Source organism: Ictidomys tridecemlineatus, chromosome 10, assembly GCF_052094955.1.
Source record: "Ictidomys tridecemlineatus isolate mIctTri1 chromosome 10, mIctTri1.hap1, whole genome shotgun sequence".
Taxonomy (NCBI): domain Eukaryota; kingdom Metazoa; phylum Chordata; class Mammalia; order Rodentia; family Sciuridae; genus Ictidomys; species Ictidomys tridecemlineatus.
In genome coordinates this window covers 109,831,893-109,903,412 of record NC_135486.1, presented here as the reverse complement: position 1 = coordinate 109,903,412, position 71,520 = coordinate 109,831,893, and the positions used below count along the sequence as shown (strand labels likewise).

Sequence of the window (71,520 nt, the reverse complement as noted above, 5' to 3'; positions counted from 1 at the left end):
CTTGAGATCCTCCTGCCTCAGCCTCCCGAGCTGCTGGGATTATAGGCGTGCACCACCGTGCCTAGCTCGTCATTTTTTAATTGGATGCCAGACGTTGTGGATTTTACTTTATTGGAGTCCAGATGCTTTTGTATTATTATAAATTGTCTTGTGTTTTATTTTGGGATATAGTTAAGGAACTTAAGAGCATGTGGATACATTGGGGTCTTGTTTGATAAGATTTGTTGGGTAGGACCAGAGAGGTGTTTCATCGAGGGCCAGTTTCCCCTCACTCTGGGGGACAAGATCCGCTGGACACCTAACACGGTGTGAGTCAGGAGGACTTTCACTCCCGGCCGGGTGCGTGCGTGGATTCCTTGCATGGTCCTCTCATCTCCTTTCAGGTGGCTGACTCCTCTGGTCAGGTAAATCCCCTGCTCACACTCGCTGATCCATACCTGCAGACGACTCCCGGGGACATGAAGGTCCTTGAATCGGTCTCTCTCTCCGCTTCCCCACCTCGCTTCCTCCCAGCTGGTGCTCTGCGTCCTCCACGGAAAGACCCACTTGTCCAGGAGACAAAGGATGGCCCTGGGTTGCGTTTGGAACCAAGAAATCGGTTTTTAACTGGAACAAAAAGTGAGACCAGGGCAGACAGAGAACCATCATCCGTCTCAGGGCCCGGAGCTTATTTTAGGGAGAGAAAAGCCAGCTCTGGGGCCTTGGATTTCCTGGCTGCTGGGTCAGGAACTGAGGTAAGTGGATGAGGCTGGGGACACGGATCACACAGTGTTGCTGCCCGGGGAGATGGGGTGCAGAGGACAGAGCTGGGGCCCGAGCCAAGTGGCCATCCCAGAGCACCTGCCCTCAGCTGCATGTCACCCTTCAACCTCAGAGTTCCTCCAAGCAGCATCTGGTGGCTTCAGCATCAGAATCACCTGGGAGTTGGTGAACAAGGCAGAGTCCTGGGCCCCCGCAGGTCCCCTGTGTCACAGAACCTGGGGCCAGGCCTAGGAATCTCCGCGTGGGTCTGTCGTGTGCTGTGTTTTGATAACAGCTGGAGCTTAGCCAGGGCGCTTGGTGCTGTGAGAGAGCTAAGTCCCAGGCCTGAGGTCTCCCAGGGGACTAGCTGTATTCATTTCTCAGGGCCACCAGAGCGAAGAACCGTGGACCCGGCGACTTCAACGACAGAAACTTACAGTCTTACAACTCTGGAGGCCACGAGTCAGAGACCAAGGCCTGGTCAGTCTCTCCCGAGCCTCTGTATCAGTCAGCTTTCCGTCACTGTGACAGATAATCTGAGAAAAACAACTGAAAGGAGGAAAGCGTTGCTGGGGCTCAGGATTTCAGAGGTTTCCATCATTGGTTGGCCTCTCTTTCCCTGGGCCTGAGGGAAGGCAGAGAATCATGGTGTAAGAAGCGGGTGGCCATGAGGCCGCTCAGTTGGTGGCAGCCGAGAAGCAGCGTGTTAAGAAGGGCTGGGGAGAGGACAGACCCCTCCAGGGGGAGGCCCCACTTCCGAACACAGGAGACTTCAAGGAATGTTCTAGATCCACCCCTAGCAGCTTCTCTGCTTGGCTCGGAGACGGCCCTCTTCTCCCTGTGTGTGCGACTGTGACCTCTTCTCTTCCTGTGAGGACACCAGTCTTATTGGCCAGGGCTCCATCTTCATGACCTCACTTAGCTGCGGTCACCTCTGTAAATGGCCCGTCTCCTGACCCAGTTCCACCCTGAGGCCCCCCGAGGTGAGCCCTTCAACATTCGAATTTGGGCATCCGCCAGGGCCGGGGCCTGGACATGAGTGTGTATGTGCCCTGTCCCCCTGTGGAGGAGGGACGGCCAGCCATGGGTGACCACAGCATCCAGCACATACTCTGTGGACCGTTATGCAAAGGCAGGTAGGAACTCAGCTGTGTGGTCAGGGACCCCTCTGGAAGGAGAGAGAGAGAGAGGAGCCGGGGTCCGAGGACAAAGAAGGGCAGACGTTCCCACCTGGCCACAGCCGGAGGAGGGGCCTGACATCTTGACGCACTTCCCGGGACCTCTTCCAGGGCCTCGCAGACAACAGGTGCCTAATAATGGCACAGCTGTCAGTGATGCCCACGTTGGCGGCCTTCCCCCTCCTCGCTGAGTCAAGCTGCTTCCCCACATTTACAATGGATCGCCCACAGCCACCCCACGGAACAGCCTGGAAACTCAACAGAAAAGATGGGAACGTTTCCACGTGAAGGCAGAAGACGTGGTCTGAATCCAGCTGGGCGGCTGGTGGCTCTTTCAGTGTTTCCCTGGGCTTCCCAGCTAATTGGGATTTCACATCTGGTCGCCACCCCCCACTTCCTGTCCCCACCCCGGGAGTGATTCCGCCTCTGGCCTGACCCAGATCATCGGCGGAGATGAAGATTGGGTGTGCTCTCGGGTGATTAGAGGGAATCGCAGTCTGGCTCTGCTCCCTGACCCGAAGGGTCAGCCAGATTGTCCCTGGGGGGGTCACCTTCCCATCTTCACTCACTCGGAACAAAGGGAGGCCACAAAAATGCAAGCTCGTATCCCCTTCCTCGGGGACAGGACGGGCCCAGGGTCCAGTTGGCTTCCTGACCACGGACTGACCCCCGCTTCCCGGGCTCTGACCTGGCACCCGGCTCCTGCTGTCTGGTCCCCTTATGGCAGTGGCCCTTCTGCCCCTGGCTCTGAAGGGCTGGTGGCCAGGTCTCGGCTGGTCCGGGGAATGTGGCTCCACGGACCCTCAAGTGCCCCCGTTCTGGGTCTGGTCTCCTTGATGTGTTCCCTCCTCCAGCCTGAGGCCTTCCTGGCTCTGGGTCTGAGTCTGACATAACGGTGTCACCTCTAAGAATTGGTGGTGGGAGGGGCACCCGAAGGGCCCTTTCATCACCAGGGTGGCCATCCAGTCTCCAAGATGGCCCCACAGTGGTTCCTTCTCCCTGATAGTCTCAGCCATGGGAAGACCCCTCCCACCTGCTGTAACGGGATGGGTCTAGGAACAGGGAAAGATAGAGGACGTGATGGCTTGTCACCTCCAAGGTTAGGTACAGAAGATACCACGAGCCCTCAGGCCACCTGCTCTGGAGACCCAGCTGCCAAGCCATGAGCAGCCTCTGAAGAGCCTCCACAGTGAGGACCTGAGGCCTCCTGCTGACAGCTATTTGGCAAGTGGCTCACTCCGCCCCATCAAGACTTCAGACGCTGCGGGCCTGGTCGACAACTTGACCTCGACTTCACAAAAGATCCCGAACCAGAACTATCTGGATTCCCAACCCACGGAAACAGTGAGGCCGTAAATGGTGGCTGTCTTCCTCTGCTAGGTATTGGGGTGATTTGTTACGCAGCGAGCAATAGCTACTACACTCCTTTTAGTTCTTTTGGTTCTCAGAATGACTCTCTGCTCTACTTGTTTCCCTTGGGCAGGGAGGAAATGCTGGTATAGAGAGACCTGGAATCCCTGACTCCAGATGGCCCAGAAGAGCTCTGCCAAGGAATTCATGCTTGGGCATTTGCATCTGCTTAACCAGGAGCCTCACCAGATCTCTGGGCTTCGTATCCATTTACTACCACTCTGTCTTCAGCATGTTCCTCAGCTGAGGCCTTTGCTCTTCAGAATAAGCCCACCAGACTGGCCGAGGTGGCGCACGCCTATAATCCCAGCAGCTCGGGAGGCTGAGGCAGGAGGATCTCGAGTTCGAGACCAGCCTCAGAAACTTAGGGAGCTAAATTTTTAAAAATTGTAGAAAGGGCCTGGGGACGTGGCTCAGTGGTACAGTGCCCCTGTGTTGGATCCACAGTATGACAAAACAAACAAACAACAACTAAGCAAAATTAGCCAACAAGGGCTCATTCCCCCCATTTTGCAGATGGCCAAACACAGGCTTGGACAACTGTAGCTTGCTCAGGGTCTCACAGCGGCTATGAAGGGACGTCCCCGCCCAACTCAGCTGTATACTGCATAGGGTCATTGGAGGCTGGGACCCCACTGCCCTGGAGAGGTGTCCCTTCTGGGCCGGGGTGAAGGCTGAGGTGTTGCCCAAGGGAGTCCTGGTGGTCTTGGCTCTTCTCCCATCACCTCCAGGGCTGTGGGGTCCAGGGAAACCCTGAAACCTCCACCCCCTTCCCCTTTTCCAACTTCTTGGCCCACAGACGGCTTGCAGCCTAGGCAAGAGGACACTGTCACCTGCAGGACGGGGGTTTGCACAAGCAGCTGTTTACTCTGGTCTTGAATTTTAAATAGGTTTTAAAGTCCAACTTGGACCCTCAGCTCCTGGGATGCTTGTAACCATGGCAGCAGCTCACGGAGCCACAGCAAATATTTGCAGGAGAGAGAGTGAGTGGGGAGGAGAGAGAGAGAACCGGAGCCAGGGACAGAGGAGCGGGACTTTGCCCTGGGCACCTGCAGATTGCCAGGGGCTATCCCTGGGCTCCCAGGGGACACTCAGATGCTTCCAGTAACAATCTCCTCCTCTACTGGCGGCCGGGGCGGGGCAGGCAAGGGTGAGGAACGGGCCCCACTTCAGCCCTGTTCTCCCAGGTCTCTGTGCGAACCGGGCCCTCGGCCCAGCACATCCAGGGCCAGGCCCCAGGGCCGGCCTCCTGTTCCCCCACCGTCCATGCAAACGTAGACAGGCCCCCTCTTCCTCCTTGAAATGAAAAGGACGGTCCAAAGCTGCAGGCCACACTTCCGATGACCGCCCAAGGCCACACCAGGAGCAGGACTGGGCCCAGACCCCCGCTGCCGAGCTCTGCTGTCCTCTTAGGCCATCTGTCGCCAGCTGTGCAGTGGTGAAGATGATCACCAGGCGCTTCCCTGGGGACACGCGGGGGCTTAACTGCAATCTGGGTCAGGGCCCGCGGTGTGCCAGACACAGGCACAGTACTGGCCCAGTCTCCATAGAGAGAGGACGGGGAAGCAGAGCCCTGGGTTCCCAGCTGCTTGGAAGAGGCTCAGAAAGAAGCCCAAGGAAGGACCCTGGCTCTCCAGAGGGGTTAACCGGTCCCTGCACACACCTTGATTTGTAAATAGGCCACATTCTGCATTTATTTTAAAATCCCATCTGGGGGGGGGGGGAGGTGGCATCTTATCAGTAAGAGAATGAGGCGGGCGAAGGAGCGGGCAGAACATTCTGCTTGAGACATGAGTGGAGTCCCTGCTGGGCCAGAAGTCCAGGGCCTCCGTCTCCACCCCGTGAACAGGTGATCTCCAGGCCCGGGCCTGCGCCCAGCTGGGAGTGAGTCAGAAACTCTCCTGGGAGGCATCTCCACCCCGCCTTTGCTCCAGGGGAAGCTCGCCTCGATTGACTTGTTCCACGAGGACAGGTCCCAAGAGATGACCCAAGCCTGGGAGTCGGGAGGCGGCAGAGCACAGGATGATGGCACTTTGGCCTCACCCCTCGGCACCCAGGCCCCATGGAGACCTGATCTCCATCCAGGACCAAGTGACCCAGGAGCTCATGATGAGTGGGATGTCCTGCCGTCCAGTGCCGTGGCTGGATTCCTCAGCTGGCCCCCAACTAGTGATCAGAAGCCACAATGAATGAAAAAAGTCTAGTTCCTCCAAGTTCAAAGCCAGGGTTGTTTTGTATGAGCGCCCTCCAAGGTCCATGATGATTGAAGGCTTGGTCCACTGAACGGTGCTTTGGGGAGGTGCTGTGGACCTTTAAGAGGTGGAGTCTTATGGGAGGTCCTTAGGTCATTGGAGGAGAGTCCTTGAAAGAGACTGTGGGGCCCCACCCATCTTTTATCTCTCTCTTTTCTGTTTTGGTTCAAGATGGTGACCATTTGCTCCTACACAAGCTCCTGCCATGATATGCTGTCCTCACCAGTGGCCAAATGGTGCCACCCAATCTCAAACTTGAACCTTGAACATTGAGCTACCCAAACCTTTTGTCTTCATAAGCTTAGTTGCCTCGGGTTTTTTCCTTGTAGTCATGCATAGCTAACCCATATTCATACCGTCGGGAATAGAAAGATAGCATACCATACTAACCACAATAAAGCTGGAGTGGTTATATTAACATAGAATTCGATTTCAGGGCAAAAAAAATTAGTAGAGATAACGAGGGCATTTCATAATGATAAAAAAAACCCCTATCAGTTCATCAAGGGAATGTAGCAATCCTAATTATTGATGCACCTAGTAAGAGAGCTTCTGAAGCAAACACTGGAGGAGAGAAGCTGTGGACTAGAAAAAAGTGTCAAAAGGCATATAATTACCAAATAATAAGTTTCCAGAGTCCAAAGAACTCCTACTAATCAATAAGAAAAAGATAACCCAAAGGCAAATATAAAGAGTTATTTATAGAAGAGGAAACATGAATGTCCACAAACAGGAAAAGATGCTCAGCAGCATTAGTAAACAGGGAACTGCCAACTAAAATCAAATTAAATGCCATTTTATTCCTACCATGTTGATTAAAAAAATAATTACAAGTTTGCATAGACCCCGAATTGGTGGGGATAAGGGCTTGTAAAAATGAAAACAAGCTACAACCTCTTTGGAACCCTATTTGCTGTGACCTCATGTGTTAAGTTGCTAGGGATACTGTAAAAAACCCCACAGACTAGGTGACTTCAACAAAGAAATTTATTGTCTCACAGTTCCAGAAGCCAGAAGTCCAAAATCAAGGTGTTGGTAGGGGTGTTTCCTTCAGAGGGCTGGGAAAGAGAATCTGTTCCAGGCATCTCTCCTGACTTCTGGTAGCCTCAGGCAAGGGTTTGTAGATGGTGTTTCTCTTTGCATCTTCTATCCTCTTCCCCTCTCTATATGTCTGTCTCTGTGCCCAAATTTCCCTTTTTAATTAGTTCCCAAATCAGATTAGATGGGGGCTCACCCTAATGACCTCATTTTAATTTCACCATCTGCAAAGATCCTGTCTTAGTCTGTTTTCTGTTGCTATAACAGAATACTTGAGACTGGATAATGTATAAAGAAAAAAAAGTTTTTGTCTCACAGTTCTGGAGGCTGAGAAGTCCAAGAACAAGGGGCTTGTATTGCATCATCCCGTGACAGAAAAGCAGAAGCGCAGGCAAGTGTGTACACCAGAGCTCACTTTTATAACAAAGCCACTTTGGAAAAACTATAAAGCACTTCCTGAGAGCATCCTTAATCCCTTCATGAGGCTCCACCTTCATGACCGAAACACCTGATATTAGAGTTCACCTCCCTTCACTATTGTACTTTATTGGATGTTAAAGTTCTAAGGCTGGAATTTTGGAGGACAGATTCCAACCTCTGCAGTGTAGCAGATTCTATTTCCAAATAAGGTCATATTCCCAGGTCCAGAGGTTCAGGGCTTCAAGATTCAACCCAGAACACCTGGTAAATGTGTGTGGATATGCTTATAATTTTCAGTCCAGTTGTTGCATTATTAGGCTCTGGTCCTGGAGAAAACATGGCCCTTATAGATACGTGCTATTCACCATTTCATTAGAACAGATTGACAAATGTGGTAAATGCATCAGCCGAGAGAAATCTCAAAAGACATCATAAGGAGTTTAATAAGGCTAGGGGGCTGGGGATATAGCTCAGTTGGTAGAGCGCTTGCCTCGCATGCACAAGGCCCTGGGTTCAATCCCCAGCACCCCCCCACACACACACACACACAAAGATCTTTGTTCAGATATCACCTTCTGCACAAGAGCTTCTCCCTCTCCCCACCTTAAATTGTGGGAACCCCCCCCCCACAACCAAGTACTTCCAACAGCACAAAGTAGGCACTAAACAAATACTGCTGAAGTGGAGTGGTCGGTAGGCCATTGTCCATTTACGATTATTCTTTCAATGGTGTCTGCGCTTGACACCTGGCCTGTTGTAGGTAGGAGGTCTCTGACAGAATATTCTTGAAAGAAAATAGGTGTGATACTCCCTGCAAGGCCTGGGTCCCCAGCTGAGATGCAGACCCTCACAATCTCTGCAGCCCCCTAAGCATGGAGAGCCAGGGTTTGACTGCCTTGTTCCCCCAGGACGCGGTCACTTGTGTCTGATGCCGGGTGACAAGGAAATGTGGATCTCCCACCCCAAGCTTCAGTCTTGTGAGCTCTATTTCTGCTTGAACAGGGGTTTTAAAGGTGCTTAGGAATATTTGCGCTGACAACGACAGAGAGCCGCACTGCTTTGTAGAGGGAGATAAAACCATCGGGTAAATTTGCCTGGTGCTTCTTTGAGACAACAATGGGAAACCATCAGCCGGTCAAGGCCAAAGCCGCAAAACCGAAGCAACGTAGGAGCCTGCGCAGTCCTGGCTTGGATGTGTGGAGATTTCTGGAACATTCGAATCGCTCAAAGTCCAGGCCTTGCAGGGTCCTCTGGCTCATCTGTGAGCCACCAGGGCTGGGCTCAAAGGCTCACTTTCTCTGGTCTTCGTAGAGCAGGGGGTCATTAGAGAAGTCACTGCCCCAGGACCAGCCAGGTAAAAGCCTTCTGAGGTCACCATGAGCCGGATGGGGGACTTGACCGCCCGGCTCTGGGCCTGGTCTCTGTGAGATGGGGAGAACCTGTCATCCTCGCCAACACGGCACAAGTAGGACCCACAACTGCACACGGAGTTGCGTGGCTGGTGCAGGAGCTGGTTTCCACCAGGAGGAGCATTCACCTGCGTGAGGAGGAGCACAGTGGTTTGCTCTCAAATGGTAGGAGGCTGGGATTGCCTGGGGGGGGCAGGAAGGATCATTGGAACCCCAATTTTTTTCTACTGCCCTGACCTCTCCCTAAATCCAATTGCCTGGTTGATAGATCCACTAAAATGTGTTCTCAAACTTATGTCCAAAGCAGAACCCTCATGTCCCCCACTGCACCCGAAACTCGCCCCTCTGTCTCTATCTATCTGACCACCAGCTTTGAAACCACATTTTTTTCTTTTAAAAATTGATATGATTTGCATGCCATAAAATTCACCCTTAAAGCATATAATTCAGTGTTTTTTTTAGAAGATGCACAATCAATTTGAGAACATTTTTATTACCCCGGAAGGAAACTCCAAACCCATTGGTAGTTCCTCCTCATTTTGCTCTAATACCACACCCATCCTCAGGCCCTGGCAACCACTCATCTATCTCCTGTCTCCATAGATTTGCTACTCAGGAAGTTTTGCATAAGAGTAACCATACTATATGTGGCCCTTTGTGATGGGCTTTTGTCGCCTGGCATAGGGTTTTCATGGTTCATCCATATAGTAGTAGGTCTCTGATTTCATTTTCACTGCAGAATAATATTCCATTGAATGGATATACCACAAAATTTAGTTACTCATTCATCAGTTGATCAACTAGTCTACTTTCTCTGCTCTCTCAAGACATTTTGGGACTAGCAAGAAAGTCACTGATATTGGTTTTACCAACCTAGACCAGAAGTTTAGAGAGTTGGGATGAGACCCCCTTCTTAAAGTAACCCTGGGTCTTCTGTCTCATCCTGGGCCCATCTGTAGCTCTCAGGTCAAGTCCTGTGTCTTGATCACATTTTAGCATAAGCTATGGGTGATGGTAGGTTCAGGGGGTGACTCTTATCCCATGCCCTCTGGTGATGCCCTAGTCAAGGTGGATGCCTTCTCCAGGTTGCTGAGGGGAAAGATCTGGCCCTGTGCAAAGACATGGGCTGACAGGGCGGTCGTCCAGGAAAAAGCAGCTCTGGTGGAGGATATTGAGTTTCGCCCTCCTAAAAGCAGAGCGCTCCCTCCCTCTAATCCCACAACCTGCCTTTATGGCTCCTGCTCCTGAGGCCACCTCTGCCTCTTTCACCAAGAGCAGCAAAAGATCTTGATCCTCAGGGTCATGGGGGAGACATCTGGAGGTGCCTCTGTGGCACTGCCCAGGAGGCCAAATCAACCTCGGAGACGGGGGAGTCCTCTAACTGCAATGGCACTGATTGGAGGTCTCCCTTAGAGCAGCCCCCAAAGAAGAAAAAGAGCCAGCCTGGATACGGGGGAGAAACATTGAACCAGAGGGCGACCAGTGGACCCAATCAGAAATCCAAAATTCACTCAAAGAGTTTATCTGAAGCCAGCCAGGCACAGAGGGGCCCGCCTGTGATCCCAGCGTCTCGGGAGGCTGAGGCAGGAGGATCTCAAGTTCAAAGCCAGCCTCAGCAATGGCAAGGTGCTAAGCCACTCAGTGAGGCCCTGTCTCTAAATAAAATACAAAATAGGGCTGGGGAGGTGGCTCCCTGGTGAAGAGCCCTGGAGTTCAATCCCCAGTACCAAAAATAAAATAAATAAAAAGAGTTTACGCAAAGTCAGATGAAAGAGCTGACGTTTGCACCCATACGGTACACCTGAACTAAATTAAGTATCCGTGGTCATATGTCAATAGGCAAAACCTTACGGCTTTCATTGATACGGAGGCTCAAATCACATTTACAAAGGGGGATCTTGATAAATTTAAGATGCACTCTGTGATCTTAGGGAAGTTATTGAACGTAAGAGAGGAGACACCACGGTCACTCGTGACCTGCCTGGACCCCCTCCTGTCACGGTGCCTGTTGTCCTAAGATGTTCCACAGTGGGCATGGCAGCTCTGACCCCGTGATTAACACATTAACATTAAATTAAATCCTTGGCACTTATAAATTGGCTTGGAAAAAAAAAATAGGACTCCATGGGCCTTCCCCCAGTTCCAATAGTTAATACGGCCCAATCTAAATTAAAGCCGGGACCGTAAGGATGGCCATTCATTATCCAAGACCCCATTTAGTGAAGGGGTGATCATCTCCACTGTTTCTCGATTAACAGTCCAATTGGGTCTGTTCTTAAAAGTTGGAAAGAATGACCGGGCACCTCGCCGTGAGTTACTGCAAGCCTCAAGCCTCCGTTGTCCAGTGTGATTGAAACTTGAAATGACTCCATTCAATCAGCAACTGGCGAAGGTTTTGCCGTTGTAAATCTGACTAAATGTGTTCTGTTTGGTGCATGTTTTGACATCCTGTCATCTGGAGCCTGCCTTTACCTGGATGGGACACAATACACTTTTACCTGGATACCCTCAGGGTACTTGAAGAACTTCGCCATTACATGTCGGTTCCCAGGAGCTTGGGTGTGATGTCACACCAAGGAGATGCATCCAACACTCATGCACAGGGGAGTTTGCAGGAAAGGAATGGAGTGTCACTTTATCACAAGTGTAAGGTCTTGCAGCCTTCACAAGTTCCTAAAAATTATGTGGCCACTCTGTCCCCGACGCGGTCAACAAAGAGCTGCTGTCCTTCTCAGCATCTGCAATGTCAGGATGATTTTTGTCTTCAAGTCCATTTTGCCTGTCATTAGCATAAGTCACTCAGCTCTCTTCCAGTTACAGTTTGAGTGACACGTGGACTCCTTTCCCGGTATGTTCAACCTGTTTGTATCGTTGAAGCTGAATCGTGTCATGTGTGGATGGTATACAGTTGGATCCATTTTTAAGCCTCTTCTTTCCAACTCTGCCTTTTAATTGGAGTGTTTAAGAGACATTTGATTACTGATAATGTAGGTGTCGCGGTTTAGATAAGTGGTGTCGCCCCAAAGCTCGTGTGTGAGACAATGCAAGAAGGTTCCCAGGTGACATGACTAGATCATAAGAATTGGAATCTCATGGGTGGATTAATCCACTGATATGGTTTCACCGGGTGGTAATTGTAGGCAGGTAGGAGGTGGCTAAAGGAAGTAGGTCACTGGGGTGTGCCTTTGGAGTTTACTTGTCCCTGGGGTGTGGGCTTGCTTTCTCATTCCCATGTCCTGAACTGTCCTCCTCTGCCATACCCTTCCGCCATATTGTTCTGCCCCACCTTGGGCCCAGAGCTATGGATTCAGCCATTGATGGACTGAGAACTTTGAAACCATGAGCCAAAATAAAAATTTTCCTCCTCTAGGTTCTTGTGAGGTCTTTTGGTTCCAGCAATGAAAAAAGCTGACTAAAACAGTAGGGATTATGTTGGCCATTTGGTATGTTTATTAATTCCTTTATTCCTCCACTACTACCTCTGTTTATATTTAATGGATATTTGGAGGTGTGGTATTTTAATTTCCCTCTTGCTTCTTCTTACATTCTTTTGAGTTATTTTCCGAGTGGTTGCCTATGCGCTACAATTAGCAACTTAATTTATAACAATGCAGCTCAGATTAATACCAATTTAATAATAATAATTCCAAAAATGTGCTTTTACACAGCTCTGTTCTCTCCCCACTCTCTTGTTCTATTATTACCAAATTATATGTTTATGTGTCGATGTCCATCAGTGCAACTTTACAATTGCCTTACGCAGTTGACTTTGAAATCAGAAAGGAAAAAGAGCTACACACCCAGTTACATTCATGCTGTCTTTTGTAATTCCCTGTCTCGTTACGTTTACCCGGGCTCTTTATTTCTTCATGTAGGATTGAGTTATTGTCTGTGTCCTTTCATCCCCTCCTGAAGGACTGCCCCTAGGATTTCTTGCTGGGCAGGTCTGCTAGTGTTAAATGGTCAGATTTTTAAAAAAAAAATTTTTATTTAGAAATGTCTTAATTTTGCCTTTATTTTTTGAAAGGTAAGTTTTGCTAGATAAAGAATTCTCGGGCAATATTTTTTTTTTTCCTTCAGCACTTTGAATATGTCATTGCTCTGCCTGGTGGTTTGCACAGATGTGGATGGGAGCTCAGCTGTAAATCTTATTAAGGATCTCCTGGACGTGATGAGTCTCCTCTCTCTTGCTGCTTTCAAGATTTCCTGTCTTTGATTTTTGACAGTTTGATTATGATGTTCCTAGGTGTGGATCTCTGAGTTTATCCTACTTGTTAAGCTTTGTAAAATCTCACATTTGATTTCCCTCTTCCAAATCTCAGAAAATCAGCGATTCTTGGCAACTCTACATCCCGAATCCTTTCACTTTTTTCCATCTCCTCGTCCTGCCCTGACCCACACCTTCCTCACCTTCCTCCTGGCCTGGGACAGCAGCCTCCCTACATCATCTCCCTACAACCCTCTCCATTCATTCTCCACCCACCAGGAAAAGAAGTGTTCTGCAAACATTGATCAGATCGCCACGCTCCTCTGCTTACAACCTCAGAGCTCTCCATTTCATTTTGCATTAAGCTCTGAACTCAGTCCCTCACCGTCTGGCCCTGCTGGCTTTCCATCCCCTTCCATCCCTTCTTCCCGGCCAAGCTCAGCCCAATCTAGGGTCTTCACAGTGCTGTTTCCTCCGTCCTGGGGGAAAGGGGGTTCATCCAAGGTTGGCTCCCTCTCTTCAATCAAATTCTAGCCTAAATGTGACCCAGGAAGTAGTTCCCCACTTACTCCGTAACTCATCACCTGCATTTTTCTTATTTATATATTTGCCTCTTATCTACAGATAGATTCCCACTGGAACCGACCTCCATTTAAACTAATTTGATTACTTACTACTAAAAGAGTAGAGGCTAGAAGAGTGGCCAAAGTACACAGTAGCACCTAAAATACTTGTTGAGCCAGGTGTACTAGTGCATGCCTGTAATCCCAGTGACTCGGAAGGCTGGGACAGGAGGATCGAAAGTTTGAGGCCAACCTCAGCAATTTAGCGAGGACCTAAGCAACTTAGTGGGATCCTGTCTCAAAATTTAAAAAAAAAAAAAAAAAATCAAAAGAGCTGGGAGTGTAGCTCAGGGGTAAATTGCCCCTGAGTTAAATCCCCAGTACTCCAAAAATAAAATAGATAAAATAAAATACTTGTTGACAGAATAATGGTAATACCTATGCCCAACAGGGAGATGTCATTTATTTCCAAGGTCTTCCATATAGTGAGAGCTGCACGGAGACCTGGGAGGTAATGAAGGTTCCAAACCTGCCTCCCCCAGCAGCAGAGACCTGGTCCCCGACTGCCTTTGTTTCAGCTGCATTTTTATCACTTTTCAATTCATTAATCATTGATCATTCAGCTACGGTTTCCATGGCAATCCTTACCCAACCAGAATATTCTATCATCCAGGACACTATCTACTCCACCCTTATTGGAGAACCCAGGAAACTAACAAGGTGTTTTCTGGCCTCAAGCTAAGGGTAAGGTCCTCAGTGGGGAAACTAAGGCCAGGGGTGTCCTTCAGATGGGGGGTTCAAGTCATAAGGAGCCCCCTGGTTTGAATGAATGGCTCGTTTTGGTCAGGCAGGTCAACATCGCAGAGGAGCAGTGTGCAGCTGAGCCGTGGCTCCTGTGTCTTCAGATCAGGTTAGCAAGGAGCATTTTGGTCCCATGCTTTGGGCTCGAAGCTCCCCCAGCTGCAGGGAGGAAGTTATCTGAATCACCAGGGGTTCCCAGGGTCTGCTCTAGCAAGAGGCAGTGTCGAGGATGGGGTGGGTCAGCTCCGCACCTGGCATGTGCACAAAATGAGGAAACCCTTCGTCCCCTTCCCAGAGCCACCTGGGATTTTCATCAAGGGAATTTGTAATAAACTGCTCTCCACGTGGCCTCGCGTGGTGGGCTCCAAAGACCCCTGAGCCAAAGGCATGTGTCCTAATTTCACCTTTTCCCAACTCTAAGAGGGTTTAGTTCCTGCGAGAATCTTCACAATGCCGAAGACGGACTCCAGGGACCTTGGTGAACCCCTGGTCTTGGCTTCAGAGGTGACTTTCCTGTTGAGCCTTGGTATCAAGCACATCCTGTCAGGTGGCCCCCAGATTAGACTCTTGGGTAGAGACAAACCAAGATAGATTCTGTAGCTGCTTAATATAAAAATGGAGGGCTGGGGATGTGGCTCAGTGGTACCGCACCTGCCTGGCATGGGAGAGGCACTGGGTTCAATCGCCAGTACTGCCAACAAAAAAGACAGAAGTGGCCAGTGGTGACAGAAATGGGGAAACTATCAAGGCCCCCGATCAGGGCCAGGTGGGAACAGAGGGGGCGAGGGGTGGAAGCAGGGGGGCTGGGTTCCTCAGAACCAAGGAGCAGAAGGCAGAGGTGAGTGGAAGTGGGTGGTGGAAGGAAGGGCCTTCAGAGTCACAGGCCGGCTGTGCCCCTGGGTCTGCCCTTCACTGGCTGCAGACTCCAATTGCAGCTTTAATTGTTCTGTGAGTTCACCTGCAAGGGGTAGCCTTTCAGGGGTTTGTTAAATGAATTCAAGGAGATGCTAAGTGGATTAAATGGGATGCTAAATAGATCTGTGGGGCACCTGCACAGATTAGGCACTGAGCAGAATGTCACCTGGAGGCAACTCAGGGTCTCCTTGCTGAGCTCGATGGTGGATCCTCAGGTTGAGAAGAGAGTGATGGCCTGGGGACACAAAGCCTGCTGGGCATACACAGCCTGGCACTGGGCAAGGAGGGGCAGACCTGGGCTAAACCCTCCCGCAGGCCCACAGTGTGCCCTCAGGGTGCCCCCCTTCCCCCACAAGCCTCAGCAGCTGTGCTCTGCACCCCCCTCCTACCCTTGGCCTGACAGGGAACACAAAGCCCAAAGCGTCTTCCAGTGCATTTTAATCAAAATTCCATCATGAAGAGAGTTCTCGTGGCATACAATGTCAGGATGAGCACGTCAACTTGGTCCTACAAATGGAATTCCACAGATTTGCACTTCAAACAGGTATGAAAAATAAAATATATAATATTTAGCTTTGTAAATTTCCCCACTTAATCACTTTCCCTTTAAAATAAGTTACAATGTGTTAAGCAGCCTGGAGTCACTAGCAGTATCAAATGACACCCATTTCCCTCACAGTTCTGGGGAAACAGTAGATGGGCCCATGAATCGCTCACAGGACCCACGAGGATGAGGACAAGCACGCGCCTCGCAGGGCAGGACACCAGGAGTGGGAGCCTCCTAATGGCTGTTCTCTTCTACTGGGAAAAAATAAATCCCCCAAGCCACAGGGATGGTTGTAAAAGCTGCAGATGAACTTTGGCACCACATGAGAAGAGAGGCCTTTCAAAGCCACTGAGCGATGATTCAGTCAGGGATGATTCAGTCAAAGCGGGGTTTGAGGAAGAGGTGGCAGAGGGGGAGGGGTCAGCTGTCACCACCCTCCTCCATTCTGGAGCCAGGACGCCCCCTCTGCTTGGGAGAAGGCAGGCTTCATGGTGGCAGCTGCCCCTGCAGGCTTGAGACTCCTCAGACAGGGACTCACAATGCTGTCACCAGCAGGGGTGCACTCCACACAAGGGATGGGGGATGGCTGCACAGCTATTAAAGGGGACAGACAACAAGGACACCAGGGACCCAAGGGGCAGGCAAGGCTGGGCAGCGCCAGCACTTACGGGGACTCTGGAGAAGGGCTTGTGGACCTCGCCCCTGGCGGGGAGTCAGCTCTTTGCCCACATGCGGCTCAGGCTTCTTCCCAGGGGACTCCAGTATGACCCCCAAAACAACAAAGTCTTAGGGAGGAACAAACATGCTAGTGACAAATGCTGCCACCCAGCCTCCGTCTCGAAATCCTCCAGGAATGGGCTTTGGGGTCCTGCCCACGAGGGCAGGAGGTTTGACACAGTTTGGCTGGGGAGTAACTGGCCCTGAACTCCCCACAGGGACAGCCTGGTCCCCTCCTGATCGGGGAGAAGGTGGCTACAAGTCCAGGAGGCGTTCCTCACAGGTCTCCACGGGCCACTTGGAAGCTCCTCCAAACACATCGACGTTGTTGTCCACCCAGGGGATGATGTTGCCTGGCATGTTCGTGGAACAGTTGGCGATGTTGACGATTTCTTGTGCGCGAAGGACGCGGTCCCATATGTTGAACTGGCTGAGCTCCCCCACGAACGCCTGTGTGGCATCGAACCTGCCCCCCACAGTGTCCTGGGAAAGGACATCCACATCAGGGGGCGTGCACATGCAAACTCGGCTGCTCACTCTCCAGGGACACTGGTGGGAGGAGCACCCCCACACCCCTCCACCTGCCAATCACACCCAGACCCAGACTGTATGGGTCCTCGGGTTCCAGGGCACATCAGGCCTGGAGACAGATTTCCTCAAAGCACCCATTTTATATGGGGAAAACTGAGGCCAGAAAGGAGACACCTGCCTCAAGCTGGGAGAGTGGCTGGGCCTCCAGACTCCCAGCCCTCAGGGGACAGGCAGTGGAGGAACTGAGGGGGGAAGGGGGCCAAGGAGGGCCCAGCCTCCAAGCCCCACCCAGCGCCTTCCACTGTCCTCACACCTTAACACAGGCTGGCAGGGTGAGTCTCCTCTGCCCCCAGCCAGCCACTGCTCCCCTCACCTGGATGGCAAGTTCCTCGGAGACTCGAGGTCTCCCTGTCCCCTCCCCATCCCCCTGCAGGCTGCAATCCCCCAGCATTTCCCAAGTGCCCCTGCTGGGGCCAGGGCCAGACCCTGGGCAAGTTGCTCCTGGATTCCAGCTGCAGCATCCTGTGCCAGCCAAGGCCAAGTGCTCACGGAATGCCTCTCCGCCCCAGAAGGAAGCTGGACCCGAATCCCAAGATGCACTGTGACCACAGGGACACTCCTGCCCCTGGGTCAGAACCCACCACACCAACCTGGTCCCTGCCAGTGCTGGCTATGTCCCCATGCCTGCCCTGAGACAGCATGAGCCAGCCTGTCAGGGACCTCACTGTCCTTCAGGCCACAGTGGCCAGGTCTGTGGGGCAGACAGCTCGGGTGGGCAGCTTGCGGGAAGCCTGTGCTGCTGGCCTGGCATCCCCACCTTGCAGCATCCAGGGAAGGCACCCACCTGCTCCTGCCCAAGGATCAGCACACCCCCTGGCTTGATGGGGTGCCAGGGGGCCAGGTTCTCCCCAGTGCCAAGCTTCTCTCCATCCTGGAAAGCTTCCCACATGCCATCCCGTGTCGTCCAGGTGATACATATGTGGTGCCACTTGCCGTCGCTGACAAATAAGGGCAGCTGTGCAACCTGTGGGTGGCAACGCACAGTGAGGACTGCTGGGCTCTGATCTGCAGGGACACCCCCGGGCAGGTAAGGCAGGTACCTGGGTGTCCCAGGGCCATCGCTTCTCCCTTTCCCCTGGTCCTGCTGGACTTCCCAACAGGTGGTGACACTCCTGACACTCACACACAGATGGAGGCAGAGGGCAGCCTGGGCACAAGCCCCTGCTGTGACAAGGACACTCTTGGCTTGACTGAGGGCCCACCGTCCCATGCAAGCTCTGAGCTCTAGGTGCAGAGCCCAAGGGAGTCAGCCCCTCCCCCTCCCCCCATCCCCCAGCCAACTTGGGAAAATAGTCAGAACTGGGATCTTCTCTCAGGCAGAGTCCCGGACCCCCCAGGTGGCACTCAGGGATCTGAGCGTGCTAGGGGGAGCGGTGTGGGTGCCACGTCCTGGGTCCTGCCTGTGCAGAGGGCTAGAAGCCTCTGAGTGTGTGCAGGGAGGGGCGGGAGCACGTGTGGGGGCGTGAACAGGCTCCAGCCACCTGTGAAAGCCACCCAAGGCAGGCTGTGCACCGCCCTGTTGTTACTGCTGGTCTCCTAGCAACCTCAAGCCTCCCTCCCGGAATTAGATGTTTATAAGAGGTCTAAATACAGAGGAAAACAAGGCCCTCAGGCCTGCAGTGTCCTGGGGTGTTATTTAGAGCAATTAATCCTTGGCTCAGGGAAGAGTACTACCAACTTAAACAAAGTCTACCTGGGGCACTTCAGGGAAGACCACAAAGCCAGGGGTTTGGCTCCCTCCCCCTCCAGTTCTGGAGTGGCTTTAGCAGCCAGGGAGTGAATACAGCCATCAAATGCTCAGATGCACCCAGGAGGAGGAGGAGGAGGCGCATTTGTTGAGTATGACCTTAGAAGGAAAGTTTGGCATTGGGGCTGCAGGCAGGTCCCAGTGGGCCCCACCCCTCTTTCAAGGAAACCTCATTTCTAAATGCCTATTAAAGAGGAGCAATTGCTTTGAAAGAAGAAAGACTATGGGTCCAGAGAACAGATGGGCAGTTGGCATGGGCTGGGGCAAGAGCTGACTATGAAGGAAATGAGGAAATCGGGGTGATGATGCGTTACATTAAACATACTTGCTGTTTTATATGTGTACAAACATGAACTGCTCATGTGTTTATATCAGATGTATATTATTTTTGTGGTTGTGGTTACACAACTGAATGCATTTATCAAAACTGGCCAAAACATACATTAAAAAGTGTAAATTTCATCATATGCAAATTATTTCAATAAGCCTGATCTCTCAAAAAGGCATGCCCAGAGCAGCCATCACCCTCAGACGCGCACACGTGCCCTCTGCCAGAACACTGGTGCGAGTCGGCCAGGCTGTCCCTGCATGCAGATCTGCTCTCTGCTCCTCCCACTCCCTTGGTGACTGGACTCTCTGCTGCCTCTTGGCCAGACTCACAGCTTGGATCACCACCAGCAGCAGCTGCCCCAAGGCTTGCCTGGCTGCCACCCCTCAGAAGGGACTGACTCAGTGCAGAGCTGTCCCTATGAGGAGGACCGCTCTGCCGATGCAGGCCTGTGGCCCCTGCTCTGTGGATGAAGGCAAGTGTGGTAGGCTGGGATCTGGACAATGTGGTAAAGGCTGGTCGGTGATGACACCCTCCAGATGTCCACCTCCCTCAACACCTGGATCCGCTGCCTGAGAGGTGGGGAGTGCGAGCAGGCCTACCTTGTCATTGATGAGCAGCTCGATGGGGTTGTTACCCCACTCGATCAGCACGATCTCATTGGCCTGCCCGGGCACAGCGTAGGAGAACGGGGTGCCGATGCCCGGCGAGGCACTGGACCGCAGCCACAGGCAGATGGTGAAGGCATACAGCTCGGGCAATGTCTTCTTGATCTTGCCATACAGGTAGTTTGTCCGGAGAGGAAGGGAGACTTTGAATGCATCTGGTGACTTAAATGCACTGTTGCCTGGGTGGAGAGAGGAGAAGCCACAGCAAGTTAGACCACCCTCCTCCAGCCTGGGCAGGGGAGTCTCTCGGGGACCTCATGCAGGCAGCCCCTAGAATGACTGGCTACCTGTCACATGTTGGTCTTGTTCCAAGTGCTAAAGTCCAGCAGCCAGAGAGACAGTGCTTGCCCTCATGGAGGGATGGGGAAGACAGACAAGGACCCAGCAGCAAGCGAAGAGGGAAATCGGGCAGCTATTCCAGCTATGAGTGGCTGATATGGCCAGCAAAGGATGGTGACCTCAGGGCATGGAAAGGTCTGCCACCAACAAGGACTACCCCATAAGTACCAGCCAGTACAAGGCCCAGGAAGGCCCAGGAAAGGGGAAAAAGAATCTCCTGTGAGCAACGCACTGGACCCGGTAGAGAATTCTGCTTGTCTTTTAGGATAGGAGAAGAGGTCTATTTAAATCCAAAGGGGAAGCTCGGATCCCTTCATTAACATTTCCTATTTTCTTAACTATCTATTTATTTACAGTACTGGCTATTGAATCCAGAGTGCTTTACCACTGAGCTGTATCCCAGCCCTTTTCATTTTTATTCTCTCTCCAGCAGGGTCTTGCTACACTGCCCGGGTTGGCCTTGAGCTTGCAATCTTCCCACCTCAGCCTCCCATGTTGCTGGAAATACAGGTGTGGACCTGTATTCATTTTAATAAATTTTATTAAGCCCAGCTTAATAAAACGATGAAAAGCTTCAGGAAGGAGGTAGAGACAAATTGGGTTTAATGTCCTCATTCATACGGGCATAAGGGAAGGTTCCAGAAAACCCTTCCTCAATGATATCCTCGGATCTTTCCTTGGCTTCTCTAGCAAGGGCAGGGTCCAGAACCCAAGGGGCCTTGTGCTGACAGGTGGAAAGTCTCACAGGGAACTGGACACTGCAGGAGTAAGCCCATATCACTTGTCACACTGAATAATTACCACCACAAGGGCCAGGAGTCGGGCTCTGGGTCTTGACATTACAACTCCACTTACAAGTGGCTGTGGTCTGAATCTCTGCTGTGGACACCTTTGCTCCTGCTGGCCCTTTCCTCCAAGGAGAGGCTGTATTTCCTGAGCATTCCCTGTAGTATGGAACCAGTGGGAGGCAGAAGTGGTGCCCTCACTCAGAAAACACACCTGGCCAGAGCCTTGCTGCTTCTAGACCTTTCTAGGACTGGTAAAAACTTCCCAGGTCCCCTGGCCACCCGCGTGGACACAGCACTTCTAAAATCCTTGAACACCAACTCTCAAGTGGATTTAAGTGACTTTCAATGCAGTCTTGGTTTAATCTCAAAATGAATTTAACAACAATAGTCCCTGCTGCCACACGTTCCAGTTTGCAGAAAACACTTGATTCTGTGAGCTGTCATGGTGACATGCTTTCCTCTATTTGGGGACCAGATCCTGCCTGTGAAGGAGCCCAAATACCCTTCACTCATTCAACACACATTCAGTAAATACCCACAAGGTGCCCGATGGTCAGATAACCTTTCTCCACTACAACCCTCCCCCACTGGACTTGCTTTCAGAAGCCCTTTGGTGCCAGAGTTCACGGGGATCTGAGGAGGGCCTTCTGCACGGGACAGCAGCAGGGCTCAGTGTCCCCTCCCAGGCTCTGGAGCAGGCAAAGCATCAATATGAGGATCTGGTCTTCCTGGCTGGAGTCTCCCTGACTCACCCTGGCCTGGAAGCTGGGGAGCTGGGCCACAGTGAAGGCAGCGGCTGGGCCCTCATTAGGCCAAACAAAATCAGAGACAGAACCAGAAAGTCCCCACTCCCCCATTTTGTAGACTACACAGTTGAGGCACTGAGGCTCAGAGAAATGAGGTGACTTACGCAAGGTCACACAGCTAGTGAATAACAGAGCAGGACTGGAAGTCCCTCTTTCCACTACATGTAGCCACCAGCACTTAATCTTCAAGTGGCAAATGGCCATGTTCTTAATGAAGGCATCATTATCTAATAAAGAGAAATGGCTTCTATGCTTGCAGGTGGGCCAGCTTGCCAATTTAATAAGAGTCAGTGTCGGTAATATCGTTAGCTTGGTGACAACAGATAGGTTTAATTAGAGTTAGGAGAGCTGAGGGCAGGGGAGGGGGCTCATACCCTGAAAGCTGGTGCCTTTTATTTGAATAAAAGAGCTTAGAGGTTCAGAGGAAACTTGGTTAAAACCAATTAAGGAATTAAAAGGCCTGACCAATAAATCAGAGACTGCAGGTGGCAGACAAGTCCAAGGAGGGGGGCGGGCAGCCTGGGGCTAGAAGCAGGAAGCTCTTGTCTTCTTGGTGCCAACACGGATTTCAACACAGAGCCGAGCTGCGCCTGGCCAGCTGGCCAGACTCTGGAAACTCTTGCAAATGATCGGACCTTACAACAAGGAAAATCGGGCATCCTGGGGACCAGGTAGCAGGAGCATTCACACCCAGGGGGTGGGGGCTGCCTGCTAAGCTCCAGGGAGCCTCTTGCCCAGTAGGGCCAGAACCTTCAGTCCTCCTCTGGGTCGTCAACCTGAATCTCAGCTCTACAGTGGACACAGGCGTCACTGGCTCTTCCACTTCAGTCCCTCATCTGTAACAAATACCTGCCATAGGGTGGCTGCAGGGCCTAGAGGAGACAGAGTATGAAACCCACAGCCAAGAATCTGGCCCAGAACAGGCCCAGGATCGTGGACCATTGGCCAGAGATCCCCAAAGTCCCCCACTTGCTACATTGTTGAAATCCACCTCCTCTGAGCTCAAGTGGTGCTGCTCAGGACCTTGATGTACTTTCCACCCATAGCACAATGTGGGGCTGGGTGGTTACACACCCCTTTACAATGGTCACAAATAGGACAGAGAACAAACTGGTAAGCAAATGGTCACTTTCCTTAAAGACTCCTCCCCAAACTGAGTTGATAGAGCACAAGGAAGATTTCAGAGTTTCCATAGTGGGGTCAAAGGGCACCAGACAATAAAAGCTGAGCTGCTTCTCTTGAGCCAGTCTTCGGCAGGCATGGCCACCAGGGGCATGGCCCCATTATCATCAAGCGTCCCTTCTGGGTCAGATAGCTTTGAGGACTTTTAGTGAGAACTATGGATGGTTGAACCAGGATGCCTGGGCCCGAGTCCTGACTCCTTCCTTCTGGCTGCGAACAAACAGGCTACGGATGGGAGGGGGTCTCCAAGGGGCAGCTCCTGGTAGCCAGAGCCACAATGAAGAGGACTGGAGTAAAGCACGTGAAACACAGCGGTCTCGAGTCGGGGGACAGACAAGAGGAAGGTGCAGGTTCACATCACTGTTGTCGCTCAATAGTGAGTGGCCCAGGCCTCTTTGGTCCCCTTTACCCAAATGACATTTGTCTGGCTGAGAAATGAGATGCTTCTCATCTGTGAAATAAATACAACAGCAACCTAATCCCCAGAGGTGAGGCACTCAGTACCTGCCTGCCTGCCTCCACGCTGACTCTGTGCACTCCTACAGCACGTCTCCTCGGGGCAACTTGGTCACTGTGCAAGAGAGCTACCAGCCCTCCGGATTTCTGCTCTGGTTCTACAGCCTCCCCTCAAGACACTAAACTGCAGTGTGCCCACGTCATGGCCCTGAATGTCCCTAGGATCCACTGTGGTTGAGAGCAGGTCAAGGAGTCCACTCTGGCCGTGGCCAGATGCCACCCTCCACTCCTGCCTGATGGAAAGGCCTCCGCTGCAGCTATTCTGCCCTCAGGGAAGGCTCCGAGACCTAACGGGTCTCCTGGTGTTACCCAGAAGCAGAGGGGAGGCAGAGAGGAAACTGTCTTCCACACTCAAGAATCCAAGTTAAACAGGTTAGCCACACTTCACCCTGTCAGGGAAGAAAGGATAGACTTCTCTGGAGAAAGAGATAAAAGGAAAGGGGTAGAAGAGACATGTGACTCATGGGATGAACAGACCATGAGTGAATCCCCTTCTCCTTCTGGCCCTCCTCAGTCAATGTCATTACAAGAATCACAGGGATTCTGCTGTTGGACATTCTCCGATCAATTCATGAAACCAAGTAATCAAAAATTGCCTTTGCCGTGTAAGTGCAACTGAGAAGATTATTATCCTATACTCATTTCAGCAACCAAACTTCACACCTATGCCACCCAGCAATTTGGGAGTTGATAAATACAACCTGAATTATGTAGGGCCCTTGATTCCTCCCTTTGTCTCCTGTGGGAGAAATTTACCCGCCACATTGTGAACAGGGAAGAGAAAGATACCAGAATTTGCTGCAAGGATTAGTTGAGGCTGAAATGCCCATGTGGCAGAAGGCCAGAGATTGGGTTATTTACCCAACCTGGTCTCCAATTCATTTGCCTTCCCATGGGTAATGCCAGTAGGACTGGGGACTATTTCCTGAGATGACCATTGTCGGTCACCTTTATTATTTGCACAAATGCCCAAAAACACCTCCATGTTATGCCACAATCACTGCTGTCCATAAACTAAAATCTTGGGTCTGACCACAAGTGATGAAAATCAGGCCACTCAGACAAAACAAGCACAGCACGTACCTCGCTCCAGCTCGGCCACCCTCTGCAGCAGTGCGTTCAGGGTGCTCTCTGTCTTCTGTCGGTGAGCGGAGGTCTCATTGTGGAGCAGGGACTTCTCGTCCTCCAGCTCTGCCACCTTGCGCAGCAGCTGCCTCTCCAGCTCCCCCAGCCGTCGCTGTAGCACCTCTCGAAAGTCGCTAGGCAGCCCAGCGTTTGACACGTTCGTGCGGAGCTGGAGCTTTTAGTTGCCGAGAGAGAGGGGGACAAGAGGGAGAGACATTCAGGCCAGCTGAATAGAAATTGTGACATGTGGCTCCAATGGCCCGACCACACAGGGAGAAGCTTCCAAAACTCAGCATTAAATCATGCCAATGGCTCAAAAGGGAGCATTTCACTGATGCTTTTTTTTTTTTAAAGGAAAGGATTTCAAAGTCAGAATTACTTTGCTGCAGTATTTAAAACTTGCAAATCCCATTTTCCCCTCTCAAAGCTGCTTTTCTCCTCTTAATAAAAAGTAAAAATTTTAACTACCTGCAATTCAGAAAAATACCAAATCAGAGGGGATTTTGTTTTACAGCGATAATCAATGGTACTCAAAGCTAGTGAGCTTGCATCTAGAAATGAAAGCATCCTCCAAGTTTTAGAGCAGTACAAAGTAAACACCTAGGCTTGCAGAGATATTCTGGAAAATGACAGACATAAAATGTTACTATTCTAAATTCCAGAAATATTTTTTTAATGCTGTTTCTAAATCTTCATTTCCTATTTCTCTTATCCCTCCACCACCATGCTGGCTCTGGAAGCAGCCTGCTGCTGCCTTAGCCAAGAGCCCTTGGCAAGTTCTTTACCCCTTCCTACGTCCAAGTGTTCTAAATTGTAAACTGCAAAAAATAGAACTGCCTCATGCCATTCATTGCAAGGGTTAAAATTAAGTAATATGCCTGACTTATATTTAGTCCTCAAGAAATGTTAGCTGTTAGTAATCACAATGACTAATAAGAGGTACAGATGCTGGAAATACTGTATTTAGCTGTCATGCCAAAAGAAACCCTCCAATAATTTAGCAATAATTACCACCTGTAATTTAAAACCTACTTTTGCTAATAGGTATGTTGATGAATGCTATTAACAGCTACGACCACACTTCTTAAGTAGAGTGTAAAGAAAAATTAATTGATGATTTCTCTCTCAAAGTTCCAAACTGCACACATCTTTCAAGTAGAGCCAAGGGAATAAGGTCCCCTTCCCCCAAAGCTATCCTGAAGGGCACCTTAAAATGGTCCAACTTAGTAGTCAGAGGCATCTTTGAAGTTAAGATGTTTGCTCTGACGCTAATTCTTAAGTCGCTGGTGGCCTCCCTACACTCTCTTCTCAACGAGTCCCTGCCCCTTCTCTGGTTCAGTCCGACCCTATTTATAAAAGCAAACAGCACATGCCCAGGGTAGTTGACCTCCTGATGCAGCCTCACAGCACTGAACACAACCATCGGGAGCACGCCCGGCTCAGAGATTTGGATTTAGCAGGGAGAGTTAAGAGGATATCCGGTCCCAGATATTTCGCTCCAGTCTTGGTGGTCGGGGTTAGCTAGCTAGGATCTTGGGAAGTTCACAGTGGGCTCAGCGGGCAGTCCAGACGCGCAAAGTTGGGGGATTTCAGCCCCTTCCAACATGGAAATGGGGGTGGGCGGGAGGAAGGGGTGCGACGCTAAGTAAGGTCCAAGGCAGGTCCAAGACCCTCTCCCTGCACCCCCAAACTCAGCTCACCCCAAGGATAAGTGCACATCAGACAGGACCATGTACGGATCTCTAGCATAACCTCCATCCCACGACCCGAGGGCGTCACCCCCTAGATACCCCGCGCACGCCACTACCTCGAGGCTCTCCAGGCGGTCCTTGAGGGTCTGCAGTGAGCGGCTGAGCTGCTCCACGACGTGGCCCGGGTCCCTCGGCAGGTCGCCCATGGTGTCCTTGCCCGTGGCCGTGCCCCGCGCCTTGCCGCCCGCCAGCCCCTCGCAGCGCGCCAGCTTGCCCGTGAGCTCACGAATGGCCTCGCGCTGCGCACCCAAGGTCTCCTTCTGCTGCACGACGGTCTCACGCAGCTGCAGCACAGCGGCCCGCAGCTCTTCTTCGGGGCTCAGCGCGCCGCCCTGCATGGGCATCGCGGGCAGCTGGCAGCCGGTGCGCGCCGCCTCCGGTGGTAGCGCCGTGCACACGAAGCGACTGCCGGGCGCCGGGCTGTCCTGGGCCCCGGCGACCAAAGCGAGCGCCACGCCGGCGACCAGAAGCGCCCACATCGTTCCGCCGCCGCGTTCACCTCAGCATCTGCAGGTGGACGGGCGCCGTCGGGGCGCGAGGCAGGAGGCGCCTTCGCCGCTGGTGCGTCCGAGCTCTTCGCTCGAGGGGCCGCGTGGGCCGCGAGACCCGCGCCACCTGCCGTCGCACTACAGCGCTCTTCTCCCGGCACGGCGCTCTGGCCCGGCCCGGCCTGCGCGCCCTTTCTTAAGTTGGGAGGGGGGGGTACTGGCGCGTGGGGCGCGCGCCGCGGGCTCTGATTGGCTCGGCTGGTTGCGCGTCACGCGGGGGGCGGGGCGGGGGCGCTTCTCACCGCGCGGGGCGCCGGGGAGGGCGCGTGGGCCGGAGCCCGAGGCGCTAGCGCGGCGTCCGGGGGCCCCCAGGAAGGGAGCAGTGAGGGCCAAAATAGCCATGGTGTCCTAGGGAGCAGCGCCCGTAGTGCCCAGGCGCCCCTGGGGCCCGCCCGAGGACGCGGGCCTCACGGGCTGAGGAGAAGCAGGGAGCCCCCGGCGCCCACGGTGGCTGCGGGCTTCCGGCGCGGCGCGGGAAGCCCGGGCGGGGGTGGGGCGGTGTCCCGCTTCCCGAGGAGGAGCCCGGGCGCGCTGGAGCCTGGCCGCCCACGCGGACGCACGTCCTCCCCCAACCCCGCAGACTCGAGGGAATTCTCAGATCCGCAGGTGCCAGGTGTCTGCTGGACGGAGGGGACTCGGCGCAAACGAGGGGCCAGAGTCACGAGGCCACCCAAGAGCTCTCCTGTGCGTGTCCAGCGACAGCCTAGTTGTAGGCAGTGACCTTATTCAGCAAGACCCGAGCTTGAGGACCATGAGGATGGAGTCATCGCGAAGGCGCCCCGTCGTAAAACAGCGCCACGTCCTTGTAAATGAGGAGGGGTGGGCACAGTGTCCACTTTCCCAATTTGAGACCGCTGTCCTGTTTCTTAGAGAGAACAGATAATGTACAGAAAACCCTCAAAGGGAGGAGCAAATTTGTTTCAGAATTTATCGATGGCTCATAAAAACAAGTTCAGAGAGATTTTGATGCACAGCTACAGACTGAGCTGAGTTACTGTGCATTAAAAATGGAAATCTTTATTTTTTTTCCTCTCTATTTTTTAAGAAATCTTGTTGCAAGGTCATTAATCACATTATCCATTCTACCAGAAACAAATGGATTTGTCACTTGTGCACAGAAGCAGAGGTTGATTCTGAAAACAAATTGTATCAAAATAAATGAAATTATTATGATAATATAAAATAGACTGCAGTGATTAATCTCTAGAAACCAAATTCTGACCTGCTTTGCACTTCAAACAATAGCTTCTGTTATGTAAATAGTTGTGGGGTTTTCAAGGACAATGTTGCTAAATTGTAAGAAAAGTTCTATTCATGAGAAGCTCTTCAAGGATAAACATTAAGAGACAGGAAACTTGGTCTAGCCACTATCCAAAGCAGAGGACAATGGAAGTAACTGATTCAGGTAAGAATAACCATCAGTGGGAAAGGTATGGGGTGGAAAATGGGGGGTGATGAGTAATGGGCTAATATCTTTGTTGGTTGGCATCATAAGGAAGAGTCAGTTTGACCTTGAAAATATAACCTTGAGTAGACTCATTCTTCCTGCATCCTTACTTCAGCTCATTGAAAACTCAGAAAGTTCAAATAAGCCCACTTATGCACAAATGGCAATAATGAAGGCAGTGAGGTTTCAGAGCGCTTTTCGAAATGTTATATTTTAGATGACCCCACAAGGCACCAAATCCAGACATGTTCAGAATTCTCTAGATAATGATTTGACTTTTAAATTTTTCACTCATAGATTTGATATTCTTTTACTTGTAGACCTAGGTAGATCTTAATTGGATGTGACAATAGATTATTATTTTTCCTGTATTGCTCCGTATATCCCTTCTTGACACAGATAATTCATATTTGCAACTTCTTGCATAGAGGTTTGTTCTTTTAATAATTAAATAAAACCAAGTGTATTTCTAGAATTCTAATTTCCTCCTGAACAAAGAAGGTGGTATACAAGAAGACATAAAAATAGCATATATCCCAAAATAATTACTCCTAAATTTCTTAAAAGAGATTCCAGTAGAAGTGATCAGTGAAATTGCCAAATCCCAGATGGAAAGACCCAGGCATTGGATATGTTATTCTCTCTGGAGGCAGTATAATTAGAGGGTTTAGTTAGCAGGGTATATGCTATTTAGGGTTTTATTTTGTCTTCCTGATGCAGTGGGAAATCTGCTAGTTTAGGAATGAGAAGTTTGAGTCCTAATAGCAACTGTCACTAGCCACTAAGTGGTGTTAGGCAAGCCATTTCTCTTCTCTGGTCTTTAGTTTCCTTGCATATAAGAGAAAGGGAATTAGGCTAGACTCTTTAATGGTCCTACTGGCTCTATTCAAGGGCTTGGTATTTTGAGAAAGAAGGAATTGTTGTTCCGTGTGGCAACCATTTCAGAACATTGTTTTCTGTTTGTGTTATGAACTACCTGTAGCCAATGGTGAGTCTGGAAAGACAGGCAGGTTTTGTACTACAGCAAGAAAACCTTCACACAAGCAGATAATGTAGCTGTGGTTGAAAACTGCTCTCAGCAACATGGACGCTTATCCTTGATTCACTCACAGCACAGCCATCTTATCTACCTGTATGATCCTGCATGTATGACTCAGGCTACCCAAGAGAATGGCTGTGTGAGTGGCAGAGACCAGGGCCCACAGATTTGCCTCCACTTGAAAAGTCGTGCAGATCTGCAGCAGTGAATCAGCGCCACCTAATCTCTTAGTGTAACTGATGTTGCAGCCTAGTAACCACCCACTCATTCACTATGTCTGCTGGTCCCAGGTCAGCTGAGAGCCCAGGATGGACTTACACCATGTGCTGGGAATCCTGATGAGCTCATTCCGCCTCCATTTTATTGCCCCATCTGTTTGGCTCCCTCATTTTCTCACATGCATTTTTATCTTGGTCTTCTGGGAAATGTGCTAATTTCCACCATGGTGTCAGAGGATCCCATCATATACTCTTTTACATTTCCTCCTTTATTTCTCGGTGCCACTTGGGAAGTCAAGGATGGGGGTGTGAGCTCAATAACAGAATCCAAGGACAGCTTCCTGCAAACATGACTCAGGAACTGTCCTCGGTGCTGAATTTCAGTCAGAAGGGGGAAATAAGAATGGGGAGTGTGTGTGTAGGATTCAGTGCAGATACCACAGAATTTGGAGGCCCCAGAAGATCCTGACTAACCCTTTTTTATGTATAAAATGCTCAGAACCTTTCAAGAGTGTATTTTTCACTAAACTGAATTGCCTGGGAGAGTGAAAAGAGCTTTAACTTTGGAGTCAGACAGGCTCTTGTTCAGTCCTGGTTTTATAACTTGCCATTTGACCTTGACAGAACCTCTCTGAGCCTCAGTTTTCTCATCTCTAAAATTGAAGCTAAATTTACTGTCAATTATTGTTTCCAGGCTTGATTGAGGTAACACATGTGAACATTTAGCTTAATAGCAGGTGCACGGTAGACACTAATGACCCCCCTTCCCCCCTTTTCTCCACCGAGGCCAGGCTTGAATTATGTAATTTCTATTAGGAACAAAGTTAAAGTTTTCATTTATTTTCTATAGTATACTTTATGACCAAATAAGGCAATAATTCTGAGAATAGGCCAGCCTCCTTGGAGGAATGACAGGTCATGAGAACTTCAGGAAAATTTACTAGTGTCTTCAACAAGAGAAAGGGATCCCACTCTGTAGGATTTTTAAAAAGGTAAAGCATGGTATTATTGAACTCTAATCAGAGAATTCACTCAAAGTGAACAATTTCACATTTATGCTAACAGAGTAGAATACTAAACTGTATCCAGGACCCATTGAAAATATTTGCAATATTTAACATTTTTAGTAATTCTGATTTTGTGTTTCTGTGAGATCTAATAGACATATGCTCCTCAGATAAAATAAGTTTTCTTTCTTCAGCATATCGGGTTCTTTTTGAACTTGGGGACTTGTGAGATGAGACTTTGAGTTTTGGGGAGTTTTCTGCACAGGGTATGATCACATGTGGTTGGCAAGGTATGATTTTAGGGATTTGGTTATTAATATTACTCAACTGACCTCAACAAATTCAAAAAGTCTTGATGGCGTCCTCTGGTTTCAAGCAATGTAATCAATCACTAGATAAAACAGGGATAATATCTTAGCTCAGCTTTTTAATGTAAAGGATAGAAGACCAGGGATGGAAAGAAGCCAAAGAAAGGAACTTTATGAACTTGGTTTGCTTTGAGGACTTGTAAGAATGTTGTCTTAATTTCCCCATATTAGGAAACCCTGACACCATCTCACTTCTACAATGAATTGCAAAATTGGCCTAATTCTTATAAATATTTGTAGATCAGTATCTCCACATGATTTAGGCACACAAGTAGCTTGCATGAATCTTTGAAAGTGAGAGTTGGAAAAGATTTTATGGAAATTTGAAGATTTGGAAACAGTTTAAGAAAGATGAAAATGTTATATAGTGATTAACAGCAGGTCTAAGGCCCTCTGATCCCCAGAAAAGGGGTCTTTTCTATACCATTCTGTAACTTGTACATCAAACCATTGAAACAGGTCTTCCTTAAAAATTAACAATTTGTCATTGAGTCCAGTGGCCCTTTCTTATCGTTCTTCTGGAACTTATCGAAGTCATCAATATTGTTGGTTAATTCCTTTTTTTTAAAGTAAAGATTCCTATTGTTGATTTCTGTGATGTTGAATTCTTCTGAGTTTCTTTCTATGTTCTGGGGTGACTTGCCTTCCTGTCCTCCTTTTATCCTTCCCTCCCTCCCTTCTTCCTTCATTCTATCCTTCCCTACTTTCTTCTCTACATCCTCGTTCACTACCTATGTCCAAAGCTGAGTGGTCCATACCTCTCTCCTTTTGCTATACTCTCTACCTTAATAGTTCTTTTAAGTGTTGTTAGTGATATTCCTGATCTATATTCAGCTCCAGAAGATAAAAAAGAAAATCATCTGCATGTTGGACATCTCACGGATTCACTGCCAGCACTTCTAACTCCCTGTGTCCTTCACTAAAGTCATCATTCTCTTCCTCATGCCTCTTCTATTTCTCCTATGTCATTATTTCTGCATCATCCAGATTCAAAATTTTGGATTCATTTCTATCTCTTTCTCTACCCTCAGGTCTATTCAAATTCTAGCCAGTTCCTGAGTTCTACGTCTACTTTTACAATATGTCAGCTCTCTTCTCACTGCTACAGCCTCGTGAGTTTTGTTGCCTCCTGACTGAGCTTTCCAGCCCTACCACCTCCGTGTCAGCTTACGTTCTGTTGCCAGATCAAGGTTCCTGAAGGACCCCACTAAAGCACTAAACTCCCCTCCTCAGAAACCTCCAGTATCTCCCTGTACAAATTTGTAAAATCTTTAGTCTTCATCATTTGCCCCTCCTACCTTCCTATTCAAACCTATTTTCTACTGTAAAACTTGACTTCAAAGTAAACTGTTGTCACCTGCTTTTCAGTCTCTAGATTTGGGGCTCAGCTTACCTCCTACATCTGGAATGAACTTCCTGCCATTTCTAGAATCACAAAACCCATTCATGCTTTAAGACTCTGCCTACCTATTACCTTCTCTAGAAATTACACCCGGATTTGATTCGGTCTGAAATGACTCTGTAGAGGATGGTAGGTTATTGAATACCCTTTCTCTTCCTACATTCAGCCCTATACTGTAATCATTTTTTATTGGACCACAAGCTCCTTAATGGCCATATCTAGGTCTGTTGTACTTTCTTCTTTCCTTAAATATCTGTTGGATGTCTTTGTGTACAATCATAGTTGTAGGAAAGAGAAAAAGGGTTTCGCTCACCATATAATCCATTCTGTGACTCTGTAGGAAGAAAGTCTTTGTGTTAGACTGAAAGGAGATATTTTCATGAGAGGTTGGGAATAAGATTAGCCCTTGTAAAGGATAACGTGAAGGAGAGGGAGTATCAGAAGAGAGGGTAAAAGACAGGAAGATTGAAGTCATGGAAAAAAATAAAATAAGTAGTTAATAATCTCTGACTTGTGGTCCTCTGTTCCAGATCTGTTTGCTGTTTCCAAGGATACCTTAAGATAAATTTATCTCATTTGTAATAGTTATCACTCATCTGTCATCTACAGTGAAGGACAAGGGCATTATTTTGGCCAGATGACCAGAATAGCTACTTATAAGAATGAACAAAGTGAGTAGTAACAATATTCAGTTTTTAATTGAGCAAAGGAAAGTGGGAATTGTTGTCTGAAGTGTCTACACGTTCCAGATTCTGAAATCTGCCTATCTGGAGTGCTCAGATGGAAGTGTCACAGAAATGATGGTGGTGGGGGTTAGTTTTTTTTTTTTCTGCAGGCTTTGCAACACCACTTGGTGGGGGTTAAGTTGAAATTATAAAAGAACAGACCTCTGTCCCAGCACTATCAAAGGTTCTGAGTCCACAGAGCAATTGCAATTAGAGGGTCAGAGTCAAAACTAGTTCTCCAGTGATGTTGATTCTCAACAGATTAGGTTCAGTGCAGCCTTGGGCTTTGAAATAAAATTTTTATTGGCCCTTTCATCTCACCTGAATCATTTATTCTGCCTAGAATCCTGATATTCATCCCTGAGACAGCTTTTTCCTAGCTGGATAAAGGTGCAAAGAGGCTGCATATTTTAGATTGCTAATCAGAGAGGAATTGTACCATTACCAGCCTCCATCAGAAAAACAGGTTCTTCTGTGTTCCAGATGTCCCGTTGCCATCTCAGCTGAGCCCCAGACCACATGAAGTGAATTAAACCCTTCATGTACGTGGCTGCTTTTGTGGCAGAGATAGCAGCATTTTCTATCTAGACTCTTTCTTCTTTTTCTCTGTGATTCAGTCCAGCTAATGAACAGCCCATCTGAGCTGAAAGGGGGTAGAGGGCATTTCCCTTAAATTTGGGCTGCCCTAAATAAATCAATTCTCCAAATAAGATATTTTTCCTCTTTTACAAGAATGAACTAAACAATCTTCATTTAACTTCAGAACCCAAAGAATCCTATCTTTTGTGGAAACAGATACTGTATTATGATTGTTTTAAAGTCTAGCTTCCTACAAACTACATAAGGTAGTAAAAGGGTTGAGAACAAAGGCTTAATGCTGTATTGCAGCCTTGAGTCTTTGGGTTTGACAGATAAGGTCAATTTAATGCCAAAAAAAAATCCTCATGGCATATGAAAGCAAAAAGAATCTGAGTCAATGTGTGATATTTTAGGTCAAAGCTTAGACTTCATTCTTTTTATTGTATTTCAAATTTTTCTTTTCCATCCTGGCTGTAAAAAGAATCCTCTGAATTTCTAAATCCTCATAACAAAATAAATATGCACTAAGTATGTGACTTGAAACTGCAGCTGATGTTTTGATGTTTAATCTTTATCTTTAAACCAATAAATGGTACCATGAGTACTGGTTTGAAAACCACCAAAGCCAGGGGGTATAAAGATTGGGGTGTGTGTGTGTGTGTGTGTGTGTGTGTGTGTGTGTGTTTTGCTGGGGGCGGTGATGGGTGAGTAGTAAGGTGGAGAGATTGTCATCTCCTTTACCATAGAAGTAAACCTTAATCTTCAAAGTATTATTTAAGTGCAATTCACAGTACTTCAGATCTTGAGGGAGGTTCCAGTAATCGAGTCAACTGGCCGAGAAATACTCAACTGGTAATGATAAAGGACACTTTGTTTCTGTGTGCTTCGGTGTCTCCTGCACTGGATTAGTGCCTGGCATATTGTTAAGTACTCAAATATTTGTTGTAAAAGGTGTGTTGTTGTGCGCGGGGGCCATATGCTTCACAAAATATTACTCCCGTGAGGAGAACTAACTTCTTGATCCAGAAGGTTGCTTGATAGCCTAATTGTGTCTGAAAATTACAGGCAAGAATACTATATTGCAATTTTAATTATGCACTGGGAATGCCTATGTCTAGGAAAAAGCAACAGAAACAAAAGCCCTCCAGCATCAACTGTCTTTTGAGGAATTAGAGGATGGGGGATGGCTTCTCCCCGAGAATTGAAACCTTAAAAGGGCGACCTTTGACGGAATAACCCCCAAGAGACTTCTCCACTGGAGTCCACCTCAGCTGTCCTCTGTACATCATAGCAGACCATATGTGTGTCATTCTCATGGAACCTCAGTCACCCCCCAAGCCATGGAGTCACAAATGCTTCATATGGAAAATACAAAGCAAGAGTTAGGATGTCCGTGCGCCTGCAGTGTTGCTCATGTCCTGGTTGCCATAAATTGAGAGCTGTGATAGTTTCCTTGGGGAATCTTGGGGCTGTCCTGGGTTGACCAGGAGTTATTTCTATGATCCTCCCAAACTTGTGGGCCAGTATTGGTAACTGTAAGACACTAAGAGCTTGTTTGTCCTCTTTGGCCAGATTAGAAGTGACCCCATTGAAGTTTCGTTGAATCATGGCTCATCAGTGTAAGCACATGCCTTTAGAGGACGATTTTGACAAATCTAAAACAGAAAAGGGTTTGACAAAAGCTAGCACGTTGACCTGCTCTGTGATTAGTATCTGAGCTGACAGATTGGAAAAGAATGATATTGTAACTCAATTTCATAAAATTCTTTATTGTTGGAAGAAATGAAAAGAAACCAGGAACATAGGTGGTGGGACAAGGGGAAAGCTGGGCCCAGTGAGATGTCACTTTTTTTTTTTTTATACCTGCAGAAAGACCAGGGAATATGGTTTAAGAATTTCTGGTTGTAAAATAAGATCTTGGAGGTCATGTCAAATGGTTTAATGATTTAAAAGCTCAGCTTGAACCTTATTATATGATGACAGCTTTAATTCAGACAGAGCATTCTAATCCTTGGACACAACCAATACTGAACATGAAATTCATTGTGGAAATTAATCTAGTTCTCTATGTCATTATCCCATCCACTGGATGAAGAGAAATTATGAAATCCTCATCTTTAGGGACTTAAGCCAATAAAAAATCAGCTCCCTTGGATGAGCCAATGTGGCTTTCACATTCTATCTGGTTAGTAGTTCCTTACTATCTTTCCAGGCTCTTTAAATGCATTAAAGGATTTTTTAAAAATCCAGCTTTTGTTTTCAGTGAGAGGATTGGTCCTGACAACCTAGTTTCCTGACTCTCATTGTAACTAGTTATATTAAAAAAAAAGAGAAGATGAATAGATTTCAGGAGGCTGTGAGGATATTACATTGCAGCTCTTTCTTTCCCTTTACCACCACCAAAATGTACCCAGAACCAAAAAAAAAATTTAACAAAGTAAGTTGGAGGGAACCTTGGGTATCATTTGGAACAACTCCCAGATTTTACAATGGAGAATACTGAGATCCAGAAAGATAAAAGTCTGAACCTGAGATCAAATAGTTGATTTGGGTACAATTTGAACACAGAACTTCTGACTGTTCATCCACCCTGTTCTCAGTCTCTCACCTTGACCATTTCTTCCTCCTTGCTCTTCTGCAAGGCTGTCCCGAAGACCAGGTGAATTATCTTCTCTCTGTCTCACCTGTGGGCTACAGTTGTTTTTATTTTGGGTAATCTCAAATAAGCTATTGTAAGATAATTGGAGTCCTTGAATTGGAGGGGAGAGATGGAACAGGAAAAAAAAGTTTGAAGAAAAAAATGGCCTCAAATTTCCAAAATTGAACAAAACTATAAATTCATAGAGCCAAGAAGCTCAGTGTACTCCAAACAATAAACATGAAGAGAACTACACCGATTTCACATCATACTCAAATTTCTTAAAACCTAGAGATAAAGAGGAATATCTTAAAAGCATCCCGGGCAGGTGGGGAGAAGAGAGAAAGAGACACTATGTGCAGAGGAACACAGGTCAGAATGAGCAGAGTTTCAGTTGGAAACAGTGTAAGTCAGGAAAAAAGGACTAAATATGTCAATGTAAAATCCTATGACCCTGGGGAAATACCTTCCAAAACTGAAAGTAAAATAAAGACATTGAAAATGCCATATACACACACACACACACACACACACACACACACACACACATACATACATACATATCTCCCACAGCACATAGTAAAGGAAATTATCTTCAGACATTAGAAAAATTATACCAGATGGAAATATGGAGCTATACAGAAGAATGGTATGAGTGTATCATGGATGTAGAACAACCTGAATACAGTTTGACCACTGTGGAAAAGAGTTCGGCTGTTTCTGAAGATGTTAAACATAGGCCTAATTTATAATCCAGCCACTTCTTCCAAGGCATTGACCCAGGAGAAATGAAAGCTATGTTCATACAAAGACTTGTACACAAATGTTTATAGCAGCCTTGTTTGTAATAGCCAGAAAATGTAAACAACCCAGTACTCACCAGTAAGTGAATGGATAAATAAATTGAGGTAAATAGTTAGCAATAAGATGAATGATTGAATGATCAATCATTAAATTCATGGATGAATTTCAAAATCAGTATGGCTGAAAGGATCTAGGAAAAAGAAGAGTAATACTCATGATTCCATTTACATAAAATTCTCAAAGTGTGAAATTAATCTAGAGTGACAGGAAGCAGATCATGAGGGAATGGAGGATGGAAGGGGGCTGGGGGGATTACAGATGGCTGTAAGGAAACTTCTGAGAATGATGGATATATTCGTTATCATGATTGTGGTGAGGGTTTCATGGGTTATACACATGTAAAAGCCAAGTTGAACACTTGAAATATGTGAAGTTTAGGCCCATTACACACAATAAAGCTCCATGGAAATTAGAAAAATAGAGCTGTATGCAGAGGTGCACACCTGTAATCCCAGCTACAAGGGGAGGCTGAGGCAAGAGGATTGAACATTTGAGGCCATCCTGGACAATGTAGACCATTTCTCAAACTAAAAATTTTGTAAAAGGCTGGGAATATAGCTCAGTGGTAAAGTGCTTGCCTAGCATGTGCACTTTTTAAATCCCCCTAGTCCTGGATTCAACGCCCAGGACTAGGGGGATTAAAAAAAAAAAGAAGAGAGAAGAAGAGAAAGAAAGAAAAGCTAGTAATTGCTAACTATGTACAAATGGTGCAGGAAAATGGATGGAACTAGAGACTGTTATGTTAAGTGAAATAAGCCAAACTCAGAAGGACAAGGGCTGTATGTTTTCTCTCCTATGTGGGAGCTACAGAGAAAAAGAAAAGAAAGGTGTGGGGTGGCAGGGATCTCATGAAAATCAAAGGGAGATCAGCAGAGGAAGGGACCCGAGATAGAGGGCTGGAGAGAGCCAGAGAGTGTTGGGGAGTGATACTGCCCAGATTATAGTTATGTATATCGTGTGTACAAATATGTAACATCCAATGCCATCATTATGTACAATTATAGTGCACCAATAAAAATGTGGAAAAAATACACCAGAAAGAAAAAAGACATACAAATGGCTAATAACTATGTGAAACAATACTCAACAATGCACGTCAGAACCACTACACACCCACTGGAATGGCTCAAATTAAAAAATACTTAAGAGGCTGGGGATATAACTCAGTTGGTAGAGTGCTTGCCTCCTATGTATGAGGCCCTGGGTTCAATCCCCAGCACTACCACAACAACAAAAAAACAACTTAAAATGCTGAGAGCAACTGGAGCCCTCCTAAATTGCTGACAGGAATGCAAAATTATTCAGCCACTGTTTGGTGGCTACTTACAGAATTTAGCATACACTTGCCATATGACCCAGCAATCCTACTCTTAGGTGCCAACACAAATGAAAACAGTGTTCACATAAAACCTACATGCATTATGTATAATAGCCAAAAAGTGAAAACAGACCAAATGTCCATCAACTGGTGAATAGATAAACAAAATGTAAACTGTCCACACAAGGGAGTAGTACTCAGCAACTAAGAGGAATGAACTGCCAGCACATGCTACAATCTGGATGAACCTAAAAAACCTATGCACTACAACCTGCATGAAACCAAAAAAACCTGTGTTAAGTTAAAGAAACCTGTCGAACAGATGATTTCATTTATATGAAATGTCCATAAAAGGCATAATAATCTACAGAAAGTAGAATATTAGTTACCTGGAGTTGAGCTGGGAATAGGGATTAACTACAAATTAACATATGGGGCTCTTTGGGGGGTGATGGGAATATTCTAAATCTGGATTGTGTTGATGATTGCACAACTCTGTAAATTTACTAACAATAATGGAATTGTACTCTTAAAAGAGGTGGGATTTATTGTATGTAAATTCTGTATTAAAATAAATTATATACTAATCAAACTGGCATTTTTCAAAGCCATCACTGCTAGCTAGAATATAAGGCATCAAGGACTTCTGGTGAGCCAACAGACTTATATATAAATATCTCTCCATGTGATGTGACAGGAAGAAATAGTGGTCCCCGAGACAATGTACACTTCTGTGTGTATGGGAATATGTCAATCCAACATATGTAAATGGTTTAACCAAACAAACAGGCTAAAGATACACCTGGGAAGTCATATCGGCATGTTAGATAAGGTACACAAGAGAGGACTTTTGTAATGGGCCAGTGAGGAAATGTGATTTTAATACAGGAAAACCCAACAACACATTTTCATCCAATAAGCGTTCATTTTCTTCCTGCCCCCTGAACTTGGAATCCTGGTGAGTGATATGAACCAACTATTTTCTGCTCTGAAACACTCAACCACTCACTTCAACCACAGTCAGAAGAGCACAATGGCCCAGCCTTCCCTGGCTCTCCAAGCGTGTAAGCCAGTCGTCCAAGGCTGTGCTCACGCAGCTCCGTTTGTTCTGGAACATTTCAGGTTAAGCCAAGAGGATTTCTTTCTGAAGCAAAACACTTTCAATAAAACTGCAAAGATGAAAACAGTCCATCCTAGAGAAGCACATTGGATAAAGATATGGAATTTTTTTAAAAATTATTCTTTGCTTTTTGCAAGAGGCCAAGGACAGGACCTGCGTTAGTATAAATCCAAAAGAAAGAACAGATGAGCCATTCTCAAGAATTTATTTGGACCTTGACGGGGTTTTTTCAAGGATAAGTACAAGTGATCCTTAGGGAACCTTCTTGACATAACAAAATAAACCAGTTACTTAAACCTATAAAATAATAGAGATCTTTTAGAGCACTTTCTCTCCCCACCCCCTCTCTCCTCTGCCCTCTTTTCTTCCCTCCCTTCCTCCTCTCCCTCTCTTTCTCTCTCTTCCCTCCCCACCTACCCTCAATGAGGTAAATCTGTGAATGAATCCTTCTGGGTAACATTTCCTTGTCTGTAAAATGAAAACTTGCCTGATCTTTAAGGCCCATGAGGGAGCATCTAGCTGGAGAATGCCATGAGATCTATGTGGAGCTCATTGTTGGGGTTCTAGCAAAGCCAAAACTGGCTAATTTTTTTTAAGACCGAGACCAAAATCTTGTATTATTGTGCTATTGATGTAAGAAAGTTGAAGAATTTTTAAATTCCAGTAAAGCAACCTGTTTGTAAGATCTGAGCCCCACCAGAGAGATGGTTTAACCGACTTTTAAAACTTGATTAAAATCTACATCCACCTAAATGAACGCCAACCCTGCCTGTCCATTAGAGCCACCTAGGGGTTTAACTGGTCTGAAGGGGGGACCGTGAGGCATTTCGTTAAGTATTTCAGATAGGTCTAAAATGAGGCCAAGCCTGAGAGCCCTCACTTAGAATGTACAGATATAAAGATAAAAACACTTGAGTCTTCAGATTGTGCTGGCTTCGTATGGGCCCAGCCCACATCCAAGACACCATCTGGATGTTAGGGATATTCCTTCCCTGAAGCCCAGACCTGCCAGCTTCTGAGTGGGTCACACAGGTTGCTGTGTGAATTTGGAAAATGTTGGTTTTATATAAGAAGGGACATCAGTGGAGAAGAATGGGACCCAGGGGGAAGGAAGGAAGAGGGGAGGGAGAGGGGTAGAACTAGGGAATGCAATCAGCTGAATGAATCAACTATATATTAAAATTAATATACATTAATATATATTTATTAATATAATATATTAATAAATTAATATATAGGGGCTGGGGTTGTGGCTCAGTGGTAGAGCGCTTGCCTAACACATGTGAGGCACTGGGTTCATTTTCCAGCACCATATAAAACTAAATAAACAAAGGTTTTGTGTCCATCTACAGCTAAAAATATTTTTTTAATTAATATATAAATAGAAGGAAGACCAACAGAGTAGAGGAAAGGGTATAGGGGAGGGAGGAGAAGAGAGGGCTGGGGTGGTTCTGGGTATTGAAATGGAGAAAAGTATGTCATCTGCATTTATGAATATGTGGAAATGAATCCCACTGTTATGTATTATGATACACTAAAAATAAATATCAGTTTTTGCAAAGCATGTATATTTTTGATATTTTGAATTATGCAAGTAATACTTGCTCTTTGTAAATAATTCAGAGGCAAATACATTTTAAAAATGATAACCCTCCCCCTCCCCTCCCCACCCTCTCTCCTGCACATCTCCTCAGAGACCTAAGGTAAGTCACATGAACAGTCGGATGTAAATCCACCCGTCTGTGTTAATATACATGTACGAGCATGTATAAACACACAAACTCATATCGTGTTTTTGTTCTTTCTTTGTTATACACAGAAATAGATGATTTTTCTGCAGCATTCTTTACTCACTTAATCTATATCATGAGACTCTAGTAAAACCTGGTGGATTAATATCCTCCTACAACCTCACTTTAAATGGCAGCAAAGGGACTAAAAGAGACACGAACTGCAAGAATAAAGAGAACCGCAAAGGAGAAGAGAACAATAAAATCTTGGAACTGGAAAGAAGGAGAAAAAGCTGAAACTGTCTGAGACCAGAGAAATAAAAAATGGACACTGGAGAGAGGCACTGAGCCATTGCTGTCCAGTACAAAATCTGATGAGGATTGGAGTCCCCTGGGACTTCTGAAGGTGGACAGTGTGCAGTTGAGGCGGGAACTGGAAGGATTTACACCTGACTTACCTTAGGTCTCTGAGGAGATGTGCTGGAAGAAGAGACTCTTAGGTCCTCAGACCTCCTCCCCACTGTTCTCCCCACTTCCCAACCAAAGGCTGGAGAAGGCGTCCCCAAATGTGAGCAAGCCCTGGGAGGGCTTGTTCACACACCACTGGTGGCTATGTTCAGCCTCAGAGCTTCAGGTCCCAAGTGGAGCCTGAGAAGTTGCATTTCTAACAGATTTTCAGGTGCTGCTGCTGCTAATCCTGGGGCAAGATAAGGTAAGGTGCACCTTTAATACAGAGAGCAGGAACTCCTACATGAGTACCTGCATGTCTGGGGACTGACCAGAGAGACCCTCGGCTCCCCTCCCAGTAGGGAGGGTCCTGGAACCTTGGCAGCCAGGTACTTGCCCCTGAGCTAGAAGACTGAAAGATTCTCTTCTGAGAAACCTGATGAACTCTGGGGGGGGGGGGAAGTGTATTCTGTTTGGTAGTTAAGGATGCTCCAGAGAAGGGGACAGCCCCCCCACTCCCAGCCAAGTTCTCTACTCTGTACAATAGAAACATCTTTTGAAGATATGAATGACAAGGTTCCAACCAATTAGTTTGGATGCTCCAGGGTCCCCCACCTGTTCGTTTTAAAGCTCCCTGGTGTTGACACCAAGCCACCAAGGCCGAGAATGACTTTCTGTTCAAGTCACCAGCCGCTCTCTCTCTCTCTCTCTCTCTCTCTCTCTCTCTCTCTCTCTCTCTCTCTCTCTCACACACACACACACACACACACACATTTGAGTGTTTCACTCCTGAGTGTAAGTCGACAATCAACCATCATCAAATATTAAGAAGCTCTACTATGAAAATCAGACACCAAAACAAACAGAAGGAAGGAAGAACTCAAAGGAAAGCAGTGACCCAAGGAGCAGAAGAAAATGTCAAGAAAGCTCTATCTTCAGAGATAAAGGAAGGGATCACATCCATGAAAAAAGAACAGGAGGTTACAAAAAGAGCAGAGTACAAAAGAGAAAGAATTCCTGAAAATTAAAAACTACTGTGAGAAAAATGACATTTTCAGTAAAAGATTTGGAATTTAAATTGATAAAATTATCTTTAAAGCAGAACAAAGGGAGAGAGATGGAAATAGGAGAGAAAAGATAAGAAAACTAAAACATCCATCAGGGGCATCCAATATCCGAACAATAGCTATTCCAGAAAGAGAGAACAAAGAAAATAGAGGGTTGTTGAAGAAATAATTCTACCCAGCTACACAGGAGGAAGATGGCAAGTTTGAGTCCTGCCAAGAAAGAAAGGAAAAAAAGGAATCTAAAGAAAAATAGATTGGTGGTTGCTTCGGGCTGGTGGGGAACACAGGGAATGGTTGCAGATAGGATGGGGATTGTTTTGGGGGTGCTGGAGGTGTTCCACAATTCCATCATGATAATGGTCCCACACATGTAAATACAGTCGCACTTGATGTGATGACATTTCAGTCGATGGTAGACCGAATATGCAAGTGGTCCCCTAAGATTATAGCCTAGTGACCTGATAGACGTCTTGGTTTGTTTAAGGGCAGTCTATGGAGTTCACACAATGGTGAGGTCACCTAAGGACAGAATTCTCAGTCCATTAAGCAACTCCTGACTGTATACCAAAAACCACTGAAATGTGTCCTTTGTTGGGTAGACTTTATGGTAAGTTGATTATATCCTTCAGTATTTGGGGGACTATCCCCAGAGACAAAGGACATGAGTTCTTAGGTGGAGGGGATCCACCAGGACTCCAGGCCAGAATAGACCTTCATTAAGACCCATAATTTATATAATTTCAGAATACCGTAGACACAGAAGTTCCTAAAAGCAAAGCCTCCAAGAAAATAAAAAGTCCACCCACGAAGGCTCGGCGACTCGGTGGCACCATACTTCCTAGTAGCAGCACTTAGCCATCCAGGGGAGAAATGCCTTCAGACTTCCAAGGAACATATTCTTAGCCCCGTAGAGAGTCTGGTATTGGGATAGACTAGAGAATGGTTGAGATCTGTTGGCTGATGCTCCAGTGAATGAGGAATATGCAGAGTTTATTCTAAAAGTCCTTGATGCTATACTTTTTTGTTCCAGCAAGAGCATTATGATGCTGATGTGGATGCTGACGTTCAGCCGCTAGAAGCCTGCAGGCTACAGAGCCCAGGCAGGGGACCCCCTCCACTTCTCAGGGCTGTTTTGTTGTTGTTTTCTAGGGTTTTCACCAACCCACTTGCTATAGTTTGAATCTGCAATGTCTCCCAAATGACTGTGTGTGAAAGGCTTAGTCCTCACCTTGGCACTGTTGGAAGGTGGTGGAGATTTTTAAGAGATAGGGCCTAGTGGAAACTAATAGTCATTGTGGGTGTGACCTCAAAGGGACTAGTAGGACCCCGGCTGCTTCCCCGGGCTCTCTCTGCTTCCCACCGTGAGGTGAATGGCTGGCTCCACCACATGCCCCCACCACAGTGTGCTGCCTCACCACAGGCCCAAAGGCAATGGGGTCAACCAACACAGACTGAACTTTTCTGAAACTTCCAAAACTGTGAGCCAAAACAAACCTTTTCTCTTTATAAGTCAATTATCTCAGGTCTTCGTTACAGTAACGGAAGCTGACTTACATACCAGTGTTCTTTCTCAAGTGTAATATAACTGTGTTAAATTTGGGCATGAGCCTAAAAAAGAAAACTCACAGCCAGCAGCAATATCATGTAGAGTTTAAGAGTTCAGACTTCATATTAAACTAACCTATGTTCAAATCCTGACTGCATGGCTCCTAGCCTTGAACTTGGATCTGGTTACCTAACCAACTGAGATTTAACTTCCTCTTCTGCAAATTGGAGCAAATACTATCTTTTCATTGGTTGTTGTGAGGCTAAGATGAAATGCTATCTGTTTAAGTGGTGGACATGGTTCCTGGTACCAGATAGCACTAATAATAATTATTAAAATTATATTAATAATTATTATTATTAGCTATAAAAATGAAGAGGTCCAACAAAGTGATGTAAGTGATAAATCTGGTGGCTTATAAGTGTCAAAGACTTGGATATTTTCAGAGTTCAATTTTCCCTTAATTATATAAAATACCCTAGGTAAAAAAAAAATAATAAACCTTCTTTCTTATTTTTCTTTCATCCATACTGAGACACATTTTTCATTCTACTCATATTCTTTTGGGAAAAAGCCTAATAGCTTATATCTCTATCTGTAGCTATTTCTGAAATGCAGCTTCAAGGTTTGAAAGCCTTCTCTTATCTGTTTCTCATTGTTAACATCATACTTATGGTATCTGGAAAAGATTTGAGTTTACTGTTCATAGGTATGATTTGTCTGTACCAGGCATATACATTAAGAGAGGGCAGAGAGAGAAAATAAGTTTGGAGGAGGATTCTATACAATAATAGCAATTCATGCCTTTGGAGTTTGTCCTTGACTACATTGCAATACTGGAAATGTCTCCAGTAAAATATCTGGTTAGCGTTGTGGAGGTAATTCAGGTACAAATATATGTTGTCAAGAGCTATCTCAATTTGTTTTATATTGCTCTAACAAAATACTTGAGGTTGGGATATTTATTTTTTTAAAAAGAGAGAGGCTCATTTAGCTCATAGTTCTGGAGGCCCAAGAGCATGACTCTGGCATCTGCTCAGCTTCTGGTGCAGGCCTCATGTCAGATGGTGTCACATGAGCAGGTACATGCCCATGAGCAAAACACCAGGGGTCACTATAGCAGGAGCTAATCCAGTCCCTCGAGAATGGAGCCCCTGTGACCTAATTATCTCTCTTTTTTTGCTGGGGGCAGGGCATAGGTATCAGACTGAACTCAGAGACACTCCCACTGAGGCACATCCCCAGCCCTATTTTGTATTTTACTTAGAGACAGGGTCTCACTGAGTTGCTTAGCACCTCATCTTTGCTGAGGCTGGCTTTGAACTCTCCATCCTCCTGCCTCAGCCTCCTGAGCTGCTGGGATCACAGGCGTGTACCACCTGGCCACCCAGCCTAATTGTCTCGTAAAGGTCCTACCACCTCTCAACACCACTATGTGGGGAATGAAATTTCAACGTGAGTTTTGGTGGGAACGGACTGTATCCAAACCATATCAGCAGGGAAAACACCCCAACTAAGAGGGGGCCCATGGAAGCCTGTGGCTTTCTGTTAGCTCGGCCCCTGGTACTCGACATAAAAATAAAGCAGATAAAGATTCTGCTTCAGTCAGACTAGAGGCACATCCTGAGATGGTGTCAGGGCATAGCTGTTGTCTTCAGATGTTTGTAGTCAATCAGGCCATAGAGGCTGCAAACAGAGACAGACAAAAGTGGTGAGGTCCTGCTCTCCTAATAGATTCCATGCCATTCCCCTCAGAGCAGGCAGAGAGGCTGCCTCTTGGCTTGCTCGCATGGGCTTGAGACTTAAGTCTGGTTTCTATGCCGCCCTTTCATTTCCCTCTCAGAAAACAACCCCCAGGCATCACTCCCAGTATCAAGTGATGGTTCTTTTTTTAAAAAAAAATATTTACTTTTTAGTTTTAGGTAGACACAATATCTCTATTTTATTTTTTATGTGGTGCCGAGAGTCGAACCCAGTGCCTCATGCATGCTAGGCAAACGCGCTACCACTTGAGCCACAATCCCAGCCCTCAAGTGATGATTCTTAAAGGGCAAAGGCACACGCCATAAATAGCTCAAAGGAAAACACACACATGCACAAGTGAATAAGGAATTTCAGTAGTGCCAGGAGCTGCCGTGGATGCAGACACTTTCCTGTCCAGATTTCCCTGGGCTCTGACCAATGACTACATTTTGTAGCAAGGCGTGTCTCCAGATATAGGTGTCACCCATGGGGGTTGAGTTACACTCACCCGTTCCTTTGTAATCCTACCCCTTTGCCCTTTGGGGGATGGAATGTTCCATGGAACCTCCCCTTGTGTGTCCCCTATATAAGAATAAAAACCTCCAGTGGCTCTCTCTCTTTCCACGGACCCTTCAGGGGGCAGAGCTGTCTCTGGATTATTGAAGAGGTATTTCTGGGTGGTTGTGTGCTTTATTTGTCATCTTCTTGAGTTATTGGAATGGTCAGATTTTGTGAACCCAGGGTTAGGTCGCCAGCTAGGATAGATGACGACAGTACTGTTTGCCTTTCTTCCAGATGAAGCCAAAATGGTCGAACAGCTGGTCAAGGTCACATAATCAGTATGCTTTGGAGCCAGCATTTGAAGTCACATTTCTCGATTAGAAATGACATAACTCTTCCAAGATGCCATGTTGTATCTCCTAAAACAGCAATGATAATAGCAGATATTTATTAAGCGCTTAACTCTGTGCTAGGTCTGGTTGCCAAATCCTTCAACTATTCAATTTTACGGAGGAAGAAACTGGGGCGCAGACGAGTAATGTTTTACTCCTCAAAACAATGGATGGCCGAGGGAAAAGAGGTCATGCTACATCCCAAAGGGGTGTGGTGTCCTCCGGGACTCCACCCGAGTTTTTCTTTTCCTACTCAACTCCAAGATGTTTTGCCAAATCTCTTATTTCCTTTCGGCATCTGAAGGACCCTTTCCACAAACACCTGTTAGATACCCACTCTGGATGCCACCCAGGCTGGGCGGGGCTCTTACAGGGGTCACTGCAGCAAGAGTAGGGCAGAGCGCTCCGTTTGGTGGCCCCCACTCTGTTGGAGAGCCCTCTGTGCCTTCCTTCAGGTGGGGCCTGTGCTCTGCTTCCTGCTGTGTTAAGGTCCCCTTCTGTCCACGCCATCCACAGCCTCAGTGTTTGCCCACATCCTGAATCATCTTGCAGACTTCCATCCTGTGTCCTTTGTTCCAATACCTTCAAAGTGGGGGTCCTAACTTGTTCGATCTCTCTGCAGAAATCACAACTTCTGTTTTCATTGATTTTTTTTTCTTAGATTCCCTCTAAATCCATGGCCTTCCCCGCTCCCTGAATTCCAGCGTTCAGAACTGCACCGAGCGGTTTTAGAAGGGTGAGTATTGAACCCCATTTGACTGGGTGAGTTCACCTTCCTCATGGGCTTGATAGGTATCACCATCTTTCAACCTCAGAGAGAATCTCTGCTGAAAACTGGTCACTCCAGTCTCTCTCCAAGCCTGTCTGGGCAATGTGTAATTACCTTTAGCAATTTATAGTTATCTTTTTCTTTTTTTCCTGCTGAATGCTCCACTGCCTTCTGTATTCACTTGTTCATTTAGGAAACTGGTAGCTGGGCCTCACGCTGGGAGTTAGAGGTAACAATGAATAAGACAGCCATGGTCACTGTCCTCCCAGGACTTACAGTTTAGTCAGGGAGGCTGAGCCACACAGAATTAAAGCTCAGGATGAACAGTCTGGTTGTCTAAGAGAGGCAGGAAGGATAAGAAGCATGCACCCTTTACTCCAGGGGGCCGGGGAGGACTTCTAGGAGGAAGCTAGAAATGTAGGGGAAGAGGAAGAGTCGGAGGTTCAGAGGTGCTAGAGGAAGTGGCTCTGGGTAGGGAAGAGGTGAGGGCAGAAAAAGCATTTTACACCCCCACACCCCCACATAGGCCTGGTACAGCCATGAATATTCTGTTTTTTGAAGCAGAACCTTCAAGAGAAGTGTCATAAAAAGAGGCTGCAAAAGTCAGCCAAGGTCCAATCAGGCAAAGCCTCCAGCGCCCAAGGAAGGCACCTGGACTTGATTCCTAGCACTCAGGCGGGAGGGTGGTCATGTGATCGATTTGCATTTTGGAAAGGTCACTGGCTGCTGAGTGAAGGGCCCGAGATGGAGGTAAGGAGGAGACTGTGCTGCTCTATTTTTCTCGTCCAAAGTCACTCTGTCCTCAGTCCCTCTCATCCAAAGTCCTCATCCAAAGTCCTCATCCAAAGTCACTCTGCCTCCACAGAGCAGTGCTTCTGGTCCTTGGGCAGTGTCAAGGCTCAGGTCCTACTGTTCCAGGGCAGGGCAACTCAGGCAGGCCCAGTGCCAGAGACCCTGGGCAGTGTGCGCCGCTCCAGCTGTTGGCTTGTCCTTCACCCCTCCTCTGGCGGGGACTCTAGGGCTCTCCAGGAAACTGCTTGCACTCAACTCTCAGACTCAGAGCCTGTTTCTGGAAAAATGGACCTACGACAGGATCAGGAATGGTCAAAAGGAGCCGACTCCAAGGTGGAGTCCACCCGGGGCCTAGTCGGAGGAAGTCAGTCACTGAGGGCGTGTCCTTGAAGGGTGTATTTTGCAGTGGAAGGTGGGTCTCCGGCACCACCTGGCATGCCGTGGCAAGGCAAGGGTGCGGGCCACACAGGGGCCTCCGGCCTGGATAAGGGCAGGGAGTGTCCTGGCAGGAACAGGCTCTCTGACTTTCTTTTCTCCAATCAGAAAAACTCGTGTAGGTTTTACTTTTTCTTAATGTGACACATAATTGTATGTATTTACAGGGTACAGTATGGTAATTGAGATACATGTAAACAGTGTGTAATGATCCAATCAGAGTAATTAGCACCTCTTTGTACTGGGAATCTTCAAACTCCTCTCTTCTGGTTATTTTGAGATATATAATAAATTGTTTTAAATTATAGTTGCATTGCTAGGATTTATTCCTGTTACCTGACTGATGGTGGTATCTATTATGCAGCCTCTCTGTATCTTTTCTAGCAACCTCTCTTGATTACTCTCTGGGACTTGGGAAGTTAAAGGCCCACAGCAATATTATAATGAAGTGAATGATCCTGGTGAAATTGGATGCTTTATAATGAGCAGGCCACTAACGCCTTGGGGAAGACCATAAAAGTCACAGGTGACACTCAGAGAGCCTCCTTGTTATAGTTTGGACCTGGAATGTCCCCCAAAGACTCATGTGCTGAAGGCTTGTTCCCCAGTGGGGGCTGTTAGTAGGAGGTGGGGGCCTAGTCAGAGCAAGTCATCACTGGTGGGAGGGCAGGTCCTTGAAGGATGTATTTTGTCCATGGCTCCTCCCTCTCTCCCCCACGAGCGCCTGCCCCCCTCCCTCCCTCTCTCTCTGCTTTCTGACCATGAGCTGAGCAGCTGTCCTTTGCCATGCCCTTCTGCCTTGATGTCCAGCCTCACTACAGGCCCAAAAAACAATAGAGCCAAGTGACCTTGGACCCAAACCTCTGAGACTTTGAGCCAAAACAAATCTTTCCTTCTTTAAGTCCTGTATCTCAGGTACTTTGTCACAGCCATGGAGAGCTGACCAACACACACTCCTCCACAGGAAATAAAAGAGACCTTTGTCTCCTGTAGGCAGGAGGTAGGCAGAGTCAGGCCCAGGCCTTCATTGTGAGAGCAGCCCCAGTGCTCCCAAGTGGATTGCATGCTCAGCCCCGGCCAATCCACCGTGCTCAGGGCATGAGCTGGCAAGGGGCCAGAAGCTAAGGACTGAGATGGGGTCACCTGGGTGAACGCCCTTTAGAACCTTAAAGGCTCAGGCCCCTCCAACCCCTGGCCCTGCTGCAGGGGCTCACTTCCCCTTTTGAGAGGCTGTTTGAAGATCATGCAAAAATCAGCCTTTCAAGGTGGTGTGCACTCCCGTCAGGATTCGCCTCCACCTCCTCCCCTGGCACCAGCCCAGTATCAAGGGTCAAGTTATAACACCCCGCTGGGAACCAGACACCTGCGAAGGAAGAAGAGCGGCTGCGGCCAGAAGATGGTGTGTGGGTGTTAATTGGGACCTGAAATGTCCCCAAAGACTCATGTGTTGAAGGTTTGGTCCCCAGTTTGGCGCTACTGAGAAAAGGTGGAGACATGAGGTGGGGCCTGATTGGAAGAAGTGGGTCGTGGGGGGCACCATCTGAAGGGTATATCTTGTCCTCAGCCCTTTCTTCCTCTCTCTCTCTCTGCTTCCCAGCTGCCACCACGAGGTAAGCAGTTTTGCACCCAAAACTCGTCATGCCATGATGTTCTGCCTCACCACAAGTGACGGGCCAGGCAACTGTGGACCAAACTTATGGAGCCAAAATAAATCTTTCCTCTCTTACCTTGATCTCAGGTATTCTTGTCAGAGTGATGGAAAGCTGACTGACACAAAGTGACCAAGGAGGGGGACACAGGGCTGGACTGAAGAGAGTGTGCTGATGTGGAAACTCTGTGTGTGTGTGCTGCATTGGACACCATGGCAAAGATCCCGGAGGAGGTGCGAACAGGGGTCTAGGATGGCCCTTGGAAGCTTGGAGAAGGCAAGGACCCACGTGAAGTGAATATAGACGTCAGAACCACAGTGGCACATGTGAAAGGATCCACAGCTCAAAAGTGGGTACTCCCCAGCAGACTCCCTGCCAGCAGAGACCCCCAACCAAAACCAGTGATGTTTAAGTATGTAGGAAGATAGATGCATTTTAATAGCTCAGAATTAATTTGCTTCTCTTTTTATTTTTTTGGAAAGTGGTTAATTTACAGAAATTATCCATCTTAGTTCACTTGAGGAAAAATGCCCCCATCCATTTTTTTTTTCCTGACTCACAACAATTTTGAATGTGAAGTATTTCTGAAAGGAAGTTTTCTTTCCTAAGAGGTTTTAGTAAGCAGATTGTTCAATTTTTCTTTTTCTGAGAAAGCTCTCTGCCACATCTTTCTTGAGAATAAATTTGCTTAATTCTTACCATCCTGGCTGGTGAAAAGATTTACCTTGGATAGCATTGCTGCTTGGTTTTCATGATTCAGTTTTTCTGGCTGGGTCTTGTCATTCCTTTCCTTGTAATTTTCCTTGGTATGCAGTGTGAATCACATGCAAAGCTCTTTTTTTTTTTAAAAAAAAATCATTTTCTATTAGTTGGGCTTCTGAGTAATGTTTTTATTTTGGCAGGTGATGTTTAAGACCACATCAAATAATAGTGCCAACACAACACATTGATAATCCATGGGGCACCATTTTAAGGGCTTCCTATCACCAGCTTATTACATCTCCGCTTCAGTCTCATCTATGGAGTTCCCATCCTACAGTTGAAGAAGCTGAAAGATGAAGGAAGATGTCTTAGGCATAAGGTAGATAGATATCATGGTTTAGGTGTAAGGTATTTTCCAAAAGCTCATGTAGGAGACAATGCAAGAATTTTTCAGAGGTAAAATGATTATATCATGAGACTATAACCTAGTCAGTCTATTAATCCACAAATATGGATTCACTGGGCAGTAACTGGAGGCAGGATGTGGCTGGAGGAAGTGGGTCACTAGAGGCATGCCTTTGGGTTTTATGTTTTGTCCCTGGTGAGCATAACGCACTCTCTCTGCTTCCAGATGGCCGTGTCCTGAGCTGCTTTCCTCCACCATGAAGTTGGCCCACCATGAACTGCACTTCTGAAACCATGAGCCAAAATAAACTTTTCCTCTTCTAGGTTATTTATGTCAGGTCTTTTGGTCCCAGTGACACAAAGCTGACTAAAACAGAAGATAAACTGGGGGCTTCATTTCCAGAGCCACCGAAGCCACCTACCCTGCGCTTGAGATGACGGGCAGCTTAGTCTTTCTCCAGGCAGCTCTAGTCAGAGGGGCATGGTGCCAACAGGTCTGAAGGTTTGGGACTTAGAAGTGTCCCAACTTCATTTCCTGCCCCCAACAAATAACCAAGTAGGAAAGGAAATTTAGGTAAACTGAATCTAGTCCCGCCCCGGAAGAAAGTTGGTTTTCATCCTGGGACTCAGGTCCCATCTATAAAACGAGAGTGCAGACCAGGTCGGGGATGGTGTATCGGTGACGTGAGTCAGTTAATGCCCACAGATGTGGTTTGTTTTTAGGCAACTGTGTGCTGGGGTGTTTTGAATTTGAGTTCCTTTCAGAGGGCCAGACTTGGACTCTTCAGCAGGTCTTAAGCAAGTCTGATTTGAACATTGATATGCTCGTCTGGCCCATGTAGGCTTCGAGGTTGCAAATCTGGGGTTAATTTATCTCTGAGTCCAATATCAATTGTGTTTATTGCCCCCTGCCAGAACTGTGCACCAAGGGAATGCAGGATCTAGGAGGGCAGGATGGCAGAGAGAACAGGAGTGATTCTGGTGGCCCTGCGTGTCCTGGATGAGTGGATGCTTGGCTGGCCTTGCTCTGGACTGTCCACTCCAAGGTGCAAAGGAAGACTTCCCTTCCTATTGTCCCCTTGCACCGACTTGTTCCATGCCCAGCTCTGTGACAGACATAATCAGGACTGGTATTATCTCTCAAGCAATATGACATTTCAAAACACCCAGGCATCAGGTGGACTGAGATAATGTCAGGGAAACTCAATAGGGTTCTCTCAGGCCCTAATGAGAAATACAAAGGAACAAATAAGAGAGACTTTCTATAGAGCCTTTCCCTGAGTGCAGGAGGGGCGGGTGGGGGAAGAAGAAACCCATCAGTATTAAGGGCCTTTTTGAGAGGAGCTAGTGTTATCTGTCTGCTGTGGGAGCCAGGACTCCTTTCTTGGTGGATTTCTTCATATGAGCTTAGGAAAAACATTTCCAGCCAAGATGGAATTAGATCTGCAAATGGCAGTGTGCATGTGTCCCCCTGGCAGAAGAGCCCGTAAATGAATTCCGTTCCTTTTGTTTTGGCTCTCAGCTAGAACACCCTGTCTAAATTAATGTTTTTAACAGCATTACTTAAGCCCTACCAACATTTTACAAAGATCTCCTTAAGGTCGGAACATTTTTAATTGTTCATTTCCACAAAACTTCTCTGGCTCCCAGCAGGATGAAGACATGTGAAGGGAAGCAGAATCTTTCAAGATACAACACATGAGCTGATGTCTTTAAAAAGTTATTACATATTTTTACATTATTGTGACATAAAGTACTTAAGAAACCAAGGCTCCTTGATAAGCTGCTTTATTCTTTTTTTATAAACCATGTAGCTGTGAGCCTTATGGCTTGTACGTACATAGAAGGCACTCAGCGAATGTAAGCTAAATTGGGTTTATCAAATATTTATTAAGTCTTCTACATTTAATTATGTAGTTTTTGCTAGAAGAGGAATCCTACTCTAATAGCTGCATGCCAATGCAGGGTTTGCAGGGTAGACTACTTCCCTTGCTTAATTTATCCCAAATAGCTTGAAAAAAAATATGAAATATGCTGTCATTAACATACGTCATCATGAACTAGACCTGGGCCGATCATTTTTCTTACTTAGTGCAACTTGCGCGTGGTTTACAGTCCAGCTGGCAGAATGCTGGGAGAGATTTTTAAAATAGATTTCTCCTTAATTATCAAACAACGTTAGCCTGATCCTTCACATCCCGGCCGTCTCAGACGGAGCTCAAAATAAGTTTGTGAAGAGTGCAAAGCAAGAGAAAAAAAAAAAAAAAAGAGGAAGGAAGAAAAGAAACTCACTGTGTAGCCAACTGCGTAAAGAGGAAATCCATTCCCACTTGTCTGCGTTTGATTGAACCTGCGTGAACTGCCAATGCCACACACCCGGAGGAGCAGGATTAAAGACCTACAGGAGACGTTTTATAGATCTTCTTAGACAGGTGCTTTTCACACCTCTGCAGTTTATCCAAGGCTCACTTCACAGAGACTTGAAGGAAGCTCTGCCCTTCCTAAGGTATAGGAAGTGAAAAAAACCCAGAGTTGAAAAATGAGAGACTCAGGTTCTGACTCAGGATTGTGCAAATGACAGACAGAAGGGAGACGGCAAGTCTCTGCTTATCAAACCCTCTACCCCAAGTACTTACCACGCGCAGGGGAAATCACCTTGGCTCACCCTCTCACTCACTGGTTTACTTGTTGACTCTGGCTGGTTTGGATGGGGTGCCTACCATGTACGAGACTCTCTGTGTGAGAAATCTCTGGCAGGACTGTTTACCTGACTCCCTGCCCTAGAGGGTGATGCACAAGTGTGACCCGAGTGATTACTCTTATTGATCCACCTTATTGATCTTGTGTATTTGGAAGTACAAGGATCCTTAACCAGTGTGCCCTGTCAGCCGACAGAATTTAGCTGAGTGTGAGTCGGTAAACCAATAGGTAGAAATCTCACTTGGACCAAAAATAACTGTGATTACAACTCTTTTTTTAAATCCTTAAATTCAAGCAGGAAACTGCTTTGAACTCAATTGTAGTTCACCCTCATAATCATCTATTGAAGCCCTAACCACCCTTGTGACTGTATTTGGAGGCTGGGCTGTTGGGGACGTTGAGGAGGTTAAGTGAGGTTATAAAGGTGGGACCCTTAATTCAACAAGACTGTGTTATTTATTTATTTATTTATTGTTAATTTATTGGATTCCGGGGATTGAACTCAGGGATACTCCACCACTGAGCCATACCCCCAGCCCTATTTTGTATTTTATTTAGAGACAGGGTCTCCCTGTGGTGCTTAGGACCTCCCTTTTACTGAGGCTGGCTTTGAACTTGCAATCCTCCGGCCTCAGCCTCCTGAGCCACTGGTATTACAGGCTTGTGCCACTGCCCCCAGAAGGACTGTGTCTTTAAAAAGAGGAAGAGACAGAGCTCTCCCTCTGCCTCCACCTATGCTTGGAGAAGAGGCCATGTGAGGACACAGACAGACAGTGGCCATCTGCAAGCCAGGAACAGAGCCTTCCCCAAGCATGAGCCTAATCAGCCTCTTGAACTGGGACTTCTAGCCTCCACAACTGTGAGAAATGAATGTCTGGGGTTTAAGCCATTCATTCTATGGTATGTGAGTCTCATGTTCTGCAGTTTCAGTAACCAAAATTTTAAATGGAAGATTCCAGAAATAAACAACTCACAAGTTTTAAATGACACACCGTTCTCAGTGGTATGAAATCTCACTATCCTATTTCATCTTCCCAGGGACCTGCACCATCCCTCTTCCTGTATATCCTGCTTCTGCTATTCAGGAATGTCTCGTTGTCCAATTAACTGTAACAATGCTTATCTAGAGTTCAGTACTCTCTGTGCTTTCAGGTACCCACTGGAAGTCTCGAAACCTAGTTCCCATAAATAAGGGGGAACTGCTGTATCTTGTTGTGGGAGCTGGAAGTGACAAACACAAAAACATAGCAAAAGTCCCATAAACTATCTCAACAGGATTATGGCACTTGCCACAATGCCAGGCCCAGAGTGGACATCAGGCATTAGCCCGTGAGTGGTGAAGAGAGAAGCCAGGGACCTCTGCTCTACAAGGTCAAGCTGTGGTCTGGAGAACAGGACCTGTTTCTAAGGGATTCAACTCTAGGCTTCTTCCCCCTCTCTGAAAATGCAGTGTTCCTATAATTCAGACCCTTCTGACTTTATGAGAAAACTCTGTAAAGGTGGACAGATGCCCTGAAATAGCTTAAGCTTGAAAAGAAAAAGTAAAAACACTTGATCTTTTCCTTTGCTGCAGTGAGGAGAGAGTGACATGTCAAAAGCACCCAAAATTCTTCACCTATTGTGTTCATGGCACCTGCTCTTCAATGAAGAAGAGGCCTGGTCAGTTCTTTGGTGCTCCAGGGGATATAAGAAATGATCTTTCTGCAGGAAGATCAAGACTTCAAAGGCAGCCTCAGCAAAAGTGCTAAGCAACTCAGTGAAACCCTGTCTCTAAATATAATACAAAATAGGGCTGGGGATGGGGCTCCGTGGTCGAGTGCCCCGAGTTCAATCTCTGGTATATACTCCCCTGGAAGGAAGGAAGGAAGGAAGGAAGGAAGGAAGGAAGGAAGGAAGGAAGGAAGGAAGGAAGGAGTGGCCTCTCTGGGTATCAGGGGAAGACCTATGTGTGAGAACAAAACTATAAAGAAGAATTCACTTGTTTTCTATGTATCTCTTTCCTACTCCCAAAGATGCCTGTGGCTCCAAATTATGTGGATGCTCCTGGGAAAACTCCTCTGATAGAATAATTGTCAGCAACGTCATAGAAATTAAAACCTAGTGTCTAATACTAGTCATGCTATGAGTTGGATCTGGCAAAGTTTATGCACCAAAGCTAATTTTTTTTTTCTCATTAGGGTTCATGTCTGGGTAACTTCTAGCAGCAGATCAGTGAGGGTGCCTGAGCCAGGGTAAGGTCCAAATGGTCTGACCCTCTACAGTAGGGCCAAGTCACAGGTTAGCAGGCCAAAAAACAAAGCTTGTGTGCTTTCCCACCCAACTGTGTTATTTCTATTTAAAAAACAGAAGTATTAAAATGTTCTGTTTACTAGTTAATAGTAAGTAATATTACTAATATTAACATAATTTATCTTTGTAAGGATGATATGTAATTCAGAATCTAACTTAGGAAAATGCAAATCCTTTATTCAATAGTTACTGAACTGTTTACTATCTCCACTATCTGGTTTTATTGCAAATTCAAGAAGAATAGCACAACCTAACTCAACCAGTTGGAAGACTGTAGGAGGAATCCTGGAATTTTCCACACTTCTGTAGGTTTTTAGGATCCCCAAAGCCATCTCATACTACAAATATAGCTGCCTTACCCGACTCTGACTCTCACTCACTGTCCCTGTTACTGGCAGCAGGCACCATTTCCTATACCCCAGCCAATTGGCCTTGATTTTTTCATTTAAAAAGCTCATAGTAGGGCTGGGGATGTGGCTCAAGTGGTAGCGCGCTAACCTGGCATGTGTGCGGCCTGGGTTCGATCCTCAGCACAACATACAAACAAGATGTTGAAAACTAAAAGAATAAATAAATATTAAAATTATAAGAAAGGTCATAGTATACTTTTAATTCTTTTTAATGGAGCTAATACATCATATTTTAAAATATACTTAACAGACTTCCAGCTAAAGATGGTAAAGACAATTTTCACTCTATCCCTGCTGTTTAAAGTCCACCAAAACGAGGAGGAGGAGGTGGAGGAGGCAGGAAGGAATTAGGGGTAGAATAATCTTCAGTGAGATAAGGAAACAATGTACAAATGATGGACATCATCTGCAACATCACCCAATACTGCAGTGTTGGACTCAGATACGGATCTGCTTGATTACCCAGCAGGTTTCCTCCAGGTACAGGTAATACCACTGGTCAGTCATTTGGACAAAGACAAAATTAGATCCAACATATTTTGCATAATATATACAGAAACAAATTCCAAACAGATCAGCTATCTCAATATAGGGAAAGGCTTTTAGCTGTGACTCAAAACCCAGATGCAACAAAGGAAAGACATGGTAACCAAATCACAATGTTTATAAATTGCTTGGGAGAAGAAAAAAACTTCTCCCAAGTTAAAAGACAACCAAAAAACTTAGAAAATCAGTTTCTACACATATCACAAATAATGAATTAATAGACTTAATATATAAACAATTCTTCAAAATTGAGGGGGAAAGGATTTAAAAGACACAAAAGAAAAATGGGCAAAATATCTGAACAGACGATTTATAGGAAAAATGGTTCTTCAATGTATAAAAATATGTTCCACCTCACTCATGATAAGATAAATGGAAATTAAAACCACATTGAGATACGGTTCTCATCTATCAGACAGGCACTGGGTTGTCGAGACCATACGGGAATCAGCACTCTTAGCGATTATTGATGACAGTCCAGAGTATAACAGTCCTTCTGGAGGAAATTTGTCTCACTCACAAAACTACATATACTTTTACCTTTTAACCCAGCAGTCCTGCTTCTGGGATTTCCCCCTAAAGATACACCTAACACTAGAAAATATCGGAAACATCCTAAATGTACATACAGCAGAGTGAAGGAGTAAAATTGTAAGACATCTACTTGAGGGAGCACCAAGTCCAAAAATGAAGATGTCTAAGAATTGATTGGGACTAATTTCTAGAACACAGTAGAGAAGAAAGTCAAGTGCAAAAGAACATCTGTGGCCTTTTGTGGAAAGGGTAGATTAGAAAATAGACATCTATGTGCTCACTTGACCAGAGAGAAATATTGCAAGGATAAATGAGACTGGCCACCTGCAGGGTATGACTGGGAATGGAGCAAAAAGGGCCGAAGAAATAAGAGAGGAAATGACACTAGATTTATTTTTGAAGTTTAAAAAATTATTAATTTTTTTGGTGTGTGTGTGTGTGTGTGTGTGTGTGTGTGTGTGTGTGTGCAGTCCTGGGTTTGGAACTATGTTAATATATCACACAGAGAGAATGAAGGAGGGAAGGAAGCCAGGAAGAAAAGAAGGAAGGAGGGAGGGAAGGAGGGAGGGAAGAAGTCACTACGCAGGGAGGAGGGGGCTCTAAAATTGAATGCAAATAAAATGTAACCGAATCACAATTCAAATGAATAACATAATCATGATGAAATGGGGGAAAAGAACAAATTTAATTAACTTTTGAAAACAGTACTTGGACTATATAGCCTCAGGCTAAAACCACAAAGAATTCTAAATAAATATTGGATTCTAATTAGGAAGCCTCTTTTTTCCCAGAGACATGGATGAGCTGGCAGTTCTGAAACTTACTTTCTGAGTGGCCTAGAACTGAGCAAGTCAGTATGGATGGTGGATAATGGGAGTCAAGTTTCTTATTATTGGAGAAGGAGTTACAAATATGGAAAGGGGTCAGGGAAGAACAGACCCTCTGGTATCAAGATAAAATTGGAGGTGTCAGTGTGAACTCATGGGTTTTAGCATAACTAGATATAGAAATGGGTATTGATTGTGAGAATGTGTGTGTGTGTATGTGTGTGTGTGTGTTTGCACATGTGTGTGTATGTGTGCATGTGTGAACATGTGCATATCTACTGCATTTCCTAGTTCTGTGTCCTGAGAGACTGCAGACACCCACCCCCTTGCAATAAACACACCTGGTGCCCAGAACTTGGTTTCTAAATACTGTTCTCCATTGAAGGAACCAGGGTTCTTGGAAGAAAGGCTGATTCCAGGTTGAGACAAGGAAAATACAAGATAAACCTGGACTATCTTGTACTGAAAAGTAAAGAAAAACAATAGTAAAGGAAGTTCAAACAATCACGGGCACATGCCAAAAGGACACAGTAACTGTCTTGAAGATGTCTTTACTGGCAAAATACGCGACAATTGATAGTAAAGGATTCTAGCCCATTAAATTGATGCTTACATTGAGATAATTTAAAAAGTAAATGGGAGGGGGAGTTCTCCCTCTTTGTATATTGATTTCTTGATGTTTATATATTTATTTTTAAGCAACTTCATTGACATATATTTCACATAACCTATAACTCAACCATTTAAAGTACACAATTCAATAGTTTTAGAATATTTACAGACTTGTGTATCCCTCACATCTAATTTTAATATTTTTGTATCATCCCCAACCATTAGCAATCTTTCTCCAATTCCCTCTAGCTGCTTTCTCTTTCCCTGGATTCATCTACTCTAAATGTATGTCAGTGGATTCATACAACATGTGGTCATTTGGCATTGGTGTCTCTCCCTTAGGGTTTCCACAGTTCATCCCTGTTATCACGTGTATCACTATGACATTTCTTTGCATTATAAGATCATTTTCTAGCGTATGGATTTACCACACTTTTCATTTGTCTGTTTCACAGTTGGTAGACACATGGATCGTTTCCACTATATAGCTATTATGAATAATGCTGCCCTGAATATACATCTACACATTTTTATATGAATATGTGTTTTAGTTTATTTGGATGAATTTCACTAGGAGTGGATTTTCTGGGTCATATAACAACTCTAGGTTTTTTGAGGAATTACCAAACTGTTGGCCACAGAAGTTTCACCAGTTTTATATTTTACATTTTGTGTTCCTATCAGCGATACATGATAGGAACATAAAATGCAAAAAAGAAAAAATCTCCTCATCTTGTTATTATCTGTCCTGTGAGGTGTGAAATGGCATCTCATTGTAACTTTGATTTGCATTTCACTAATGAATAACAAAGTTGAGCATCTTTTCATGAGCTTGCTGGATGTTTGGATGTATTCTTTGCAGGAATGTCTACCAATATTCTTTCCCCATTTTTATTGAGGTATCTGTTTACTATTGAATTGTAGATGTTCTTTATGTATTCTTGATACAAGTCCCTTATCAGATACATAATTGGCAAATAATTTATCCTATCCTGCAGGTTATCTTTCCCCCTCTTGATGGCATATTTGAAGCAAAAACATTTTAATGTTGATAAAGTCCAGTTATATATAATTTCTTTTGTCACTTGTGCTTTTGGTGTCATATCTAATAAACCACTGCCTGACCTAAGGTTATAAAGATTTACTTCTAAGTTTCCTTTTAATGTCTTTATAGTTTTAGCTTATTTAGCATTAACTCATATAGTTTTAGCTTTAATCCATTTTGATTGTTTTGTATCTGGTGTGGCAGAATCTAGCTTCATTCTTTTGCATGTGGATATCCAGTTGTTCCAGCATCATTTGTTGAAAAATTATTCTTTCCTCCATTTAATTGTCATCATAACTCCATCAAAAATTGTGTCCATAAATTTAAAAATTTAATTGTAGGCTCTTAATTCTGTCTGTTCTTATGCTAATACCATACTCTCCTGATTTATATAGCTTTAAAGTAAATTTTAAGTCTTTTTGTAATTTTTTTTTTTTTTTACTTTTCTGGGTCTCCTGCATTTCCCTATCAATTCTAGAATCATCTTGTTAATTTCTGCAAAAATTCAGCTGGGAATCAGATAACAATTGCACTGAAACTGTAGATCAATTTGAAGAGTCTTAGCATCTTAATAACATTAAATCTCCTGATGCATAAGTGTGAATGTCTTTTCATTTATTTAGATTTTCTTTAATTTCATAAAAATCTTTCTTACTAAAGAAATTCAACCAATAGTTGTGGGAGAAGGGATGATATTAGAAGATTACCATTTGGTACCTGTCCCTGGAATGTTTGATTTGAGTAAGAACCATTGATGGATGTTAAACCCAGTGGGTAAAATTTTAAATAATACGATATTTTACATATCTTGTAATATCTCCTTTAAACATGCTTATCAATTACAAAGGGTGAGATAGTGTCTTTACAGTAGAGAAACATCATAGACACCATTTTAAGCTTTCTCATTCAATCCTCACACCAAAATCCTATAATAAAAAACTATTGTTAACCCCATTTTACAGGTTAGGCAACTATGGCTTATAGAAATAAAATAACTTGCACAAGATTACACAAGATGGGAAACGTGGTTTTATGACTGCAAAGCCTGTGTTCTTGAGCACAGTCACACTGAACATTTTATTCCTAACAAGTCTATTGAGACAATAATTTATTTAAGGGGAAAAATGTCACTATTGCTCAGAGTAGAAGTCTCTCTTGTGTCAAGAGAAATCACATATAATGGCTCTTTATGTAGATGTCCTCCTCGGATCCTTTGCCAAGAAAGAACATCTCTCTTGAGAAATTTGTCTGCATTGTTTTATTAGACAAAGTGAATTAGACAACTGATGGCCCTTCATTTCTTTTCTTGCAGGGAACTTAAGCTAAAATAAATGCTCAAAGAGAGTGACTCACTGAGGTGCCTGGCAAAGTCCATTTCTGTTTGGGGGAGCTGGATTGTTTTCATTAGTCGTTCTGTTTGTATTGTGCCTAATTTTATAAGCAACCTCAACTGCTACTCGGAAGTCAGAGCAAATATGTTCAACCTCACTGAACAGAGCATCACCACTTTCAGTGGGTGAACTGTGTGGTCTGTAAATCTTAACAAAGTTCTTTTTGAGAAAAGTAAATGAGTCCCTGAAGTTTAAAGCAACAGAGGAAGGGAAGTGAGTGGGTTGTGGAGCTGTGAGAGAAGTTCTTCTGCACGGTTGGAGCAGGCAGCAGCCCCTGAAAATCAGGGCAGGTTGAGTGATTGGAGGTGACAGGCAGGTTGTTGCAAGCAGGGGGACCTGTCACTGATTTAGGTATGAAGACTGAGCACTGGGCACCATGGCCTAGAGCAAAAGTTGTCTGCTCTGTGGGTTCAGGTCAGGAAGGCTTGAAAAAGGGGCTCAAGTACTTCACACATCAGCTGAGAGGAAGGACCACGGGTCACAAACTGTCGACTGTCAGCACCTCCTGTCCAGAGGTTTGTTTCCTTGGGCCCACACAGTCCTTTGATAATTTATAAATTATTTTAATTAAATTATTTTCATTATTTAAAATTTTTCCCATTAGACATTGGGAAACTCACACAAAAGTTCATTTTTAACCGTTCGTCTGGGGAAAAGCAATTGGAAAGCCCTCCTCACAGCCCATCTTCTCACCTGACGAGGGTCACCTGGAGTTGAGAAGCAATTGCCCATGGTACTCGGGTGTATGGAAGCTCTTGAATCAGTCTCTATCCATCTGACACCCACCTGTTCATGGAGCACTTGCTTCCTGCCTGGTCCCCACAGGCTGCGAGTTTGTGACTGCCATCTAGGGAGGGGAGAGCCGTTGACATTTTGTGAGGCATGGAGGGATACACGGGTGCTTCGTGTCCTATGATGCTGATACTTCGGGGGAATGAAGGAGAGAGATGGAATTGGAAGCAGGGAGACAAGTAGGAGTCCAGACTGGGGCAGTAAGAATGAGGGTGGAAAGAAAAGTATTTTGGGGAATGGTAGGCAGGAGTCCAGAAGTGATTGAAATCAGGAGATGGAAATTTCCCCATGAGGGAAGCAATCTCAGAGCTGCCGGGGAGAAGACATTTTTGGTTCATTTGCTGGACACCTGGGGGAGGAGGTGCCATATGCCAGCCTCCTTCCATTGTGCAAAGATAGGTACTTGCCCACCACCTCCTTTCTTATCCCTCAGACTCCCCAGGGGACCAGGCTCCTGACACCCCTAACCTCCAGTGAGCTCCACTTATGTGGCCTAGATACCCTCAGTCCCAGTGAGTTCTTCTGCTTTTGTCTCAATGAATTGCTGCGTCTATTAACGGCCAGTTGACTCGTCCCTTTCTGCTTCTTGAGCTATAGCAAATGCTTGCTCTCTTTGTCCAGGAACACCATATCCTGGGTCTGCTGAAGATTAGGGCCCTTGGCATATCCTGCTTCTCCATATCTGAAAAAAATCTCCTGGTCTGATTCTGCAGTACTTTCTCCTCTAGTTCCCTTGTTTCTTCCTTTTCAAATTGGACAGGTAGGAGTCCTGTGTCTACCTGGAATGTAGAAAGCCAGAAGAAACATTGCTCCTACCCTAACAATAAAATCATAACTTTTCTTGATCCCATCAAAGAACTGAAGTTACATGCAGACTCAGAGGAGAGGAGGGACAGCCACTATAGGGTAGGTTGACAGATACCCTTGTCTTCATTGGAACAAAGACTGTAAGATGCTGGTGAAGGACAAACAACTCAGTACCCCAGGACACTGGCAAAAATCTATTGCAGGTGGGAGAAGAGTAACAGTCTATAAATTTGCCCTAAAGGGAAGATCATAAAATAATCCTGAGCCCAGAATCTTATACTAATCCCATCTGATGATTAAAGAATAGGAAAGTATCTGTTTCACCAGACCCACCAAAGATATAAGGTGGACTTTGGCTAACATAGGACAGAGGGCAGATTCACTGGGAAAGTCTCATTGCCAAGACCCGGGGACACAAGACCTACCTAAGATTGAGGCTGGACTAGGAAGAGAGAAAACATCTTTGTCCACCACTGTCTTAGTCTGTTTCCCATTGCTATAACAGAAATACCCAATTCTTGTAATGTATAAAGAAAAGAGGTTTATTTTGCTCACAGTTTTGGAGGTCCAAGAGCATGATGCCAACATGTGCTTGGCTCTGAGGAGGCCTCCCTTGGCTACATCACATCATGGCAGGAGCACATGTAAAAGGAAGAGATCACACAGCAAGTGGGAAGCCAGGGAACAAAGAGGAACCAGTCTTGCTCTTTTTACAACAATCCCTCTTGCAGGTCCTACAAGATCTGTGTGAATCCCTTCAGAGTGCGTAACCCCAAGGATTGAATGACCTCTCACTGGGCTCCACCGCTTAAAGGTTCTATCACCTTTTAACATCACCACACTGGAGACCAAGATTCCAACTCTTGAGCCCTTAGGAGATACATTGAAACCATATCTAAACCACAGCAATCACTAGCAGGCTTGCAAGCCCTAGGTGACAGCCATTGCGGTATATTACAGCAGGAGTGCCACACACCTAGTCTCTAACACCCAGGCTGCCACCCTACACACAAGATTCTTGTAGAAAAAAAAAATCAAAGCTGGTAGTGCATTGATGGTAAATATAACAGCAAGGAAACAGCAATTCATTGAGACAAACCCAGGTTCCTTTCTAAGTAGACTGACTCAAAGCCCACACCAGCAGCTCAGAAAAGGCTTGCCACTTGAAGAAATAAGTTTTTATTTTGGTCTTTACCGCTCTTTATATAATGTCTGGCGTGCAAAAAAAAATTACATGACAAAAAGCAAATAAAGACACTCCACCGTCAAGAGATAAAATCATCAAAAGAACTAGACTCAGAAATGACTCAGATGTTAGTACTGTAAAACAGAGATTTCAAAATAACTATGATTAATATGTTAAAGACCCTGGTGTAAATGTTGAACAACATTCACGAACCGACGAGAAACTTTTGCAAAGGGGTGAAACTCTAAGAAAAAGTCAACTGTAGCTGTTGGACATTTTTTAAAAATTATAAAAGAGATGAAGGTGACTTTGAAGGAATTATCAGAATGCTAGACACTTCTGAGACAAGGACCAGGGAACTTTAAGAGAGGCCTGTGGAAATCATCCAAATTAAATACAAAAAGAAAAGAGTGTATAAAAAATTAGCATAGAGCTTCCAATAGCTGTGGAACAACAGCCAGTGGCCTAACATACGTGTAACTGGATACCCAGAAGGCAAAGAGAGACATGATGAGGCAGAACCGATGGTCGTGTGGATAAGGAGCACCAAATTTCCAAAACAATGAAGCATTAAATTACAGATCCAAAGAAAGTGGAGAATCACACTTGAATAAATAGCCTTCCATCAACAGAATAGCAAACAGAAAACTCGGACACAACCCATTCAAATTGCTAAAGACCAGCTATAAACAGACATCCCAAAAGCAGCTAGAAGAGAGAAAACACTGCCCACAGAGGCAGGATCAAGAAGACAGCCAAAGGCTCGTCATCAGAAAACATGCAAGCCACAAGACCAAGAAGTAGCCTCTTTAAATTATTCGAAGAAAAAGCTGTCACCCCGGAATTCCATCTCCCAAAAATAACCATAAAATAAAGACCTTTGCAGACAAACAAAAGCAGAGAGAATTCACGATCTGCCGATCTGTACCAGAGAATCTATGTTAAAGAAAACCCTTCAGTAGGGAAACTGTGATACTAGACAGAAATTTGGAGCTACACATTTAAGATCTCCAAAAGTGGGCTGGGGATGTGGCTCAAGTGGTAGCGCACTCAACCTGGCATGTGTGAGGAACTGGATTCGATCCTCAGCACCACATAAAAATAAATAAGTGAAATAAAGGTATTGTGTTCAACTACAACTAAAAATTTAAAAATATATATATTTTTAAAAAAATCTCCAAAAGTAATTAAAAAGAAGGTACATATGTTTTAAATGACTTTTCTGAACTTTGAATTGGTCTGAGAGATCAGTGATTGTACAAAGCAAAAATAGTTGTAACAGGTTGTGATTAAGGACGTGTATGTAGAAGATATAAAAAACTCTAAAACATCCAAGAAAACAACATAATTTTTTAAAGTGGGACAAAGTTGTGAACTTCACAGCATAAAAGATTTGGAAATGTACACATGGCAAGTCAGTACCTTAAAAGATTCTCAACATCATTCGTCATTGGGGAAATGTGACAAGGGACCATGAACATGGGAACAACCTACCTTCTCTTGCGTTGTTGATGGGAATGTCACAGGATACCGCCACTTTGGGGGACAGTTCGACAATTTCTTATAAAGTTAAACATACACGTTCCATCTGACCAGCAAATTCCACTCCTAAGTATTTACTGAGAGAAATGAAAACATTTGTTTTCACAAAACTTGAATATGAATATTTGTGACTGCTTTATTCCTAATCAACAATAACTATATATAATATATTGTGCAACTGTCCTTTGCTAAGGAAGGGATAAACCAACGGTGGTACATAAATACCATGGAACACCATTCGGCAATAAAAAGAAGTGAACTTTTGAAGTGCACAAGAACAGTTACAGCTGAAATGCATTACTAATTGAAGGAAGCCAGACTCAGAAGGCCACACACTGTATGAGTCTATTTGCATGATATTCTGGGAAGGGCCAAACTGTCAGAAGAGAAAACAGGTCAGGAATGCCAGAGGCAAGACATGGGTAGTAGGAGTGACTATTTAGGTCACATGAGCAAACTTGTGGGGTGAGGGTATGGTTATGCAACTTCCCATTCCTAAACTCAGAGGGCCGTACACTACAAAGACGGCTTTGATTCTATGTCAATCAGACATCAATTAGATAAACCGTCTTGGGCTTCACGCTGTTGAGAGACTGTGATGCTGGGTGCGTCACCACCAAGTCTCCGGTAGAGACTCTGTGGCATTTTGCACAGGAAGACGTTAAAATCAGCACAGTGCAGTCCAAGTGCACGGAACGCCTGCCATTGATACAGCCAGCTGAAGACGCTCCATGGGCAAATGGACTTAGGCTGGGTGAACACCTTCCCATTCCTAAACAAGCAGGGGCGGTGAGTTCAATGCAGTCTGTCAATCATGCAAGACTTTGCAAAGAGCCGATCTTACTAAGCCATCTGCCCAGGGTCCCCAAAGGGAGGCACAGTCCCTTTGCAGCCCTGCTTGGCTAGCACAATTAGGGACTTACGTTGGATGGACTTGGGTGACACTGGGGGTGGCAATAAGTGTTCTTTCCTCCTGCCCTTGTCATGCAGAGGGTGACCTGTTGATAAAAGAATCCTAGCACATGGTTTAGAAGAAACTAGTTTCTCCTTAGCCAGAGATGAGGACAGGCCAAGTGGCTTCCTCGCCCACCCCTCAGTCTGCCCCACAAAGGATCCTGGCTGAAAGGGGCCCCAGAATTCTTCCCTGGTCACTGTGCATATCTGCCTGGCAGGCCAGAATCGCCTCAGGGAAGCACTGGCTACAGGGCCCAGGGTCTAGTCTGTCTTTTTTTGGGGGGGTGGGGAGGGTGAGTATTGGGATGTGAACTCAGGGTCACTCGACCACTGAGCCACACCCCAGCCCTAGTTTGTATTTTACTTAAAAACAGGGTCTCACTGAGTTGCTCAGCACCTCGCCATTGCTGAGGCTGGCTTTGAACTCGCCATCCTTCTCCCTCAGCCTCCTGAGTGGCTGGGATGACAGGCGTGTGCCACCACGCCCAGCCCTAGTCTCTCTTGTTCACGGCTTCCCCCAGGGCCAGCCCAGCCCCAGAAGGCGATTGACATATGCTCTGGGAATATGAATGAACAGATTTGTTTCTCAAGAGGAGCTCATCTCTGGATGGAGTTTGACATCCAGAGGCCAAGTGGAACCAGGCAGGGGCCTCCGCCTCAGACTCTTCTCCGCGAACCATCACGGGGCCAACGTGGCTTGGATATTGAAAGATGCCTGTTGAAGTAAGCTCAGGTCACATCCATGAATATCCCATTGGCTATCGCAAGCCCAGGAAGGAAGAAGGGTGTGCTCATAACACAACTTGCCCTCCACAGTCAGCCCGGGAAGGGCCTCCCTGCCACGCGGATGTCCCTGACACTGGGACAGAACCAGAATGCTGAATCTCCCAGGCAGGGCCAGGGCGGGTGGGGGAGGGGGCCCTACCCAGGAACCTTCTTTCCACTCGATACAATCTTTCTTTATATAGGGTGCACATTAAATCCAATTATAGTCCTGCTGACCAGAGGCCTCTTCTTTGGAAGGTGACTTTGTCTCTTCTGCTTCAGTGCAGAAGCTCTGGAGTCTATGATGCAACTCTCCAAGACAAGCCTCCTCCCTTCCTTCCCTGTCCCTTCTTGGATGCCTCCCGGTGGGGGTAGTTCCGCAGGGCCACGTGTTATTCGTCTTGGAATTTTTCCAGGCACCTCAACACATCTGCGGCATCAGGTTTTGCTTTCCAGATGTTTTAAGTAAACTGACGTGACAGCACAGATTTCCATTGTTCGCGTCCCCACGAAGCGTGAGCTCCCTGAGGAGGAGGATGTCTTGCTCCTGCAGTGCCTGGAATGGTGCTTGTCACAGAGAGATACTGCCAAAATAATGGATGGATGGATGGATGGACAAATTCTTGTTCCATTCTTCCAAGAATTAGCTGCCAGTAATTCTTCCTTGCCACTCAGCCAGACAGCCTGAGGATTCTCAAGGACATCCCCTACACATCGTCCCCACCACAACTTCTGCCAAACAGGCACTTCTCATCAGAGGACAGAACAGAACGTTCCGTCAACACACCTTTTTCCATTGGCTTTCCCATTCGCCTCCCACAGCCCCAACAATAGCTAATTCAAGGCCGTGAGTCACTCTGGCTCTGGGGGAGAATTAATGGGGGCCGTTGGGCAGATGACACAAGAATCACATCCACTGACAAAGTGCTGCTCACTTAGGGGCCAGAATCTGGGCCCGGCCCTTGCCTGGCCGGGTAATTGCTCAGGCGAGCCTGACCTGCCTCCCCACGGGCTCTGCCACTCCTGCTCTCAGCTTGGTGTGCAGCTGGGATCAGGCGTGCCACTCAAAGAGCCCATGGGTTGGTTCCCTTTGTCTTTCCGAGAGCTGTGTCTACAAGCAGCCCCTGCGCCTGTGGCCCAAACACCATTCAGAAGCACGCCCTTGAATCTCCACCCACGGTTCCATTCAGCTACTATTTGGTTTTTGCTACACAGTCACCAAGCAAAAAAACCCAGCCCCTTCCTGGCTGCAAACCACTGCTGACAAGGGAAGGGGCCTTTTCCTTTCCTCATTCCTGAGGCTCTCTGGTGCCCACCAGGGTCTGCTGGTGCATGTTAAGAGCACTTTGCCAGCCGTGAGCATTTGTCAATGATGAGAAATCAGGTAGACAGCTGGGTGGGGCCCTGGTGCACACCTGTCATCCCAGCAGCAGGGAGGCTGAGGCAGGAGGATCGTGAGTTCAAAGGCAGCCTCAGTAAAAGCGAGGCGCTAAGCAATTCAGTGAGACTCTGTCTCTAAATAAAATACAAAATAGGGCTGGGGATGTGGCTCAGAGGTTGAGAGCCCCAAGTTCAATCCCTGGTACCAAATAAATAAATAAATAGAAATCATGTAGACATGAGACAAATCTTTATCTTCAGGTCATTGGTGGCCCCGGGCACTTCCCCAGCAAGATGGCCAAGGCAACCACATTGTGACCACTCATCGGCTGAGTGGTTGAGATCAGTGGGTCCTGGTTCCTGCCACCAAACTGCTCTTGGTCCTTGACTGTGAGCAGAGCAAGGACATTGACACCCTGGGACCCCTCGTGATTGGGACAGAAGAGAACATGCTGTTGGCTGTATCGGAAGAAAATCACGTTCCCCTTGGACTCTCCTTGTGCTGGTTAGGTTTTTGTTGCTATGACCAAATACCTGACCAGAACAACTTAGGGAATGAAAAGTCTGACTCATGGCTCCAGAGATTCCGTCCATGGTTGGTGACTCTATTGCTGTGAGCCCGAGGTGAGGCAGAAGGCCATCGTAGAAAAAGCTACTCAGCTCATGGTCTTTGGGAAGAAGAGAGAGGCCAGGAAGAGCCAGGGACAAAGTATATCATTCCTAAAGCACATACCCAGGGGCCCACTTCCTCTGGTCACACCCCACCTGCCTACAGTTATCACCCAGTACTCCATTCAAATTACTAACCCATCAGATGGACTAATCCATTGATTCGGTTATGGCTCCCATCGTCTAGTTGTTTCACCTCCTACGTTAATGCAGGAGCTCTTGGGGGACATCTCATATCCAAACCACAACACTCCCATACCTCTCCCTTTTCCAAAGTTGCCTTTGACGTGGCAGAAGCTCAATTTTACAAGTATGAAGAGCCCATCACAGATTTCGGGTTCATTTCCATTATCTTACTTAACACCCGCTGACTCTTGACCTCAGTGTCGTCCCGGTGCCCATTTTGTGGATGAGAAAACCAAGCTTCCTTGAGGTTAAAGGATCTGCTGACCAGCCGAGGGACGGAGAAGCTGAGACCCAGTTTTGCCCTGAGTCAGCTCATCCAATAAGGATCACTTCTACCATGAGACTGGGCCCCACCCACCGTCACAGGGACATCCAACACCAATCCTGCCAACATCTGGAAGGAACAAGCCATGCACATGACCCAGACCACTGAGGATCCAGGAAGCGGCTTCTCAGGAAAGGGAGGGATTCCAAGGCCTTCCGTGGAGTTGTGTTCTGCCTCCTGCCAAGAGCACAGGCTGATGGCTCCACCCTGGCAGCTAATTAAGCCCCATTAGCTTTGCGGCCTGGGAGCTGTGCCCCTCACCTCTTGCCAGGGGTAGTCCCTCCACCTCACTTGAAGTCCTTCCTTATTTCCAGATGAATCCACACCTTGCCCACCGCTGCACTAATTGGGGGCAAACATTTCAAAACCTTTTCTTGCATGAAGATGGAAGGTCTTAAAAAAAAATTATTTCTCCCATCAACGTGGAATCAGAAAAATGAGCTGCTCCTCTGACTACAACTTCCAGACTCTCGGCTTCCTTTGTCTCCATTGAGATCTTTGTCTCTAACACTTCATGGGTGTTTGGGGGTGGAGGGAAAGAAGTTGGAATGAAATAAAGACTTCTAGGCCCCTTTTGTTCTGCTCAGACAGACGCCTGAGAATGTTCCAGGGCCCATAAAAGGAGAGTCCGTCTGGTCACAAGATTCGTCCACTCATTTAGCAAAGCAGACAAAGCAAGTTCGGTAGGCAATTGTTTGTTAGGATAATTGCTGCAGCGTCTGGCCTGGACAGAAAAGGAAGGACCACATCTCAGCCTCCAATGTCCTAGTGACACTGGGGTAGAAGCCTTTATGGAGCGAAAGACAAATGTCAATTAGCACAGAATTTTGAAGGCGAGCCAGAATGTCTCACAGTGAAGGCCAGTTGCTATGGATCAAAGGTTCCCCATAAAGCACACAATATTTTTCCTTGGTTTTGCCATCTCTCAAATTCACTAACCTAAAATATATATATATAAACTTATGCAGGAGCTGAGATACCTCCTCCCCCATCCATCACCGGCTCCTGTGGGACACAGGACCCAAGAACTGTGACATTTTTTATGTTGCATGACTTCCAAATATCACAAA

The 71,520-nt window shown here is 46.2% G+C and overlaps 1 protein-coding gene, 1 long non-coding RNA gene and 1 other non-coding gene across 3 annotated transcripts; 2 read left to right on the top strand and 1 right to left on the bottom strand.

Moving 5' to 3' along the window:
* The first annotated feature begins 7,498 nt into the window (after nt 1-7,498).
* Nucleotides 7,499-7,571, top strand: Trnaa-cgc (transfer RNA alanine (anticodon CGC)). Its single transcript has one exon. It is a non-coding gene; the product is annotated as a tRNA-Ala (tRNA).
* A 7,783-nt stretch (nt 7,572-15,354) lies between these two features.
* Nptx2 (neuronal pentraxin 2) lies at nt 15,355-26,708 on the bottom strand. The gene is made up of 5 exons (XM_021719735.3): nt 26,096-26,708; nt 24,247-24,463; nt 19,467-19,711; nt 17,574-17,753; nt 15,355-16,681 (listed from the first exon to the last, which is right to left on the bottom strand). The coding sequence occupies exons 1-5, from the start codon at nt 26,516-26,518 to the stop codon at nt 16,454-16,456; spliced, it is 1,293 nt and encodes a 430-aa protein (XP_021575410.3). The 5' UTR covers nt 26,519-26,708; the 3' UTR covers nt 15,355-16,453.
* Nucleotides 26,709-26,846: 138 nt separating this feature from the next.
* On the top strand, nt 26,847-51,085 carry LOC120887330 (uncharacterized). The gene is made up of 3 exons (XR_005730533.2): nt 26,847-27,992; nt 47,400-47,474; nt 50,473-51,085. It is a non-coding gene; the product is annotated as an uncharacterized LOC120887330 (long non-coding RNA).
* Nucleotides 51,086-71,520: the final 20,435 nt, after the last annotated feature.

Excerpts from the sequence above, each read along its gene's own strand:
- Nptx2 (XM_021719735.3), bottom strand. The coding sequence starts at position 26,518 with ATGTGGGCGCTTCTGGTCGCCGGCGTGGCGCTCGCTTTGGTCGCCGGG. Across the intron at positions 19,712-24,246 it reads GGTGGCCGAGCTGGAGCGAG|GCAACAGTGCATTTAAGTCA; the intron begins GTACGTGCTGTG and ends CTCTCCACCCAG. Across the intron at positions 17,754-19,466 it reads AGCTGCTCATCAATGACAAG|GTTGCACAGCTGCCCTTATT; the intron begins GTAGGCCTGCTC and ends TGCCACCCACAG.